A 68,234-nucleotide genomic window follows, 5' to 3' on the forward strand; every position below is an offset into this window, starting at 1 on the left:
AGTCAATGAAAAATACTGTAAACTGCTGTACTGTATGCCTCTACTTGTACCTCCTGATATACGTAATAATTTCAACTGTGTGATATAGCTAGCATGCTCGGTGAGACCTGATGTTTTTGGCCATTTTCACGCAGCTTTACTTTGTGAAGCAGTTTTGCCTGTGTGGAACAGATAACAGCGTCACTCCTCTCTAGTCAGATATGTCCTCTTTTATCAGCTCGCCTAAACATACATAAACCCCCGCTTGCACCTCATGCAGGCGAACTTGTTCTCCCTGTAGCATTCTTACACATCCGCCAACAACTCCCTGAACTCACTCGCTGCCGTCATGCTGACGAAACAGCTGCTCGTCTGAGACGACTCTGACTCTTTACTCTGACGACTAAATTGATAAATCATTGACAGGGTTCACATGACTCTTCTTCAACCTGCTGTATGTATTTATGCCACTCCTGCTGTAAAGGACATGACATCGTTAAAGCTAGTTCTGTTTTTTTTCTTGGGAGTGTAGGAATGCCACATAAGAGAGCGGTGTGGAAAGGTTTACAGCTTCAGTGGTTTTTTCTTTACTGAACTGAGGTTATACATGATTATGTGCTGTGTATTTTTTCGACTTTTATAACTGATTGATTAATTAAAATCATAAAAGTTAACTGAATTCATTAAGTGATAGCTTTTCTTTCACATAGTTTTTGTTTTTGTCAAACATCAATGACTTTCACTGTATAGTTATCTAATATGAACATCAGTTTGAATATGATTCCACTTAAAGTTCCCAAAATGAGTCAAATAATATGTATTTATATATAATATAACGGCTGTTATTAAATGTATTTTATAATAACAGAGTATAAGAATAATATACAGATTGTTGGCATTCTGGCATTCACTACGTTTAGCCACACGAGCGGTGGGGCTCATGGCCAGTGTCGTTCAGTTCGTTGATGAGACCACCGCTTTGGTCCAAACTGATCTATTGGATGGACTGTCATGACGTTTTGTATAGACATTCATGGTCCAGAGAGGATAAATCCCACTGATTTTAGTGTCCTCTGATGTTCGTCTGACGTTTTCACTTATGTGGCGAAATAGCTCCTCGTCAATCAGAAAATTTGCTACAGCCATTCAAGGCTTCTAGACATCATATTCTTGTGATCCCCTGACTTTCCCTCACATGTGTTTGATATTTCTGGTTTTGAGTGAAATGTCTTGAGGACTATTAGATTAATCACCATTAAATTTGTTATAGGATGAATTGTAATAACTTAATGCGATCATCAGTTCAACTTTTTAATTTGTGCAGTACTTTAATTTGTGAGGAAAATACCTTCAAAACGTTCCCATCAGCCTCAGCTGTGTTTACTGCTAATTAGCAAACTGCAGCATGCTAACATGCTACACTAGAATACGAGAATAAACATCAGCATGCAAACATTGTCAGTGTGAGCATGTTTGAGTAGCTGCTAGAGTGGCTGTAGGCTGTGGCTTTTAAAATGATGTGCACACTTGACACCTTACGATGGCCCAACCAAACCATAGGGTTACTTGGAAATCCTGTTTGACAGAGTCTCCTGATTACAAACAAAGATGACTGTCACTAACTGATAAGTAACTACTTGTAATGGTTACCCTTAAACTTCGGATGACACAGCAGGGCAGATGTTAGCGTACTACCAAAAATAACACTGAGATGATTATCTCACATTCCTATTACATGACTTGCATTGCACTTAGTAGATGATTAAGTGCCACTGCTTGAGATTTCTGCTGCTCTAGATCATCCACTTCAGTATGATTTACTCTGTTCGGGCCACTTAACGAGTGACCTTTTGTTTCCGTGCAGTCAGTCTCCTATTGGCCGAAGATCCTGAGAAAGGTAATTGAGTCTTAAGTGGGAGGAACAAGATCCTCCTCTGAATTAGACTCCAAAACACTTGCATCAGTAAAAATAACCGCATAAAAGTATTTTAATGTAAACTTAACTCAGCTTTCTTTGATCAACAGAAACATTACATTATATTTGAGTTGCCTTGTACATATTAGCCACCTGAAATGATTCATGGACACATCAAACAAACATCAACCAAATGTACTATAGCATATATACGGCATATTCTGTGCATCTACATGTAAATCAGTCATTCCTTTTTAAAAGTGATGTTAATATATTCTACATACTATATACATATAGTTCCTTTGCCTTTTAAGCCTTTGAATCTCGTTAAAGTTTCAAATCTTCCCTTTAATTTTCTCAAGCTGACATGCTTGAAATGCAGGCCTATTGTTTCTAATCGCATGTTAAAATGCTTTTTATACAGTAAAAACTTACACACAACTCAGGGTTCAATGCCTTAAACACTACCAGCACTCTTTGACAGCAGAGGAAAAGGTACAGCACTGTTCAGTTTGCTAATACGAAACTACTCAGGATGTAAATGACATTCGGTTTATGTTTCAGGTTGAGGTTTGACTTGTTTAAAGTCATGTGGTTTATATCAAGAACATGCTGTATTGTAGTGAGTACTGTATGTCCTCAGTAGAGCTCTCTGTAGACCTGTCGTGACTGTTGCCGGCCTGTCTGGGTGTTGCGTTCCCAAAAACATAAACTGTAAACTGTATGGTGCGGCAGGCCTTTTTCTATAGCTGTGCTGTAATTATGCATTCTTGAAAAGCCAATTAAATTTCACAGATGTTCAGAAATGCTGTCTTTTGGTTTGTTCTTAATCTGAGAGCAAACAGATGTAGGCAGGGATGGAAAATTTCATTAGGATATGATGTTATATAAAAATCCCATGTGTCATTAAGGACTCATAAAGATGCTAGTTTTAATTCACAGATTGACTAATTCAACAGCAGCAGGCACAGTAATAAAAATCTTCAGTCAAACATCTACTTCTTAAGGTTCCAGGACACAGCTAAACACAGCATGAATGTGGTGGTGGTAAAATGGTGTGGGGAATACTAATCAATCATGGTTTGAATGCCACAGCCTATCTGAGTATTGCTGTTGACCATGTGCAACCTTTTTATTACCACAATTTATGGCTACTTCCAGCATGATAATGCACCATGTCACAAAGCAAAAGTCATCTCCAACTGGTTTTATGAACATGACAATAAGTTCAGTGCACTTCAGTGGCCTCCTTAGTCACCAGATGTGAACATTTTTGGATTTGGTAGAACAGGAGATTGGCAACATGAATGTGTAGCAGACAAATGTGCAGAAATTATGTGATGGAACCATGTCAACATGGGGCAGAAACTCAAAGGAGTGTTTCAAACATCTTGTTTTTATAAGCTCGGTTTAAACAAGTGTTTATATTCTATCTTCTGTGTAATTAAGTCAAGTTTGATATCACATCATAGTGCAGTGCATTAAAAACTTAAGTGCCTTAAGTATCTGTAGCTAATAGCCAACATTTCCTCTCTATAATTAAAGATGCTGTGGTGTCAGATTTGTAAATGAATCATGAATTAAGAACATGCCACGAAGAACTGATGCTTATTTGAGAGCAAAGGGACGCACTACTCAGTCGTAGGAAAATCATTAGGAAGAAGAGAAAACTAGTTAGGTCAAACAACACTTGAGAAGCTTTATGAAATATAAAAATTTTTTTGCAGAATAACATGTCTGTATTTCTCAAAGTTACTCAAGATTTAGGGAACTGTGTTAATGTTGATATAGAGGTTTATTGTAGGTTACCAGGTCACTGGTCAGACCCCAGCTGATAGTCCTCGAGGAAGACACTAAAATCCATCCTGCATTGTACTCTAAATGCCTGCGAAGTGCAATTAAAATCGATGGACCTACAATCATGTTCACCACTATTAATTGTTCAAATTAGATGTCAAGTTGAAAAAAATGTTGCCTTGGGTAAATCTCACTGATTTAACACAGTACAGTTGGAATCAGAACATGTACAATACAAGCAGAGCTCTGGAGGTCAGTTCAGGTGCAGCAGAGACCTCTGGCTGATTCTGACCTATAGGACAGTGAAGGTGAGCCGAAGAACCTTGTGAACGAGGACACTCTCAAACTGTGATTGGAGAGTCTCTTCTGCTGATTGGACAATTAGGGACAAAGGAGATGGGAGAGGGTCTACACACACACACACACACACACACACACACACACACACACACACACATACACACACACACACACACACACAGATTTGGTCATTCACTCAGTCAGTCAGTTTAGAGCAGGTCTGGCCACAGCAACAAACCTCCTCATGGCTTTTTGGATAGCAGCGTCCCTCTGCCTGTATTTCCTGCTGGTAAGTTCTTAATTCATGATTCATTTACAAATCTGACACCACAGCATCTTTAATTATAGAGAGGAAATGTTGGCTACTAGCTACAGATACTTAAGGCACTTAAGTTTTTAATGCACTGCACTATGATGTGATATCAAACTTGACTTAATTACACAGAAGATAGAATATAAACACTTGTTTAAACCGAGCTTATAAAAATCACACTTCCCCAGTATTGCTGGGGAAACCCCTTGCTTTTGTTGTCTTGTCAGAAACACTTGCTGCTGCCGGCCAGTGGTCATGGACTTGTGGTTTTTCATTGTATCACTGTGTCACTTGCCATTTGCTTGTGGTGCTGATTTGCTAGATTATGAAACACTCTCTGATCAATCTGCTTATTTTCTTATATAAAAGATAACACTGTGATTCTTACTTACTCTTATCCACCACAGTGCTTTTGCTTGCAATGCTGATGTTGGCTGCAGCTTGATTTTAACCCAATGAGGCTCTACAGAGTTGTGTATTCAATTTATGGACTTTCTCACATGACTGCTCTTGATACCCTGATAAAAACACTTTACAAACACACTTTTCAAATTTTTAAATGGAAACATAAAAAACAAAGCCTTCACATATAAAGCTTCCTCTCTCTACTGCAGGGAGTAAATTGCTGGCATGACCTGGACAACACAGAGTACGACTGTTGGCCGATCAACAATCCAAATGATTACAACATGATTAGCTGTGGAGGTAGGTCTTTTTTATGTTTTATTTCTTTTTTTTGTGTGTGTTTTTGTGTGAGTTCTAATCTTTGTTTTCAGTGATGATGATGATGATGATGATGATGATGATGTGTGTGACAATTTACTGTAAAATCTGCCCCAGCTGAAAAGGAAGGAGCCAACATGTCAAGAATTAATTACAGTGACTTAGGGGGTGGAGCTCCATAAACTATAGCTGCTTGTGAAATAATACAATACATGTGCAAACACACACACAATATCCCTTGTTGTATGCATATGCATTCTGTTTGAATGTGCAAAGTGTATGCGGATGTTCAGGCGACATGCATGTGTGCGCTCACAGGTCTGGAAATGTCCTGGGTGCAGCGTCCCCCAGAGAAAGTAACCAACGGTGAGGAGTTCAATGTCTCGTACACGGTGACGGCCTCAGATTCCTTCTACGAGTACGCCATCAGGAACAAGATCTTCCAGTTTAGGTGAGTGTGTTACATAAACACCTGTAATCCTAAACGTCTGCCATGCCCAAGACTGAACACACACGCACACACACACACACACACACACACACACACACACATACAGATAGAGACAGACAAATGTAGCCACATGCATATGAATTGATTTAAGAGACAACTTCATGAAGACTTTACAATTACTGTAATACAATACACAGTAACACGTACACACTCTCTCTCACTCACTCACTCTTACCTACTCATCTTCACTTCTAGTGATGCGTCAGAGGCGAAGAGGTTCTGTCACGAACATGAGTGCCCGGCAAACTGGAACAACGCCAATGAAATGAACTGCTGTGTGTATCACGCCAACATCCACTCCTGTCCTCTCGGTCTCATGGTTTGTACCCATCAGAGTGTCGCACAACACTGGGTTCATCTCACCAAACACTGAAACACACACTGACCAAACACACTGACTGTCATCATCCTCTCCTCCTAATATAATAAAACATGAAAGCAAGCGATAATGATCTTACTTGTGTTATCTGGAATATTATACGGACATGTATTTCTGAGGAGCACATCATGTTGTTTGATATATATCTCAATTATTTAGGATAATAAAACATTACCCATCTTGCTTTTAAAAAAAAAAAGCCAAACTAACATCTTCATCTGTGTAGAGAGCACATGTCGGAATAGCATTTCTTCAGCTGTTGTTCCGTCTCTTCACAGAAACAAGGTGGAATCTGTGGCCCTTGGATTCCTGATGATGGTAAAATAGTGACTCACACTGTATCCAAAGCAGGCAAGATGTCCCAGAAATACTGGACTTCAAAGGTGAGCTGAACCAAACGAAACTCTTTAAAAGAAACAATAACTTTTAACATGTGTTGAGGTTTGGAGAACCTTTGTAGTATTTGTTGCAGAAACATATCACCTTAATAACTGCAAATATTTCATTTTATGTATTGGCTTTAACACACCAAGACACAGATGTCCAAAAAAAAAAAAATCCTCTTGTACTAACAAAACAATTCACCAACTGGGATAGTTCACTGGCAGTATGGTCCGACACTGTTTGGATAAAACAGTCTGTCACATGGCAGATGTTCTTCATTCTTGCATCGAGGGAAAGATTAAAAGATGTGGATTTGATCAAAGTGAAACGTCCTTTGTGAAGCCTGTAGTCTGTTCCGCTGGTAAGTCACGATACTACATGGCAACAGGTTGTAATTACTTGTGTGTTAGTAGGAAATTACAAGAACGCTGTTCTGTGGGTTGTGCCTTATCAAATGAGTGTGAATTTAAAACTACAGACAACAGAGTAAAAAACAAAAATGTAAAACAGGTTTGTTATTGTGTCTCACAGAAACAGTCTCTTACAGGACAAACAGTTCACATACGTACACATACATCTACAGCACTAAGTGTTTTCTCATTGGTTATGTTAATTTGTGTGGCAGTTATACGGAGGTAGCCTATATTTTGTATGTAGCTTGTTTTAAAGTATAATAACAGCTTGTCTTATGGATCTCATCAGTTTTGTTTGGATTTTTTGAATCTCCTAATAAAACAATTAAAGTAAATGATTTTGTCAACCAAGATTTATACTAATACACAAGCTAATTCTTCCACAATACAACTATGTTTTAGTCTCCATTGTGATGCTTTCTCATTTAGGTGGTGCTGATCCATGTGGGAGTCACCTCAGTCATTGCTCACATCAAAATCGGACAGATGCATGCAGCACTGGAGTCCAAAGTGCTTGTTGTCAGTGCCCAAGGTCAGTCTGCTAACACACATGAAGTTTGGTCATGCAAAAGCACAAGTGTAGAAAATGGAGGTCTGTGAGGTACAACATATAAGTTGTTTTATCAACCAGACAAAGAGACTAAAATAACAGACTTCTTTAACTACTGAACACGCTCAGAAACATTAAGGAAAAAGAGAACCTGTTGGACTTTGCAGTGAAATGGTCTGCAGCACTATGAGCTGAGGGCCAATAATAAACTTCATTTTGTGCTTGCTGAGAGAAACCTGGATAACCAATACAACGTCCTGCAACCTGCAGGAAAGATACATACATACTTTTATACAAATACAGTACTTATGTCTTAGTGTATCCATAACTGCCCTTGAAACATCATGAACCTCAGTGATTTTTGCTGTTTGTGTGAATTGCAGTTTAATTCAGCGACCGAAAGTAGTTTTGAATCATCATCAATCAAATTTATCACTATTATTTTACTACTTGAAGGTATTATTGCACTACTCACTGCTCCGGATTTATTTGGTAACCTTAGTTACAAGTTATTTTCAGATTAGTGATACAGAATATTTTGAACAAATAAATTAGGATTTTTTCTTATTGGGTAAGAGAGGGTAAAGTTTTACGAGTTATCCAGCAGTATAATCAGCACCTCCTTTACCAGCTGCAACATCAATGTGATGCATCAATAATTATAATGCAATAATATACTATATATCATTCCGATATGAGCCATTCTGCATAATGAGTACTTTTACTTTTGGTACTTTGAGCATATCTTGATACTTTTGTACTTTTTCTTTTGTAGAGTTTTGAATGTGACACATTTCCTTGTAACAGTGTGTAATGCTACTTTTGCTTATAAAATGTGTGATTGTGACTGTTTAAGTGTGTGGGGACGACGTCTGCGAGCTGGAGGAGAACTGTCTGAACTGTCCTGCAGACTGCGGCATCTGCCCAATGTCCATCGCTATCAAAGTAGCCATTGGCCTTCCAGTCACCCTCTTCAGCAGTGGCTTCATCCTAACCATGGTGGTCAGTCTGTGCAAAACACGCTAGCAACAACACACAACCACAAGCACAGGAGATGTTTTATGTGCTGATGTTTATCTTAATTTCCACCTGGCAGTGGCTTCAGTACCAGAAACAGAAGATGTTTTGGGATGAAAGCTGGATCATCAACTACAAGAACATCATATTTGGTAAAATGTGACAGGATGAAGTTGTGAAATGATACCACTTACAGATATAATCTACACAGAAAGCATTATGTAAACAAGTGTGTGCTTGGATCACTTCAATTTTACTTTGAAAGGAAGAAACGATGGTGCTGTGCCAGAAATCTTGAACTAAAATTACTGATCTGTCTGTTATGTTATTTGTTATATCTGCTTCTGTAATGTGAGTTGCATTTTCAATTGTTTAAGTGAGTAAGAGTGGGTCAGGCTTTAAGGGGGTTTGATCTTCAGGGAATTAAAGAGGAACATCTGATAGTGAAGGTTATTTTACCCTTTCTATGCTCTCCTTTAAATGCATATCTCAGCGGTAAAAATCCTCCAAGCTGTTCTTGACTTATTAGTAAATTGTTTCTGTATTTGACACGAGTATTTGACTGTCTGGTCTCTGCAGGTAGAATGTGCTGGATGGGCATTGGCAGCATCACGAGCCTGCAGCGCGGAAAGAGTAACTCCACCATCAGTCAAATTACTGATTTGACTGTGTGCACTGGAGTCAACACCTCTTTCAAACAAGGCTTCATCCAGCCAGCCATATAGTGCGAAATGTTATTATTTCTTTGTGTAAATGCTTATGAATCAGATTTAACTTCTATTCAACTAACAGAAGTAACTTGAAGTTGACTCAATGAACCTATAGTAACTGTCTTGCAGTGATGGAAGGACTGTAGCGGTGAAACACATCCAGAAGAAACATTTCGCTCTGTCTAAAACCATCAGGAAGGAGGTGAAAGAAGTCAGGTGAGGAAACTCCTTCACAGAGAGAAGAGAAGAAAATAAAATGAGGGAATGTTTAACTTGCAAATGAAAGAAAGATTCCTGCAGTTTTCATTTAAGCCAATACATATAATTTTTCATTATGTTTAGGCAACTGGACCACCCCAATCTATGCAAGTTCATTGGTGGTTCCATTGAGGTGCCTTATGTGAGCATCATCACAGAGCACTGCCCCAAAGGGAGCCTGTCTGATGTCCTGCTGAATGATGACATCCCCATCAACTGGGGCTTCAGGTCAGGAAACCTCCACACGCAGCCTTGTTTATTTACATGTTGACCATTTAGCTGATATTATAATCCTTTCCTGCTTGTTCTCAATCTTATTCATTATTAGCAATTGTAACAATAGCACCAAAAGACCTGCTTTTGATGGTGGTGTTACAATTATTTGCCCATTATAGCTTTTTCTACAGTTTATGCTCATGCCTTGTAGCTGAGGATCATTGTTTAGTCACAGCTTGGTATCAAGGTCAAAAACATAATAATGACAATTAATTAATTAATTTTGCTGACAAAACTTGAGCAGGAAATATTTGGTGTCTGTTCCTCATATGGGCAATGAGGAAGAGCTCCTTTCCAGACTCAATATTTTACACCACAGTTCAACACTGACACAGAAGAATCCTGACTCTAACAAGAACCTTGCTAGACCATAAATGTAATACAATGAGAGTATTTTACTGTAGTGTTTTGGATGCGAATACTATACTATATTTACTCCTATATTATAAGAGAGTCTCCTCCCCCATACAGGCTGTCGTTTGCCACTGACATCGCCCGGGGGATGTGTTACCTCCACCAGCACAAAATGTTTCATGGGAGACTTCACTCCAGAAACTGTGTTATTGATGACCGCTGGGTGTGCAAAATCTCAGGTAAAAAAAAAATCATCATACACAACCTGAGTCTGCAGTATAGAGACATAGATGTTTTAAAATCCATGTGCCAAGTTCAGTAAAGTGCTTTTGTCATTGTTATACTCAGTGGTTACACATACACATACATCACTGTATGTGATACGTCACGCAACATAAACAGTTTTTTTAAGGTAAACACAAGAGTCAGTTTATAGAAGTCATTGCACTAAGCCAAATCCTACACCAGCAGCAATGTTATTATGAAGGCAAAGTGAAAAACAACATACTTCGTCACTAAACTCTATATTCCCTGTGTTTGGCTCCAGATTATGGGCTCACAGCCTACAGAAAGGAGGACTTTGAGGCCGTCAGTAATGGCTTCAACTGTGGGGATGTAAACCGCGTGTACTGTGCTCCAGAGGTGCTGCTGGGAAGCAGTTCCAATATGGCACCAGCAGCGGACGTCTACAGGTGTGTTTGAGTGCTACTGTATAAGCAGTTAATTAAAGTTAAAGCACTTCATTTCAGATTGTAAGATTTGGACCAAATGGAAATTTAATACAGTTGGATTAAAGATGGTGGATAGACAAGTATCTTTATGCATCCCTGTGCTACTTTCCCCTCCTCTCCTCAGCTACTCCATGATTCTGGTCGAGATTGCAACTCGCTCTGACCTCATTTCAGTGAGTATGGCAGCCAACTGTGTAGATTACAACCTTCGGCATCCTTTTGATCTTTGCTTTGTAACCAGCAGTCCTCTCTAACAGGACCAGACTGAGGGAGTGAGGATAGATATCATGTGGCGCCCCCCTCTGCCAGAACTCAAAGCAGGGAAGGCAGATACTGACTGTCCAAGTCAGGGAGACTACAGTGAGGTCTGCCACATATGCAAATAAAAGAATTACACTACAGCCACAGAGGCTTTATCTTTTTGTCGAATAACTCTAATAAAGCATTGAGATATTTGTCAGAAAGCATTATACTGTAAAACAAACTAAACAATAATGTCTCACTGTCTTTTCTGGCATATTGAGCAGCTCATTAAGAAATGCTGGTCTCACAACTTCACCATGAGACCTACATTTGAGCAAGTGAAGAAGATGCTTGACAAGATGAACCCACACAAAGTCAGCCCAGTGGACATGATGATGAACCTGGTAATAACCCACTGAAGTATAGTAAAATAATATGGAACAACATGGCTTAAAAGATATATAGTATGCAGGAATCAGCTCAGGATTGTATAAAATATCATGTGAAAATATGGTAAAAAAAATGTGAGGAAGAACTTTCAAGTGTCCTTTGAGCCATATGGATTATTGTGAGTTTCAGAAAAACAAGTGTTTCTTTAACTGCAGATGGAGAAGTACAGCAAACATCTGGAGGCCATAGTTGCTGAGAGAACACAGGACCTTCTTCAAGAGAAACAGAAGACAGATCGACTGCTATACAGTAAGTCAGAATAACAGTAAGGAGTGATGTGCATGAGTTGCAGGGTTCAAATGAATAATATGAATTTGTCTTGGTGACATTGTAGAGGTATTAGTGATATCTCTGTTTCATACATTCACATTGCAATGGATGATAAATGATAAACTATAAACACAGTGGACATATACTGTCAGAATAGTGCTGCAAGGGAAAGTTCCCGCTGTATGAGAAAGAGTTGTTATTGTCCAGTAAATCCAGTTTATGTAGCAGTTAAACTAAAAGAATGAGGCTTGATGAAGGTAATAAAAGACAAACTCGGCTTTTCTTGCTGCCATCTAGTGGTGCAGAAATTGTGTTTCCTTTTCTACCCATTGTTTTTAAGACATTTTCTATGAATGTGTACACAGCAATATTTAAAGTCATTAAATTCATGTGCAGGTATGTTACCAAAGCCGGTGGCCGATGACCTCCGTCAAGGTCGAACAGCAGAGGCTCAGAGCTACTCCAATGCCACCGTCTACTTCAGGTTTTTGATCATCAAACTGTTCTGTTTGATTTTTTTTTTTTTTTGTAATGGACATTTGGAGAGGGGGTTAGAGATTCTCTCTTTAGTTTAATAGTTTAATAATACTAACACTATATTACTCCCCTGTGACAGCGACATTGTTGGATTTACTCAGCTGTCTGGTGCCAGCACACCCCACCAGGTAGTAGACTTCCTCAACCAGCTCTACACCACCTTCGACGACATTATTGACAATTATGATGTCTACAAAGTGGAGACAATAGGCGATGCTTGTAAGTGAGGATGTTGAGATTACAGCTGCAAAATGATAAACCATTAAAAATAAGTGACAAGTCCTATTAAGGTCATATTAAATTCGACCATAGAAAAGAGAGAAAGAATTCAAACATTTAACAAAAGTCAATATAGAAATCTTGATCTAAAAGTGAAACAGAAAAAAATTATCCCAATGAATCAATGGTATATTGTTGCGATTGATTCATTGGGATCATTTTTTTAACAGATTGGTGCTCTAAATAGAACCTGGATGTGTGTTTTGCTATTCTATTATCAGTGAACCTCTCCCTCTTCCTGTGTTATCTCTTATCATGAAAAATAATGGCTGATCGTCCAGACATGGTGGTCTCTGGGGTCCCTAAAGAAAATGGCATCAATCATGCCGGAGAGATAGCCAGCATGGCCCTGGATCTGGTCAGTGTCTGTCACAATTTCAAGATCCCCCACAAGCCCAACACACAGCTGAAGATCCGCGCCGGCATCCACTCAGGTACTGTGGCCGTCTCATTGTATCCAACATCGCTTTATTAGATTATCCGACCACTGTATGCCCTGTCCCAACTGAACCTTGCTTCAGTTTTAATAAACACATATAACCAGGTTGAATGCAGTCCAATCACCAGACACCTCCTCATTGACTGATAGAAACTTTTCTTTTTTCTTTTTCTTTTTTTTACTGTAATTCAACTGGGACATATATTATCAAAAATTTCTGATTCAATAACAAGAAACCAACCTGAAGTCACTATTTGAAGTCACCAGAGCTTAAGGTCACATTCACAGTTTTACAGTGTTCAAAGGTTGCAGACTGTGATAAGAGCGTAACCTTAAGCAACCTGTGTGTGTATATGTGAAACTAAATGTGACTTTCGCTGCATCATTACGCGATTATATGTGTATTGTAAGATAGATAAGGTAAGATATCTGTTCCTGGTTGGAACAGGGGAATATACAGCATCACATGGCTTGTTACATGTAGTGTCTGACATCAAGTCCTCACAAATCAATACAAATACACTCCCTGTAGCTGGAAATGCTTTAACATGATGACTTGAACCATTGTCATGGGTAATGAATTGTTATGTAGATCAAATTTTTTTTAAAGCCTTTGTAAAAACCCTTCTGTATGTTCATATCTCTGTAATAGTCCGTCAATGATTCTGTTTGGATCAGCTCCACATTTAACATTGCAATGTTACAATCCAGTAGTTCTCTGGGCCCTGGCTTTTTTTTTTTTAGCAAGTTGTTTTTTTTCCACAATACTTGATTTGTCAGCTTCATGTAGGTATAAGAAACTTTAAAAATTAGGTTATGCCCCCCTTTGAATAACCTCGAATGCATTATCATGATTAGGCAATGTCATATATATTATCAATCAAGAGTTTTGCTTACAATTGCTGCTGTTTATCCTGCCAGGACCTGTTGTGGCCGGTGTGGTTGGCACCAAAATGCCACGCTACTGCCTTTTCGGAGACACTGTCAACACAGCATCACGGATGGAATCAACTAGTGAAGGTAATGAAGGATTAGATACGCTGCCTTTGATCCAATTAATGTCTTTAAGTGCAACAGAATAGGTCTTAGAAAAAATATCAGGTTTGTGGAAGTGTTTCATTTTTACTGTAGGCTGCAAGATGTAAAAATTGTACTAAATAATTCTGTTCTGTGCTCTTTTGATGTGGTTTAGTGTTGATTAAACAGTTTTTCTGCAGTTTGCTTCAAAGGCAGAGCAGAGTTAGCATTTGGCCAGAGCTGTGTGCCACTGTAATTGTGCCAAACAGGACTGTCTCTGTGTTGTCTGTGTTTGCTCAACAGCACAACAGAGAGCACAGCAGAGTTACAATAGGGAGGACAGACAATGCTTTCCCAGCACCTTATCTTCTGCATTAAGCTAGCGAGATACGAGTGTATAGGCTCAGAAGTAAAAAACAGTATATACTTTAAAGATAAACATAATCTTACATAAGATACAATGTGCCTAAACCCTGAAGAGCTTTGTTGGGACAAAGTAAGTCATCCCAAATTTATCATTAGGTTTGTACACACTGTAATTTACCTTGCATATTTTGCAAATGTGCCTTTAAGTCACAAGTCATATATGTTGTAAAATGTGCAAATTACATACATTGTATGGAAATATGTCTGTGCATTTTGTATTACATAATTATACTCATGCTTTACACAATCATATTCCCCTATTCTCGTACATATGTGTGTATGTATATCTAAAATGTCTGTTCAGCACATTGTGTCATACAAATATGGCTGGTTTGATTGTTATGTATACCATATTTTGGTTTGTAGAAGTTTTTAAAACTGAGTAATACACATATGTTACTGAGACCATGACAGTGCATTGCACATAAGATGAGATAAGATCAAATAAAATATGTATTCATATTACTATATCCTATCACATGCTGCGTGTTTCTTTATCATCATATCCGTAGCTCTGAAGATCCAGGTGAGTGATGCCACAGCTGACCTGCTTCACACACTCAGAGGTTACGTTCTGACCTGCAGAGGAACACTTAATGTGAAAGTAAGAATATCAACACTTCAGCACACATTCACACATTCATACTTAGGGTAACTGGATTGACAAACAGCACTATCAGGACAGGAAATGTATATTGAGCTTCCTGTAGCAGTTGTTTAATTTTAGTTTGCATTCTCATGGGGAAAACATACTTCCCCATACAGTCCACTGGACAGAGAGTTATGCTCAGCACATTCCTGGCCATGGTCATGGTGGTTGCTGTAGTGACTGGACCTTTTACGGCGCTGGAAACAAATCTCACTGAATACATTCACAACGTCTCTTGAACTGAATCCAATTAGCTTAGTTGTATATATTGCTTTTTCTACCTTATTTGATATACACTGTTGTGGAGATAGTTGTTTTTTAAAGCCACAAATATGCAATGATAATTAAATCTGACCTGATGTGACATCTTTGAAACAGACTGAACAAAAAACAAGGGATTTATGAGAATGAGATTTCAAAAAGGCCACAGGAAATTCAAAACTTCCCTCCAAGGGAAAGTAGATTGGGTGTGTCTGGTATTTAGTCTCTTTTCCAGAGAAGTATTGTACTATCCAGTTCTGCTGGCTTCTATTGACATTGTAACCTAAGACATCTTTTTTGTAGTGCCAGTGTGATTATGGGGGAGGGGTTTTCTTCTTATTCCCAACAGGGCTGCAGTTCTGACACTTGTGATGTCTTGCTAAAGAGGTGGCCGCAGCTGCTACTCTCTGCCCCCCCACCATCAAACCCTAATGGCTTTATTTAAAATTCAAAGGGACACATGCTTTGCAATATGACTCTGTCTCGTTTTTTCTTGACCCAACAGGGCAAGGGGGATATGACAACATGGTGGCTTGAAGCAAAGAGAGACGATCACACAGACCCGCTGCTCAGAACATGTGAATCCAGAGGAGTCCCAGTACCAGTTAGTGACTAAATCTAGAGTCTAAATTGTGAAAATAAATGTATGAACTGGTTAGGCTTGGTGTTATGAAATTGAACTGGGTCCAGTGAATTAAGTTAGACTTAAAAGTGCAGATATTATAAGATTAAATTATGAGATGAAAAATTATTGTGAATGTAGATGTCACACTGCACTGTAAATTCACAAGATGATACTAGTGTTTTATTGTGCTGTTCATTATCATAGTTCCATTATTGTGACAGGGGTAATGATGACAAGCGAAATCCTATTGATAATAAGAAGAAATGCACAATACCTACAAAAAAAAAAAAAAAAAACATTGTTTTTTTGTAATATGATTGTGCAGGACATAGTCATGTATTATTTATTGTTTTGCACTTTTTGGGAAGAATCAAAAAAACATATGCAGAAAAACATGCCAGAGCTGAGGAAATGCTGTTTTGGCCCCACATTATTATTATTTTTTTTTCATCTATACCTTTTGTATTTTGCAATCTGAGGCACTTTTCTGTTTCCTAATAAATTAAAAGTAAAGGATATATTCACTGCCTGAAAATTAAAACAACTCTCTTACAATAAGTAAATTAAACTTTTCAGTGAACTCAGATAAACTAGATTTTTGCTCTACAAAGAAACATCTTTATAGTCTGATTCCTTACATTTCAAACATTTTGTCTAAGAACATGTAATCTGACAATAAATGCCTGACCATACACCTTTTCTATCTGAAAAGCTTGATTTACCTATGAATGTACAAGTAATTTGGAACCAAACTCTTCCATTAATGCTTCTTGTGAGTTTGCTTTAAATTTTCAAAATTTTACTTGCAGAGTAGATTTGATACACAAAGCCTTACTCATTACTTTTGTAGAGGAAGAATGTACAGTTTTGTTTTTCATAAGTGTTGCTTACTGTGCAGTGCAATGATTTCTTTTACTGTATTGTTCTTATATCCAGTGATGATATGAATTGCATTAAAGTAACTTTAAAGTTATAATTTTGTTCATTCTTATGGTGTAATTATCTGGTTACAAATGCAGAAGGGAGATATGGTGCACAACAATCTATCTATCTATCTATCTATCTATCTATCTATCTATCTATCTATCTATCTATCTATCTATCTATCTATCTATCTATTGTTGATTTTTGAAGTGAAAATAAGTACATAGCCCTACAACCCCTGCAGCAAATGTAAAATGAACCTTTTCTTTAAATGCTAATGTAATGTTACTTTTTCATTATAAACTTCATTATCAAGCAGCTTTTTTCACATATCACATATCTAGTCACTCATGAATCTCTTCATCCAAAATTAAGAGAAACGCGTTACTTTTCCTATTGTTATTCCTCTTGAGAGGCTATTAAAATAAACATCGGCATAATTAAAACGATAATCAAAACACTTATAAGAGTCTACAAGGGTAGACTGCAGACAACAGCCAATCATATTGAGCCGTGTTTGGTTGCTAGACAACGAGTCGGCCAATTAGCATGCCGTTTGGTTTGCGTGCAGTGGTGTGTGCTGTCATTTGGACCGACATGGCTTCACGGGCTGTTCTTGTGTCGTGAATAGAAGAGCAGTTTGGACGTAAATCACAAACTGCAACGTTAAGTAAGTACTCAAAATATTTCGTTATCCACTTCTTTGTATAGTAAACATTGTACACGTCTGCTCTTGTTACTAGTCCACTTGTTTAGCCTCCCGTTTGGCTTCAATGACAGATTGTTTTGAGGTAACTAACGGTGGCTAACGTGAGTTTAACACTGACTGCCGTGTAAAGGTCCTGCATATCCTTCTTTTATTTCATTAACGTTATCAACAAACTATAATTTGACCTGAGTCAAATTAACAGGCTCCTGGAAGTACCTAGTTAACGCCAGACTAGCTTTCACAAGGTTACACATTATTATCGAACAACATAACTTACACACTTGTTTCAGGCTGTTCCACGGGTTTCTGTTCAGTGCAGTTCATATAAAGCTAAAATAATGTGACACCAGTTAGCTTCGTTTCCTCTTTAAAAGGCTAAAAAGCAAGTAAAGTAGTTCTCTTGTCCCCTCAATGTGAGTGATTCTTTAACATTTTTTGGCTGACCCCAGTTATAAGAGTTGTTAAAATGTAATTTTAAGTATTTAAGTAGTAACCCAAAATTGATTAGATTGAATATGTGACATTTGACTAAACTGTACATTTTCTAGGCTCTTAAACAAAAATACACATGGCTTCCAGTGTATTAGGAACCCTAGCTAAAACTAATGCAGCAGCCCTGTAATGAAAACATGTTTATCAATTACAATGTTCAGTTTCTGTTGAAAATGTTTAAGAGGGCTGTTGATATTTCGTTTGTTCTCTGTAGTTTGTGGTACTATTGAACCATACTAGGTTATACTGACAGGTGTTTCTAATATTTCGGGCATATATAGTGTCTACACTATATTAAATCATATAGTGTATAGTCTACACTATATTAAATCATATAGTGTAGACTAAACATCGAATAAATTACTAAAATATACCCTTATAAAGGTGGGATTTATTGCAGGGATGTTCCATTGCATCATAGTACCTGAAAAACTGGCAACTGAGAATATGTAGTTCAGTCTAAGCTGTCACCTATGATCCCATCAAGTACCCTAACCCCCAGAGGGACTACAAACCTAAAAATCCATACTGCTGACAAGTACTTAGACATTTCATATTGGAGACTTTATAGTGTTTCTGTATTGAAGTTTAATTAATGAGTTAAAGGTTAACACTTGCTGAGTAGTCAGTCTAAGCAGGATCCAGGCTTGTTAAGCTTTGTGGTTGTAGGTTTGCCATCTGTCTCACCAGACTGATTAAGTATCACTGAAACTGAAAGGTAGGTCCCATGAGTCAACGAGTCACAGCTTTCTCATGAGTAAAATGTATGAAAAATTAAATGCACAGCATGTTCTTCACAAGAAGAATATAAAAAATTTAAATGCAGCTTCTGCTAATGCTCTGATAGCTGCTGTCCTGAAATGAAGTGTTGTAAATCATGCTCTAAGTTTTAAATAATATCTGTATGCACTTCAGAATATCTTGTTGTTGATATTGGCATTTTTCCTACATAAGGAAAAAGGTTCTGTTGTTTTTCTGATTGCGTGGCTCTGGAGAAATCACCATACTGTCTGTCTGGGATTAGTCTGATTAGCTGATGATAAGAGCATTGAGATAAGATGTCGGCCTGGTCCCAGCATGTAACCTGTTAAATACTCACCCTGCATGGACTATGGTGTAATACAACAACAGCAACAACAACAATCTAACAATAAGACGATTTGTAAAAGAATAAATAAATATACATTTTAATAAGGGATTTTAAAGAAAGACTGATTACTGTGTGCTCACTGTTTAGTCTGTATTCTGTGATAGATGATTGAGTTCTCTGTTGTGATCTGTTGTCCTCACACTCTGTTATTTGGATTGCTGCATGTTTCCACCCCTCACCGCTTCATGTTTAGTTCCATTGCTTTGTAATCCAGGCCGTGTTGAATGAGCGCTGCTAATCTGACCCTCTATTTCAGGAGCGGACTGCGTAGGTGGATCCTGTGGCGAGCTTTGTGTTACCCTGCACATGTAGTAGATAATTCACACCTGTAGCCTGAAGGCTGCACTGCAACAATGCCAGAGTCCTCCCCAGGTGAGTTTTCTCATATCTTTTAACACCACTACATGTGCACCATGAATGAGACATATTGAATTGTCATTTGTTGTGTTCTGCAGATATTAGAAAAATGTGCATGCTATAAACATGGCAGAAACATACAGCACTTCTTCATGCTAAGAAAGGGGAGCATTGTACAATTTTTGTAATTTGATTTTGGGTTTATGTTGACATCCTCATTAGTCAGATTAACTGAAGCACAACGGTACAGTTTGGTATCTTGAGTAGTTGTTTGCAGGTGAATGCTAATCTCAGTTTTTGTGCTAAGAGTAACCTCAAGTCATTTTAACATTTTTATATGAAGTGTTTTCCTTTCCTTGTAAAGCATTAACAAATTAGTATAGGCCTATGTAATGTATATATCTGACAGACATTTTTCTCCCTGAAGTCAAGGACATTCACGGCAACTCCGCTGAATGTAGAACATCCCCCTTGAGGCAGCTTAGCCAATCATCGCTGCCAGTTCACAGAAACTCCTATGTGCTCAGTACCTTCTGCACAGAGCACAATGTGCAAGAATGTCTATCACACATCAATCAGGTTGGTAAACTTGTACGTATCTGTGATGTAGTTTTAGTACAATTGGTGATTTGGAAACGCTCATGCTTAGTGGTTTGAGACATGTACGATATGACTGCAGTCTCCTGAGTTTGATATGGCTGGGTTGAGAAAAGCCTAGAAATAATCAAAATAACCCATTTAAAACCTGATGAAAAGGCTTGTTTTCTGTGATTTTTGTATATATAGAATGTATACTGTAAGTACTGAAATGTAGAGTTTAAATCTACCCTCAGACAGCACTGATTCAAAATGTTTCAGTTGCTCCATTTTTTTCTTTTCAACTATACTCTCGCTTTTACAGGAGGTGTCATCTCTTGGCCTCCCACCAGTTTGGACGGAGTTGGCCGACAGCTCAGACCTAAATGTTGTGGCAGTGCTAAATTGCATGTATGACCTGATTCAGCTGCATCGCAGGGGCGTCCGAAACCTGGAAAACATGGAAGTGGAGCAGCTAAAGTCCAGCAGCAATGTGGACTACCTGCAGCTCACCAGCACTCGGTTAAAGGTACAGTAACATTTATACCCAGTGATTCCCTCATATTAATATTGTATTCAAATACAGAAACCCAGATAAAGCCTTTAGTAATCCAGCCTGCAATAGATGCTAACAAGAAAAAGGATGAATTATAGCTAAAAAAAACCTTGAAGCACACACCTGCTTTTGAGAGTCCTGCTTCTTCTTGTCACTACTGACTGTATTTTCTTGTGATGAAGTTGTATTTGATAAGTGTTCATTTCAGCATTTTGGTCACAGTGACCTTGTTATTCTGTTATTATAGGAGCAGCTTGAACTTTCCAAAAGAGAAAACACAGGTCTCCTTGAGAAAGAACGGCAGCTACAGCAGAAAGTGAAAAGTTTGCAGAACTGCCTGAAGAATGAAAAAGAAGAGGTACTTTCTTTGGAAAAACTGCTTCAGACAATGTTGAGTGAATTCACAGAGTCCTCTGTCTGTGTATAAGCATGACAGTTTTAACAGTAATTTAAAAATTAACAACTTGTTTGATTTCCAGGTGCAAAAACTTCAGAATATAATTGCAAGTCGTGCCAGTCAGTACAATCATGAAATGAAAAGGAAGGAAAGGGAATTTAACAAATTGAAAGAACGTCTGAATCAACTTCTGGTTGACAAAAAGGAGAAGAAACAAGGTGAAAAATCTTAATTCTTTACATTTTGATATTAAACCATATTAAACCAGTGTTTTGTATATACAAAATTGGATTCCAAAGGCACTTTCTAATTCTTCTTTCTGTTTGTCATTCTTGCTTCAAAGCCATTGATGTATTAAACAGAATCGGAAGAGCTGATGGGAAGAGAAGCCTTTGGAAAACTGAAAAGACAGAGGCAAAGTAAGATCAGTTCTTGTTTCTTTTCGTCCAGTGAAGCCCTGTCAGTTTTGTTTCGAAAGAAACATTTCATTTGCAAATTAAAACATGTAAGAAAGAAATAATATTACCAGAAAAGATGCTTAAAATTGTTCATCCTGCTTTTGAATCTCAAGCAACACCAGTTCTTTTGTCAGTTTTCTAGGTGACACAAATTTATTTTTAGCAGTATGAGCTTGAGCCATAGATGACAGTGCTGAATGCTGTGTGATGACTTGAAGTTCTTTTCTCATTAGAAATGTTTCTTTGTCAGGTTGTAATTGTTGTATAAAAACACACCACTGTATTTCTTGTCCCCAGGCACGAAGGGGAGATGTATAAAACCCTGTTGAGTGACTATGACACTCGACAGAGGGAGCTGGTGCTGGAAAATGCAGAGTTGAGGAAAGTGTTACAGCAGATGAAAAAAGACATGGTGTCCATTTTAAGTTCAAGGAAACTGACTCTGAAAGGGGATAAACATGAAGATGGTTGCATACAGGTAAGACAACTATTATTTATTTATTGTTCATTAACTTTTGAGATGTTAAGCTATTGCTCCCCAGTCTTTGCTCTTAATTTGTACCCGATAAGTTTTTCAATTTGAATACACGATAATTTAAGACTGGGTATCATTTGAAATGTTTTAGTACTAGTGGAAATACCTGAGTTTCTGTGCCTAAATTGAGACGATACAATTTTAATAGCTTACTTCTGGAACTCTCAATAGGTTTTTCTTCATACCCCTTTTTTTATGTAACAAAAGAAGCCATGCTCTAAAATGTTAAGAGTTATTTAATAAAGCAACACACAGCATACAAGAACTAAGCTAATTGTAAATGATGAAGAATAAGCCATTTGTATGACAAAAGCAGTATTAATCTGACCAGTTTTCTGTACTTTTCGGACTAGTTTTCAATACTTTGTGCTATGGACACGTAAAGGTCGTACAGAAAAATTTGGTTTGATACGCTGGCCCTAACTGCATGGAGACAAATAGATCTCTTAACAGATTCCATTAAACATTTTTTCCCGTTCTCCTCTTTGTGTTTTTTGTAATATTTGGGTAGAAACCATCCACAGACAAACCAAACTGGCACAGTTGAAATTGATCACAGTTTGTTTCACAGCTGATAATCATCCTCATGCCTGTTATTTAGTCTGGTAGGCTTGTTTTGCAGATGTGTTAATAACTAAAATTTATTTTCACTATCATGTTAGGCTGACTCAGAGGAGGAGGATGAAGTGTTTGATTCCAGTAAGGAAAGTGTAGAGCTGTATTGTGTTCACGCCCGGGAGAAGCTGACCAACAGTATTCGCCTCCAGTGGAGAAGACTCAAGAGCCACGTAGAAAGGCTGGATAGCCAAGGTAGTTTTCACACTGCACAGTGTCGCCATTTGACCCTGATAAATGAAGGAACTTCATGTAAGAATTTCAGGGGATTTGGAGACAACATTCTCATCCCTCTCTTAACTAAAAAAACAGGTTTTACCATTGATCTGGCAATAGAAAGAGAAGTCATAGAACAAGGAATCTTGTTTAACCTAAGAGGAAATACTGTCAGAGCAACCAAAAAATGCTTACATGATATACTGACACCTTTGGTTTGGCCATTGAACCATTGAGTAGTAATAAGCTGGTCAGTACTCTTTGTTAAAACTCAAGGGAAAAATCAAGGTTTAAATGGAAACAACTAAAATACAGACACCAATATTCCAGTAACGTTCCAGACTGAATCATTACCTCCTGTTCAAATAAATATGTAAAAGCTGAATGCAAACATCAAGTTGGATTTTCTTTTTTGTTTGTATAGCATCTTTGTCACAGATGGGTGAGAGTAAAAATTCTGATGCTGTTCCTCGAGAGACTCACGAGGAAGAGATGGACAGACTAAAGCTGGAGATCCAGCAGTGCAAAGATTTTATTCAAACTCAACAGCAGCTGCTGCAGGTAAGACTGAATTTACTGCCAGCTGCAAAAGATGTTTGGAGGGTATTTCTTTTACTTGGTTTGGTATCAATGTCTAGTCAAACTATTATTAAGCATTTACCAAACACAGGGGTCTATGATGTCTAGAGGATTATAAAACGAGAGCACATACACTGAAAGAGAAAGCCAACAGTTCTCACAAAGAGCAAACACTAGACGACAGGGGGGAGGAAAAACGTCTGCCTCAACCAGTTGGGTTTATTTGTTGGAGGAAAGATGTTTTATTAATTACTGCAGACAATGGCTCCCTAAATAAGTTGTTTATGAACCAAATCCCTGGTTTCATCTCTTCTTGTAGCAGCAGCTCAGCTCTCCCTGTGATGAGGAGACAGCATCCCTGCTGAGCGACTGCTACATGTTGCAGGAGAAAGAGCGCCTCGGGGAGGAGTGGAAGACTCTAGAGGAGCAGAGAAAGATCTTTGAGAGGGAGAGGAGGAACTTTACAGAAGCAGCCATAAGACTGAGCCATGAGGTGATTTATAAAAGATATTTATTCCAAAAATTGGTACGAAATAAAAATCAGGAAATGTGTATGTATAAAACAGCTGTGTGCCGAGAGGACTCATTTCTATCTTTGTGATTACTTCAAGAAGTGTTTCGACTGCTTTTGCGATGACTTGTATCTGGTTTAATTTGCAGAGAAAGGCCTTCGAGGAGGATCGTGCGACGTGGCTCAAACACCAGTTTTTAAACTTGAGTCCGTTTGCAGACACAAAGAAATCCCCGATGTCAAAGTCGAAAAGTGCCTTTTTAATATGTGAGTGTCTCTTCTCACTTAAATCCTCTACTGATATGGCCAAGTTCACTCAGGTGTGCTCACTGAGATAAATGTCATAAAGTTAAATTATTTAATTGCAATGGTAGTCAATAAACTGAAGAGGTCTAAAACAGCTGATTTATTAGTAAAATATGTTTTCAGGTGTCTGTGTGTACTGTAGGTCAGGTAAAATTACTTCACTTCACATTTAGAAAATAGAACCTTAGGTCTTTTGTTTGTTTTTTTTTGGACAAAAATTTTTCAGTTATATTTACAGTTTTAAAAGTTGCACTTCAGTTCCACAATGGATTTGTGTTTTTTTTTTTTTTCCCAGCTGTTTCCTTTTTGGTCATATGGATCAATATCTTCCCATTTCTGATTCCAATAAAGTTTCATATTATTTTAGCAGCAGAAACGGAGGCCAGTGCAGCGTCGCCTCCACGAAAACTCATCAAATCCCCATCTGACACGACCTCCCCCACACACAGATGTGTCCCACTCACATCACCATCAACAGCTGACTTGTGTCACACACTTTGCCTTATCCCAGAAAAGAGGTACAGTGTCTTTATTTGCACAGTGATTTCTGAATTTCTAAGAATCATGACATAATGTACCTTCAAGTGAATGGAGTTAAAAACTGTCTCTGACCTTCTGTGAAATGTGATTTCCAGCTCAACCAAACCAAAGACAAAGACTGAGCATGCAGAGGAATCAGACATCTTCTGTAACGGGAATGTTCCCGTTCAGCACAAACGGTGGGACAACAGTAAAGACCACAGCAGCCACACACTTACAAGTGAAAAAAATAGCTCTATATGAAGCCAAAAACTGAAGCAGGATTTATGTGAATGTCCATGAATTATGGATTATGTGTGACATTTCAGAACTATGCCTGAAGGGTGAACGCTGAACAACTTGAAGCTAGATTGTAAAATTATTAAATAGCTGTTAACAGTCGAAGCCAAACAAGAGTTGTGGTTCGTTGATGGTGTTCTGTGAGACTGAGAGAGAATTTGTAATCTAAACATTTCTTTTGTATTACCTCACGGTTTTATTGTTAGATTATGTGATAAATTTATTTATTTATTTATTTATATTGTACTGTAAATCTTGTTTGGGAAGTCATGTCTCATGTCTAGCAACATCTTAGTCCGAGGGTTATATTTTTTGGCAACGCAGGTATGCAACAAAAGATGTCGCTCATCCGTGCTTATTGGCTGATGCTGCAACTAAAGTAACCCATAAGTTGGCATTTATATCTCTAAGTTTTAAGTTATCATGTTAAACTTGTCAACTGTCACAGATTTTGAGAATGTAGATTTAATGCTGCTGTTTCACTGAATGCAACAAGAAACTGGTAAAATATGGATTATGTTTCTGTAGTTTTATTATAGAAATGTGGCTGATTAACAACATTGCTTTCTTGTAAATGTTGCATTTACATTAGTAGTCGGTCATGTATGAGTTCAATAGGAAGAAAGGTTTGTGAAATGGAAGGTAAATTTAACAAATTACATAATGTGTAGGAGATACTTAATGTAGACAACTTAAGATGTCAATATGAATATTTTTTATGAATGTGTTTATCTTAGTGGCTTTATATTGACAGATCAAACTAATTCTTCCACCAAGAAAGTATCATGATGTATTCTAGACAATCTTGAAACATTCATTATACATTGTTGAAACATTTTGTGTGATTTTATTTTTATTGGCCTCTTTTGGAAACAAGTTACTGATTATCAACAGCACTACTACTCCTGGCCATTCCCATTGAGCTGTGGTGACCTGTGACTGACAAAAGTGTCAGACTATCAAAATGGATACCACAGAGGTAAACCAAAGGGTGAAGTAGAATTTCAACAGAAATGTCTTTTGAAGAGGTAAGTGCTGTAATAAATATCTTGTTTACTGTTTACACTTGCTCTTGCATGTTTTGTATTATAAAACACTAACGAATATCTATACTATTATAATCCACAGAGGTTTTATACTTATCATTTTGTAGGCTCTAAGTCTATGAATTGAGGTATGTTATTAAGGTAATGTAGTGCACTGGCCATAGACAGTTGATGTCAGCGATATCATTTTCTTTTTGTCAACAGTCAAATGTTTGGGAATATTTAAAATGAAATGAAAGCTTATTTTTTATTCTTTGCTATTGCATATGGGCTTCATAAATGATAATTGATACAGCTGTGTCCAGCTTCACATGTTGTGCCATAAACTGATATTACTTATATTGATCTCACTGATATGGCCTCTTTTAATTCAGTTGGGTGGTGGGACAAGGAGAAAATCACAATAAATGCTGTGAACAGTATGGTACAGAGAGCATTTTTTTTATTTTAGAGTGGGTGCAGCTTTTTAGTTTTACAGATCAACAATACTTGTAATAATATAACAGATGCAGTCTAAGCGCACTGAGCAGTGCAGCTGCAGGCCAGGTGAGCCTCTGCTGTTTCCTTCAGGTCCACGCTGTTGTCGTACATGCTGTGAAGATTACTGGTAGAATCTGCACAAGTGAAGGGATCACAGCAATTAGGAACTGAGTATTTTTCACCACATCTTCATGTTCTGTGATTTCTAGCAAACTCACCAGTTGGTATGCAGTGGAAGCCAACAGTAACAGCTGTGGTTTTTACAGGGAAACAGCCAGGCAGGCAGCGCAGCACAGGCTCAACAGAGTAGCATTTGGATTCCTGGCCGTGGACGTTTACCTGCCTCTCCAGCTGAATAGATTCAATCTTCATACGGCACTCTTTAAGAGAAATGTGTGGAAGAGTGAGCATGTATGTGAAAATGAATGTTGCTGTAAAAATGATTCCAAAATTAAGTTTGTATCTCACCAGTGGTGTCTCTGCAGCTCTCAGCGGGCAGAACCCAGGAATGAGCATAGCTGACTGCGTTCTTGGTCAAGCGTCCACTGGGTGTGCGGTACTCCTGTCTGACTTCCCCATCAGCCTTTCCACACAGTCCACAGGTCTGTCCCTTCATCCAGTCTGCAACTTTAACCTGCATGCCAAGATCAGACATTGCAGACAAAGTAGTCTTAATCTTTTTTCTGTGACGCCACAGTTTTAAGCTTGAAATTTCTCATAATTTATGCAAAAACCCTTTATATTTAAGTTTAATGTTATTTAAAATTGTATCTGTTCGTTCATTAATTGCCCACAATTAATGTTAGATTTACCTTCCATGAGTTCTTGTCAAAGTAGACTTCATGAAGACCATGGCTGGGAGCGAACACAGAGATGCCTTCACCCTTTGGTCTTATCTGGATTTTAGCTGTAAGACAAAAAACATTTCATAATCATTTACTTGAAGCAATTTAAATTCAGTACATACAAGGGATTTGACGAAATTTTCAGCTCCAACAGAACCATGTTTTATCGATGATTTGTAGCATGATTTGTTTTGCAATATTAAATTACATATTGCTGAGATGTTGATTGGCAAATTAATATTTACAGAAACCTGTTGGATGCTGGTATGGCAGGTTGTTGATGGGTATTTCCATTCCATTGACCTTCACAATCACGTCAGTGTTCTTCGGGTACATGTCAATATCACTACAAGTGCAGAAATGAAAATGTTTAATTTAGTTTTGTCAACTTGTGGATGAAAGTCACTTAATTGTTTTTAATCAGCACTCACATGTCAGCAATCTTGACATTGATATGGTTCTGTTCAATGTGATCCTTCTTCAGCAGAACCATGAATTTCAGCTCATTGGTGCAATCCTGTGCCAGAACTTGGTAGCAAGACAGAGGCATCTCGTTCTTGTATCTCCTCTTGTTGAATGTGGTCAGTGTGTCTCTGGTGAAGGTGCATTCAGCTGTGAAAAAAAGGAAAAGTTAAATCTTTTGCACATAGTCAAAAGTAACTGCCAATACAATTCATGTTGAATAATAAGGTCAGCCATTACCTGCGCCAGCCTTGGCAAACAAGTAGTGGACTTTATCAGCCAAGTCATCGAAGGGTGTGAGACCTGTGACTTCCTCAAGTGGCAGAGTGATGGGAAGATGCAAAGCCAGCTTATAGACAGTACGCTGTAGATGGAAAAATTCATAATTATTAGAAATAAGTTAAATATATTAAAATAAATAGGCACTCACATTTTGTTAGAACGACTTGATTATTAATACCTCTGGTGTTTTCCAAATGAGGTCAAGTGTCTTATCAGATGTGGCAACCACAGTAAATGAAAGCTGCTTGGCGCTGTTTTCATCCTTTTCTTTAATCAAGCCAGCCAGCATGGAAGCAGGAATGTAGTCATACACCCTTGAAAAGAAATTTACAAATATAATTTGACATAGTCCATATTGCATGTAAGTAGGCTAAAGACAGTTTGTATGAAGTTCCGCACTTCTTTGCGTAGCGTTTCAGGGCAGAAGGTAGTTCATTCCAGGCCACTCTGAAGCGAGCTGCAGGGCTTGGACCAACAAGACCAGTCTCGGCTGTGATCATGGTGTCGTACTGCTTGCATTCTGCTCCCCAGCCGATTTTGGCCTATCAAGAAACAGTACAGGTGGCGATAAGGCAACTGGTTTTAAGGGTAGTCTTTTACATGTTATGTCATAAGATCTATAAATTAAGCAAGACAAAGTCTTACTGTGACTTTGTGCTTGCTTAGCAGAACTCCATCAGCACAGAACTTCCAGTTGTTATCAGCAGCCAAGGCAGCTAGAATGATCTGAATTCTGGCAGTAGGTCTGTCCAAGTAGGCAGACAGCTGGTATCCCTGCATCTTGTTGTCAGCTCTGACAGCACGGAAGATGATGGCAAAGGTAGGAGCAGCTTCATTGCCAAGGAACTTGTTCTGTGGGATAAATCAAAGTTAATCCACTGAAGTACACCAACAAATCCATCAATGAAAAGATCTGAAGGATGTTTTTGACCAAAATGTCAAAGATTCACCTTTGTGTAGATGGCCTCAAAGCTTGAAGCACTGCTTCTGCTCCTGGAAATTGCTGCTGATGTGACTTGAGAGGTGACAGCCTACAATATATAAAGTTAAAGGCCATCATGAAAAAACTGCAATGTGTTCAAACTGTGCCATACATTGTCTTTTGTTTGAAGCACCATCTTAAACATACCTGTTTCTTGTGGATCTTCTGGAACTTGTGGTGATAAGTCACTCGCTGTTAAGAAAATGAAGATTTCTTTTTTCAGCTTCCACGCTTAGTGTAATATATGTTTGGATTAATACTCTTTCATGCATACTCATAAAACAATTGCAGCGTTTACCTTTGAGAGATGAGCACTGGAGCTAGAGGAACTTGAGCTAGCACTGAAGAGTGATTTAAGGCTTGATGCAGAGCTGGACCTGGAAGATTTGCTCATAGATCTAGAAGAGCTGAGTCTGCTGCTGCTGCTGCTGCTGCTTCTGCTGCTGATTTTCTTGCTGCTGCTGCTGCTGCTGCTGCTGCTTCTGCTGCTGCTGCTGCTGCGAAGTCTACTGGCTGGAGCAGCTGCATCAGTGGTCTTTCTGCTGGCACGAGATGAGGAGCTGGAAGAAGCAAAAGAAGACTTGGAACGAAGACTTGAGCGAGAGCTGCTTGAGCTGGAGGAGGAAGATAAGGTGCCATTCTTCAGACCAGGAGCCAGGATTCTCTTGAGCTTCATTAAGACTGGTCTTCCCTCAACAATTTCCTCTTCACTCAGGTTGATGTGCTTAATGAGCTTCTCTGCAGCCTTTGGTCCAACTTGAATTTCCATCTCCAGTCTCTCAATGGCCTCACCTTCAACTGAAAGTATTATTAAATAATGCCATTAATGCTTGCTTCATGTATGCTGCTTCAACAAAAAAGTGTTGGGCTGTCAGTACTTACTTGGTTTGAAAGAAAGAGCAATAGAGTGCTTTCCAGCCAGTTTGTACAGGGCAATGTCTTTGAGGAAAGCAGCGTTTTCAGTTGCAACCTTGATACAGCCCTTCATTCCAATGGCAACAGTCTTAACACAGTATTTCTTCTCAAATTGAGCTGCTCTGAATTTTATAGTGGGCTTGGTAGCTGCCATATCCTTGGAAATTATCTCTGAGGATCTTGACTATGAAAAGAGACATATTAATTATACTGTAAATGGAAACACTATTTTAGCCATATCAAAAGGTCTGTTCAAAACTCACCCAACTAGCTGAAGCAGAAGAAGTAATCTTAGATGAGAGAATCTCCCTTGAGATGGACTGCAAGACTTTGGCAGGGATAAGGGGAGTGATTTTTTCAGCAGCCAGATCCTCAATATTCCTTGCCACAGCAAAAGTCTCAACGCTGTTGAAGTAACAATAACTTAATCATGTGGGCTCTAAAGATAAATACATTTTCAGGGTGACAGAAGTTTAATATTTTTGAGGGTACACGATGAGTTAAAAACATTAGGCTTACTGCACAGCTGCAATGTGTTCAGGTACGGAAACAGGCAGAGCTTCAATCTTAAAGTAGCCCTCGTTGATGTCAAGTCTTGCAGCAATTTTGGCGGGCAAAATTGAGTTGAGCTTGGCTCTTGATAGCAGAGCAGCCTGGAGTATGGCAGTGTTGACCCCCATCACAGCAAATGTGTTGACAGCAATGCTAGAAGGAGTAGACATTTGTATATAACATTTCATGATGTTATATTTTTTCTGCTCATTTTTTTATTGTAGTTTTAGATGTTGTACTTACCTTGGTTTGATCTCAGTCTCAAGCTGCATGTCTGTCTTCAGAAGGTGAGCAATATGGAAGTTTTCAGGCAGAGTTGGGGTTGTGGTGGCCTTGACTAAGAAAACAAATAAATCAATATATCACCTCTTAGAATAATACTTTTAAAATTCTTAAGTAGGTGATATTATATACAACATCTCACCGGTGCTTTAGTGCTATTTTTATGAAAGACTAACGCACTGTTTTCATTTTTCTTTTCGAAAGATAATTTTTCTTTTTCTTTTTAAGGATTGTAAACAATTTATTTGGTTTACATTATATAATGGGGTTTTGTAAGATATCATTAAGGTATTTTCAATTGTTAACAGTATTGGGCTATTACAAATGGCTGGTTTCAAAAGTACTTTCAAAAGAGAATTGACACCTTTTTTGATTGGCTTAAGGTGGACTATTTAACTGGGATAGGTCGGACCTGTAACGATCTAAACTGATGTTTTGTAGCTTCTATTTACTGTGAACAGCTGCGGCAGCCACAGCAGCAGTGTAGAGACTGAGCTCCATTGGAAGACCAGCAGCAGTAGGCAGGATGCGCCGCACCTCAGTAGCCAGCAGAGGCTTAGCGAAGTGGTAGGAGGCACCAGACAGCAGAGCCTTGATAGTGTTCCTACCAAATGCCTGAACAGATGGTGCAGTGGCGAGCTGTAGGAGAATAATTTTGTGAGTAGAGAATTTGTGTAGTGCAAAATTGTGACGCAATGTTGTATGAAATTGTCCTTGAAGTTTTGAGACATTGTCATTTGAATCATACCGCAATGGCCTGATCAATGAAGGCTTTGTCAATGTTGGCAAAGGCAATTTCTTGTCCAAAGAACTTGACATAGACAGAAGCCAGAGGCTTCCTGTTGGGCAGAGACTTCCACTGAGAGAGCTGTGGACAGAGGAAACCATGAGGTGACATTGTATGATTTTCTACTCTTGTATTTGTTACTTGATGGGGTTTTATTGCTTACAGCCTTAATGACACGCTTCATCTTGGTGATCCTGTCAGTACTGTCAATAATGGCAGGGTTTTTCAGAATAGCCTCTTGGAGTCCCTCAGTTCTTACTCCAACCTAGGAAAAAGTCAGCATGATTGAACAATTACTTTCTAATTAGTAATTGAATGTCTTAAGAGACATGTTTTCTTTTCCCTTTACCTCCAGAACATCAGCAGCAGCTCCTGCAAGGTAGGCACTAGTCTTAGCCACAATAGATCTGGGCAGAATGGTCGCAGCATCATTGATGTAGAAAGCACTGGCAGCAGCACCAAGCATCAAAGGACCTGACAAAGAGTGTCAAATAGTCTGTTACCGTCAATTCAACATGCTTTACAGATGGCAACTGACAAGCTGATAATAACACAGAACAAATATGAACAGTAAAAACAATTTGAGACTAATGCACACAAGAAAAAAAGGTGAATTGTAATACATATAGTTATGGTATAAGTATGAAAAACCGATATTTTGACTATCTTCTTGTGTGTAAGCCAGGAGGATTTGTATTGATATAAATTCAACCTTCTTTTGTAAATTATTAAGCATTGAATGTTGTAGTTGTGTGTAGCCATGTTTAAGATTTTTATATACCGCCACTGACAGGCAGATAAAAGTGCATAAAAGTTACTTATAACAACAAAATAAAAAGCCAAATAAAAAAAAAGAGTGAGTTAAAATTAGTTAGCAGTTAAACACTAACAAAACCTTTTCTATTTCTATTTTTTAGATAAATACAGACATCCGAATAAAAAATGTATCCAATTGTGGTGCAAGCACTGGTAGAACTCGCAGTCGTTTGGGTTTGATGAGATGACGGTAGATGATACTATTGACAAAAAGAAACTTGATGTAACTTAAACCAGATGTGACACGTTGTTTCTTACTGTTATAGATGTCCATGTGGATGGCTTTACTGAAACGGAAGCTCAGTCTGTCCAGCCTTGGGCTTAAGATTTTGACAGCGACGTTGCAAGCTGCGGCACTGTATGGAGAGTATAAAACAGCTTGGGTAAATATAGATCAGTTCATGCAGATAAGACTTGATGATGAATCGGGATCAGAGAGTGCTCTTACACTGAGGCATGGATAGCAGCTGTGCTTCTGGTCAGGGACTTCATATGAGAGTAAGTGAAGCTTGCCACTTGCAGATTCTCCTCTGTTTTCACAATGTTGGCAAGAGTTGTCACCAAACCCATTGGAGGCCTTGTTTCAAACAGCACGATGCATGCAAGCATACGAAGCTCTGGGTGAAGAGCCTTGTCCATGTAGAGCTGTAGAGCCAATTCCTGGATCTAATTTTCAAGAGAAAGCTAACTCAATATGGAGTTTTTTCAGAAAATTTGTTTGAAATACTCTTTGGTGTTGAGAATTCACCATTCTGGGCTCCTTCTTTGCAATGTTCCTCAAGGCCATGATGGCATCAGCATGGACTCTCATCTGCAGAGTTGCAGCTGCAGTTCCATGTATGGGCAGGATCTTTGTTATCGGCTTAAGGCTAGAAGGATGACCAGCGTTACCCAAAACCTTCAGCAAAAGGATGATTTCCGGGGTGTCATCCTTAGCGACAGCCTCTGCAAGGAGCTCCTGGATGGGCTGTGGGAGAAAATTAGAAATTAAGATTCCCTTTTCTCATCCAGAAATGGGCAGAGGACTTTGAAGTAATACGAAAAGAACAAGGTTACATCACCTTGATGAGTTCAACAGGGCACACAGCTTTCTCAGCACAATACTTGGAAATCATGGTACCGTAACCAAGGAGGACAATCTCCCGCAGAACTGGGTTCTCAAGTACTTTACTGTTGAATGCCAGGGTCTAAAAAAGAGCAACAATCAGAAATGTTTCATACCTCCATTCGTATTACCAACAAAATAACTTACTATTTGATTTACCCACCTCGATCAGCTTGATGTTCTCAGTGTTTGCTGTTGCCATGTGAACAGATGCAATCAAAGCCTGAGCTGTTTCAGCAACAGTCAGCTCATTAGCTAGGAATTTCTCCTTGATGAATCTCAGAGCAGCAGGTGTTCCAATAACAGGGATGGCATCCAAAATCCACTGTCTGAAAGAGGAAAATGAAGTGAGCGAACCTGTAAACATATTTTTCAAATATCTTTTTCAAATGTTCAAACCCTAAAACATCACCTGTAGGCAGGTTTGTTTCTGTATTGGCTCCAGAGCATTTCAAGGTCTTCATAGTGGGCTGCACGGAGGACCTGAATGAGCTCCAAAAACTTCAGAGGAGCATCCTCATGGACTCTCACCATGTTGTGGGTGACCAGATGATTAAGAATCTCCATAATCTGAGAACACAGGAATGAAGTTGAAGTCAATAAATGTGACAGATATTCACAAATTTTTATTCATAACTTTACTGATCTTTTAAAGAGATAATGCACCTGGGCCTGTGCATTGGTGATCTTGATGAGCTGAATGGGTGTCTGAAGAAGTTCAGTGGAGAACTCATACTTGAGAGATCCACGGTGAAGATACTGAGCCTCGATGGGTACAATAGGGGCCCTTTGAACCTCAAGGAACACCAAGGATTGTCTTGAAAGTAATATGAAAAACAATTCATCTGCAGCTCGGTCAAATCCAAACACTACCATTACAACATTCCTCAGTATGTTTTAACATACTTGGTCTCCATCTGAGCAGCTCCGTTCATCTCAGTGAAAGGTGAGAACTGGATCAACTCAGTGACGGCTGCCTCCAGGATCAGGATGCCACTACCGACTGGCTTCAAGATGTAATTGTATGCTGTAGCTCCTCTAAGGTTCTTTGAGTCCTGGTAAGATGAAGCACACAGTTGCTTGATTGAACATTTTCTACTTTCATGAATGTACGCATTATACAAAATGAGTGTGAACCTACCTGCTGGCACTTTGCACATTTCTCAGTGTATGCCATCCCCAAGTCCAGCATGACCTTCTCCTGACAATGGTTCAGGTCCCTGGTCTTTGTCAAAAGGATGCGTTCAGCCTTTTCGTCCTCAGTGATGGCATAGAGGGTCTTGCACACACCCTGAGTTCCGGCCTAATGAGAAGAGCATATGTTGATTAGAGAGATTCAACTTCCTGTAATGGATTTATAACCAGTAGGATCTTTAACAAACCTCCTGCAACTCGTAGACATTCTGTGTCTTCTTGATGTTCAGCTGAAGGACATTCAGGATACCTCTGTAGATGTTCAGCACCAGTGTGGAGGTTCCCTCTGGGGCGAACATTTTTCCCACAACACCGTTGGCATACTCAAACTTGATGGGAGCCACGAGCTGAGCTGCCAGTGCTGAGGTCAGCTTGGTTGCTGGGATTAAAGGATCCCTAGGCCAGACGCCACTGTACTCAAAGAGCTCAGGTTCCACAAGCTACAGTGTAAAAATACGATTTATTACAGGGCAATTTGCATTTTAGAAGTAAAAAAACTGTTGCTCTCACATGATTTTGATCTTTACCTTCAGCATGTAGATATTTTGAGATGCGGCACTGATGAGAACTTTGCTGCTGACTTTGACTCCGGCTTTTGCCAAACCTTCCTCTGGCAAACCACCCAGGAGAAATGCCTCATATTTGTACACATAGGTCTTACCAGCAGCAAAATCAGGAGCTGAAAGCATAATTTCATTCAGTGAGAGGTATTCTACATTATATCCAAAACTATAAGAGTCATTTATGACATCATATGAACCACAAATTTGTAAAAAACATTTATTTTACTTGGATCATTCACTTTCATTTAATTTAAGCTGTGTTGCACCATTGTGTTTCTGGTTACATTTCAGTGTCCATATATTCTTTGGAAAAATGAGAACTGTTTGTTAAGATTATAAAAAAGTACTGAACTTACCCAAGCTATGTGGTTGACCCGCTAAAATGAAAAAAGAAATGAATAATGAAGTTATAATTAATAACATGAATAATTAATAGCAGTAAATAATAAAGTAATACTAAAGTAAAACCACTAAATCTAGTTTTTAACATTTTACCTTTTTTTAAACCTGCTATATTACATTACATTAGCCTGTATATTATAATATAGCAAATTCTCAGATTATAAAATGGCTTTGAAAAACGCTTGAAACAGCACCCAGTTAGTTTGCATTGAAACATATACAGAATGTTGTTTGCTACAGGTGCCTATTTAGAATGAACAAAAGTCATTTCCATTAGATGTAAATAATTTTAAGAAAATCATACTTCTTTTTACTAATTTTAGGGAATGTCAACATATTCGATCAAGATTTAACCACAACAAACATCAATTTGATTTCACTTTGCTTGCAGTTTAAATTGGTACAGTAAAACTGAGGGGCAACTGCACCATTAACTAAAATAAAATACAAACAAAGACAAAAGACAAGTAATACCAAAAATCCCTGAATGTCAAGGCACAAGGTTATAAACAATATTCAACATTTCTTCTTTAAAAATGACCACATAGAGTGCATAAGTTCAAAACATCCAATGAAAAAAAACGTCAATCATTTCTAAAATTGTGATCAAAACTGCATTTTAAAAAGTAGAAAAGATTCAGAAAACAGAAATCCTACTCACCCACAAGGGCCAGAGTCAGGGCCAGGACAACTGCTCTCATGGCTGAATGGAGCTGTAAATGCCCGAGTGATTGAAAACCTATTTAAAGGGAAATGTTGTGCTGATTAAAGTCCAACAAGGAAAGTATTATATGAACCCTGCCATGTTTGATGTTTCATACACTGTATTGGGTTGGGTAGGGTGACAGGGTGTGTACCAGTGGATGAAAAGTTAGGTTCACCTGACCTTGTTCTCCTCAAATATGCCAAGTCAAATTCAGGTATCATGTTTTAAAGTGTTTACTGTGAATTAATATTACATGCATATATTAAAACAAAACCCTGTTATCCCACAACAATCCATACTTTGGTTTAAAGTATTAAAACTTTTTGATGGCCGTTGCTTTATGTTCTCTTATATTGTTGAAAATTGTTGGAAAAATCTACCTTTTCCCCCAAACTTCAAGGAAGATTTGGGTTTTCTTTGACCTAAGGGTTATAAGATCCAAAGTCTTTGAATTAATTAATTTAACTGAACAGAATTTACATTCACACTTTATTTCTGTATTAATTAAAAATTTTGTGACTGCCTTGAATGTTTGTGGCATCTCTCCATTATATTGTTGACATACAGTCTCAAAGTTCACACAAGAGGGCAGCATGACTATCGCTGTTTGCTCACTTTATTTGTCGGGGTCAGGGTGGCCACTGATGTCATGACATTTCACAGTGAAATAATAAGTTCTATTTCATTGTGAAATGAAGTGACCATTGTTATCATGGATTTACAGAAAGTGTTAATTTTCTGGTTGTTGGTGTGGCTCTTTCCATTTCTTGAAAATTATCACTTAAGTTATAGATTCCAAGCATATAATGTAGTCAACAATTGCTTCAGTAAAACCCGTCAATGTTCTGTCTTTTATTATTTATTAATAAAATAATATATAGAATATCAATTTGAAAATATACTAGTTATACTTTTGTATGAATGGCTCTAACACTTGTATTGAATAATGCTGGTTAAAACCCACAACTGCAACATATGATGCAAATTATCAAAAAGTGTTGATAATAACTTGATTCTAAGAAGTAATTAAGCTGCATACACAGTTTATAAATTAAATAAATCACCTTACCCTATAACTGGTTGTCATTTTCACTGACACACTGTCCCTCTCATTCTCTGTGCTTTATACTCTGTTGACCTCAAGTACCTGGCACATACTGAACAGGACACACAATGCAGCTTCATTATGGTTTGTATCAGTACATTTGTCCCGGAGTATGCGGTCCATGTTGTTCTAAATTTATTTAGGAATGTGCACCATGTTATTACAAATTCTAGTGAAATAATAAAAGTATTTCAACTAGATTTTGACACATTAACCCTCTACAAAACAGGACCTCAACAACAACACTGAAGAGCGCTGATATTATAATTTAGTGCTGCATACTTAGTCCATGGGCCAGAGGCCAAAATTTCACTTGTCGGTACGACTCAAGGTGGCAAAGGTTACTTATAATTTTTGAAAGGATCCATGTCTGTAGATGATATTTTAGTATGATAACCCTTCCTGAGACACAGCTGTATTAGAGTTATCAGCTGTTGAAGTTAACTTCCCCCTTAGAAAAAGTGCATTTTAGACGCTGGTGCATATCTTAGCTCATGTCCAGGATATTTGTCAATATTAAATAATATTGTGTTTGGTGTCATTTTAAAGGGGACACTCTAAGCTTTCATTCAAGCCCTGTTGTGAATCTTTATGACAGATGCAGAGTTCACTGGAGCTCTTCAAACTTTTAATCACACACATTTTTTCACAATTTTCGCCTAAATCATATACTTTCTTTTAGTCCTGTGACATGTGGGAACATCAGAGACACAAAACACATATTTCTCCAAGGATACTCCAAGGATACAGGAAATGTATAATATACTCATATTATTCCATTCTGAGGGGTAGTTTTCAACCTTATATTAGAAGGGCAGTTTTACTCAAAAATTAACCAGACCAAAGTCAGTTAGGTCACAGACTTGTCTTTGTCTTTATGCATTTCTTCCAATAGACAATGAAAATCCAGCATAATAAGTTATACCACAGTGAGTTAACAATTATGAACAACTATGAACAACATTGACATTTGCATAAACTTGGTCAATGTGGGATATATTATCGTTAATGTTACTGGTATCCAGCTCTGTGTGCACTTAGACGGCATTAACAAGGGTAACCAGGTCCTGAATCACCACACAAGGTATACTACTACTACTAATATTACTATTACATAAGTACCATCAGAATCATTACACTGTGTTACTCATCAAACTGATCATCTCTTTCATCATCTGACTCCCTAAATTCTGGATCATCCGGTAATTTTTGGTTACTGCAGGTCTTCTAACACAGTCATTCTTCAGATTTAAGGCCTGCAATCATGTCTCAAAATGAAATGATATAGGTATATTATACATTTCCTGAATCCTTGGAGTTCTGTGAGTATTCCAATATTTGTGTGTTGTGTCTCTGATGTTCCTTGATGTCACAGGACTCAAAGAAAGTGTATGATTTAGGTAAAAATTGTGGGAAAATGTGTGTGAGTTTGAGTGACCACTGTACTTGTCATAAAGATTCACAACAGGGCTTGAATGAAAGCTTAGAGTGTTCCCTTTAAAAATATTTTTAAACATTGAAAGATATCTTGAACATTACCCTAAACCAAGATATGCACCAGCGTCTAAAATGCAATTTTTTAAGGTTAACTTCATCAGCTGATTACTCTAAGGTTAGGGGTTATCATACCAAGATATTATCTACATACATAGATGTCTTCAAAAAATTATAAATAACCTTTGCCACCTTGAGTGGTACCGACATCTGGTCTGACCCATGGACTAACTCACAAATACATTTGAAATGATTCAAATTCCCTTAAACCAATTAATGCATTTTCTCAGATAGTAATTCTGATGAGGCTGCAAAGACAGACTTTTTCTTCTGTTTTTGCCACATTATGGATCTGCAACTTTGCTTTTAGGACATCCTCAGATATACAGGATAAGTACTTTGACTATGACTCCAACTGCTGTCCGATTATAAAGACCACCTCATTTATTGTCATTTTAAATACAAATTTATTTCAAAGTGATAGATAGATAGATAGATAGATAGATAGATAGATAGATAGATAGATAGATTGTGAGTAAGGTCTTCATATGTGTAAATTCTCATTTGTTAAGAAACCTTTACGCCACATAACTTACCATAAAACCATATATTGATGTCTTTATATGTAATTTACTGAGCTTTACAGGTGCTGGTAGGCTTCCCTCTGCTTCCAGTCTTCATGCTACATTAGGCTAATTGACTCTCTCTTTTCTTGCTGAGAGTGAGATGATAAAATCAATACTACCCTCATGCCTGTGACTATGAAGCTATACATCTAGCAGCTGGTTAGCTAATTAGCTTAGCGCATAGACTAGAAACCGCTTCACCCAAATGAAATATAGACCATCAGTGTAGCAAAAGTTCACTAAACCTCTTTGTAATCCCTACAAAAACTGAAATGTGTCATTTCAACACTTAGATTTAGGCAGATCTAACTGGCTGCTGGCTTTATATTCATATTTAACAATCAGACATAGCTTTTAATAACTAGCTAATAGTCTGACTTCAGTGTTCTGTTGAACAGGAGTATAATGTAGTACTTTAGTACTTTGTAGTAGCTACTGTAGTCATTCTCTAATTTTAAACCACAACCACTCCTGAAATATTTTCTCTGTCATATGACAGATATATTGACAAAACAGTAATGATGACCTAGAGGACTATCTACTACAGAATGGCTGTCAGCCTGTTAATATGACAATAGATAGTTATATCTGGCTTATTCTAATGATTTATTACAAGTAATAAAATTACATGTAATACAATTATTATGTATTCTACAATAGAAGTGTTGCAGAAAGCAATCCCAAGCAGTTACAAAGGTTTGTATGCAGTGGAGAAAATTTAGAGATTGTTTAATGCTTTAAATATCTGGGTGTCATTATGAATTATAATGGTTCATTTCAGATTGCCATCGAGAAGCTGTATAAGCAGGTCTCCTGTGCAGTGTTTTCCATTTTCTGTAAATGTAGAAAACCTGATTTACCTGTAAATATTACACTAGATGTTTGATTTTTGATAAGTTAGTTACACCAGTTATGTTGTATGCATGTGCGTAGGGGTTTGAAAAATTAACTACTCCTCAAATTCCTTAAAGGGGACATATTATGCAAAATGCACTTTTCCATGGTTTTCTATCAATAATATGTGTCCCCGGCCGGTCTACAAACCAGTGGCGGCTGCTGGTCCTATAAGGAGGGGAAGCTCATTTTCGGCCTACATCATAAAATGTGTCCGTTTATTTATATGTAAATTCGCAGAGTGACAGAAGAGAGTCGCCAAACACAACGCTAGTCGTTTTTAACAAAGACAAAGTCGCTGAGGATCAGTAACGTCTCCAGATCAACTCCGAACAACGGAATGAAAAACTTGAAAACTGCTCCGGTGGATGCTTATACTTCAACATCGCTAATTCGCTCATTTCGCTGTCAATCAAAAAGGGACTCAGCCTCAGACAGATCATCCAATCATCATGCAGAAGCCGAGAGTCCGGGCCAGCCCACTGTCCCATAGACCCCCAGAGACGCTGAGCGTCCGATCGGCGGGACAAAGCCCAGCATTTATCCAATGACCGTCTAGTTTCGCTGCAGTGGAACAACCCACTCGATGCTTCCCCAGTGAAGTCAGTAGACGCTCGGCGTCTACACTGTGTAAAGCACAGTGGCGCTGCGGGGATGGACGAGAAGGAAGTCGTGCCGGTTACCTGTGATAAGGAGCTGATTCTGAACAAAAGATGAACGTGTTCTAGCGCATATTTAGTCAATGAAATGTACATACAACAGCACATATTTGACCACTTATTTTGTTGACATTTTAGGGGAAGCTGAGCTTCCCTTGCAGTCTTATAGCAATCGCCACTGCTACAAAACCCCCAAACATGAGAAAAGTCCATCCCCTCCGTCTTTTGCTTGCGCAACCTTTCAGAAAATGTGTGCTCACACAGGGCAATTGGAGATTTTCCCTTGATGTCGTCATGAAGGGAGATGACACCTCCCCCCAGGTGGGTGACACTCCCCGAGCTAGGTGTGTGTTCCGCCCTCTGAGTCCGTGTTGCAGCCGCTCTCGTTTATTCCCTTGCATCACGGCTCCGGTCAATCTATGTCGAAGGTACGAGCGAAGCACAGAAGTATTTTTACCCCCTACGTCCGAGGATCTGAAGACCCAGTGGATTTGTTTTATTTTATTTTTGATGGCCACTTCAGAAGTTGTAGCTGGCTAACCATTTCACGTTGGACTGCTTTCTCAAGGAGAGCCAGTACAATGCGGGATTCGCTACATTATGAAGATAAAACATAAATCAGCACCGACTGTCCGCGATCCAACTTCAAACTTGGGAGCTGTAAGTTCTACCATTTTATGTTGCTTTACTGTATCTTCACACTGTTGCGTGTGCTGTTAGCATGGCAGCTAATGTGGCTAACGTTTTGCCTCGTCCACACAGCCGGGTATAGCCGGGTACAGATTGTATGCAATTCTTCTGCTTGGTATCGCTGTGTGACGTTGATTAGAGCCACCGTGCTAACTTTATCACACTTGAAAGGCGTTTTAGCTGTCTGCAAAGTCAAGCCGGTCAAATTCAGACTAAACAGGCTTTGCAGCGATTAGCATAGGTGTCGGGGCTTGTTTGGAATATGTGAAAGGGGATAGTCTGTAATACACATTTCTTGCGTTTTGCACATATAGTGAGCTATTTGCAGCATTTACAAGCTATTGACAACCCAATTTACATCTTAAAGGTTAAATTGACTGCAATGACCCAATATTGTCTATGGGGAGCTGGGAAGATTAGATAAAAATAGAATTATAGGCTGCTTGGGGAGGCCAATAGTTGGATAATTATTATCAGTTGGATAGTTTACAACTATTTGTTCAGCCTGAATAATATGGCTGTATATGCATCACCATGGGTCTTGCAGGTTAAACCAAAACTAGATGACTGTGGTTTGTCTAATATCTGACTCACACAACAGTGTAACAACACTGAGTGGTTGAAAAGAACTGTTGAACAAAGGCTGTGGCAAAGTGAGCTCAGAAGTCTGACATCATGTGATATTTATATAGAATTAAAACAAGACTTAAACTGGAAAGGTATCTGTTGTGTGGGAACCAAAAGTACAGATAGGCTTTTTTGAGCACTGAGGTCACTGGAAGATATGAAGAGCTGGATAGAAAAGAGAGGATCTGTGAACCTTTTAATGATAATTGTTTGGGAAACTAGTAGGCTATCATATTTTGTCTTTCAGAGCTGCATCCAGGCAATGTTTTCATAGTTTAGAGTTAAGTGACTCTGTCACCAAAGATTGCAAAAAAGAAAATTTGACATTGAAGTGGTGTTTTCATTAAACAAGACTGGAGGAAGTGTGTTGCTGAAAGATGAGCTTTCATTTTCTACTTTTTTCAGGAGATGAGGTCATGCCTGTTGGTTTAAAATATTTCCTATTTATTTATTTATTTATTAGGGATGTTTCATTCCAACATGTGTGATAATGAGTTTGATGGATGAATGATCTTTTAAAGGACTCAGTTTTCAGTGTTTTTTTTTTAATTTTTTTTTTATTTATAGCAGCTGCATTTGAAAGTAATTTCAGACAACAATTGCTTCACGTGCTTGTGTTGTTTATTTACATTTACGGTACAAACAGACAAATTAAGAATAAAACATAATATGACTGAAGGTAATGAGATTATGCGCACTGAGCAGTGCAGCGACATGCCACATGAGCTTCTGTTGTTTCCTGTAGGTCAGAGCTCTTCTGATAGATGTTGCTCAGACCCTCAGAGCGGTTCAGGTTAGAGTCTGCAACAGTGGAGAGAATAAAGCAGTTAGGCTCCAAGTAGATGTGCTGTAACTCAGCTTTGTGAACCAGGTGTGATTTCTTGCAGACTCACCAGCAGGCAGGCAGTGGAAGCCAACGCTGACAGAGGTGGTCCTCACTGGTATGCAGCCGGGCAGGCAGCGCAGCACAGGCTCAACAGAGTAGCATTTGGACTCCTGACCATGGAGGATCACCTGCTTCTCCAGCTTCACAGACTCAAGGTTCATGTAACACTCTGGAAAAGGGAGAAAAATTAGTGAAATATTTCAAGCCTTTATTTTCCAGCAGGTGCCAAGTCCTGCTTCTGACGCTTCTGACGTTGTCTCTGGTTCAGGAGTGGCTTGGCAAAAAATTAAATTAAAATAAACGCTTGAAATATTTCACTCTGTGTGTAATGAATCTATATAATATACGAGTTTCACTTTTTGAATGAAATTACTGAAATAAATGAACTTTTCCACGATATTCTAATTTATTGAGATGCACCTGTACATATTTTTTACCTATGGCAGTCTTGAGTTGAAACCGAAGCCTGATATTCATTGTTTCTTTTTTTTTTCTATTATCTAATTAAAGTCTGTTATTTTCTTGTTGTTTGTAATTATCATGTAAATTTCTTTTATATACTGCATTTTTGCATCCTGAGTATAAACGATTGACTGTAAGTATTACCAGAGGCATCGCGGCAGCTCTTTCCAGGCAGAACCCAGGAATGAGCGTAGCTGACTGCGTTCTTGGACACTCGTTCATTGGGTGTGCGGTACTCCTGTCTGATTTCCCCATCAGCCTTTCCACACAGTCCACAAGTCTGTCCTCTCATCCAGTCCACAACTTTAACCTGAAGAAAAACTCAAACAGTTCAGTGTTTGTGGGACTGCGTTTTAACTGTGCCATTACCATTATACACATTAATAAAAGTTTAAATCTAGAAAAGTCACACAAGTTCTATTGTTTCACCTTCAGTGCGTTCAGATCAAAGTAGACCTCCTGAAGACCATGGCTGGGAGCATGGAGAGCGATGCCCTCGCCTTTCTGTCTGATCTGAATTTTGCCTAAAATGAATGCAAACAAGTATAATTATGTGATTTTTAACTTTCAACAAACTGAATCATTTATGTTGACAGCTCGATTTGATTTAATAAAACATAAAACCAGTGGGATGCTGATATGGCAGGTTGTTGATGGGGATTTCTACTCCATTGATCTTCACCATGACAATGTTGTCCTTTGGATACATGTTGATATCACTGTTGAAAATTTTTATTAAAATTAGAATTAGAATTGTGCTTTATGTTTTTATGGGCAGTTCCCACGATTTAGATATAAATACTGGTTGTTCTTACATGTTTGCAATCTTCACATTGATCTGTTGCTGTTCCAGTGTTTGGTCCTTTTTCAGCAGAACTATGAATTTGAGTTCTGAGGTGCAATCCTGAGCCAGAACCTGGTAGCAAGAGTGGGGCATTTCGTTCTTGTATTTCCTGTTGTTGAATGTGATCAGGGTGTCTTTGACCATGGAGCACTCAGCTGGGAAAAAAAAGAAAAATCAATGAGTTAGCTATGTGCAGATCTGTTTCAATATTCAGGTATGAAAAACATGAAACCTGCTCCTTTAAATGTTTTCACCTGCATGAGCCTTGGTGACCATGTACGAGATCTTCTCAGCCCAGTTGTCCTGGTATGTTTGCAGCTCAGCAGCAGTGTCTCCAAGTGGCAGTGAAACAGGCAGACCCACTCCAAGTTTATAAATGGTCCTCTGCAATATCAAATTAAAACAGAACACACATATACAGTTTGAGTGAGGTGTGACATTTTATGTGTATTAATAATAATGGGCAATAAAACCACACCTTTGGTGTCTTCAGCACAACATTCAGGGTTGTCTCAGAAGCAACAGCCACAGTCAGTTTGATCTGATTATGAACATTCTTGACCTTTGACAGGCTCACTCCGGCTTCATGAGCAATACGGGAAATGTACTCAGAGATCCTAGACAGATACAAAGTTATGGTTATTTTTATTCATTTTAAATAGATGTTAATTTAAATGTCCACCTGTTAGGTGAGTAGGAAAATAAATTAATGCAAAAGAAAGTAATGAATTACCACACATTGCCATATCTAAAATATCTATTAAGATCAAACTGTTGCACTTTCAATAAACTGATTGATTACTTAGACAAAAATATTTGAAAATGTGTATTAGTTTGTGACATTACTGCTTTGCATAGTGCTTCATGCTCTTTGGAAGTTTGTCCCAGGTGACCTTCAGGCGGAGAGCAGGCTCTTGACCCACAAGACCAGTTTCAGCTGTGATCTCGGTCTCGTATTGCTTGCATTCAATGCCCCAGGCAATCTTGGCCTAAGAGAAATTTAAATCGGAGTTAAATCTCAAGCGCAGAAATTTTCATCATATTTCCATCTCAATTCATGTCACAAAAATCAAAGTTTTTACCATCAGCTTGTGGTTGCTCAGCATCACACCATCAGCACAGATTCTCCAGTGGTCACTCTCAGCCAGGTTAGCAAAGATGAGCTGCAGTCTGGCAGTGGCTTTGTCAAAGTAAGCTGCGATCTGGTATCCCTGAACCTTGTGGTCGGCTCTCACAGCACGGATGAGAACAGTCACAGCAGGAGTGACAGCGTTAGCAAGGTACTTGGCCTGAGTGTGCAAACCAGAGATTGATGTTAATGAAAGTTTAGATTTTTTTTCCCCACATAATACTGTAAATGCTGTGGTTTAATGACTTACCTTCGTGTAAATGGCTTCAAAGCTGTAGGCACTGCTCTTGCTGTTGGTACGGGCTGATGAGATGGCATGCTGCAAACAGAGAAATAATACATTTAGCCTGCTCAAACAGAGAACATGGTGTGGCTGTGTCATGCTCTTTACAACACAATATTACCTGGTGGATGTGGTTCTTGGTAAACGCCATGTCATACAGTTCTTGCTGCAACAGAAAAATTTGTAGATTAATTCCTGTACATACTTTAATTCCACTGTGTTTCCATGTCAGCAGTGAAGTTGTATCTCACCTTAGACAGGGAGCTGGACCTGGAAGAGCTGGAGCTGGAAGAGCGGCTGCTGGAACGGACTGATGAACGGCTGCTTGAAGCACTGCTGGAGGAGCTTCTTGAACGCAGGCTTGATCGGCTGCTGGAGGAGCTGCTGGAGCGGGTGCTCACTCTCTTTGATGTCTTGGTGATGGGGGTGTCAACGTCGACCATTTTGCTCTTGCGGCGAGAGGAGGAGCTGGAGGAAGACTTGGATGATGCAGAGGAGGAGATGCTTGAACGAGAGCTGCTGGAGCGAGAGCTGCTGGAGCTGGAGCTGGAGGAAGTTGCTGTTCTGTTCTTCAGACCAGGAACCAAGATATTCTTGAGTTTCATCAGGACGTTCTTGTCCTCGAGCATTTCCTCTTCCTCGCTCAGGTTAATCACTTTGATGATCTTTTCTGCTGCTTTATCTCCAACTTGAATCTCAACTTCAATCTTCTCGATTACTGGTCCAGCAGCTGCAATCAAATAAATAAAATGATACATTTCTTTTTAGGAATTTCTTATACAATTACTTTTATCAGTAATTTAATGTCATCCATTTCACTTGCCTGGAGCAACCTCAACTATGACAGCATGTTTTCCAATTATGGCATAGAGCGGGCAGTCTCTGATGAAGGCGGCATTGCGAGACTCAATCTCTGTGCATGCCTTTATTCCAAAGGTTTCAATTGCAGCACACATTTTCTTTTTGAAGTCCTTGGGCACTTTAAGGCTGTTGGCAAGTTTTCTTGGCAGGTCAACAGAAATGATTTCAGATGATGATGACTGAAAAACCACAACAAAGATCACCATGTTATTTTGGAAGAGTGTAGGATTTAGTGTTGGAAAAGGCTGTCAGTCAATCAAACTCACCATGCCACCAGCCAGAGTGGATGCCAACCTAGAAGCCTTTGAAGAGAAGGTCTCCCTTGACAGCTGTACTGCAGCCTCAGCTGGAATCATTGGTGTAATTTTGGCAGCTGTGAGGTCTTCCACATTTGTTGCAATAGCAAAAGTCTCAACACTGTTGGAGAAAGGAAAAAATTGTTTTAAGAAAGCAAAATCTCAAAACTGGATGATACATTTTACCTTGGGAGAAGGAAAGGTACATACAGTGCAGATGCGATCTTATCGATGCCCTGAACAGGCAGGAACTGGAGTTTGAAGTTGCCCTTAATCATGTCAATTCTTGCTTCCATCTTTGCAGGAACAATTGTGTGAACTCTGGCTCTTGACACCAGGGCGGCCTGGATGAAAGCAGTGTTCACTCCCATAACTGCATAGGTGTACATAGAAACACTGAAATGGAGAGAAAATACAGACTTTGAAGGATGATCTTCTTGAATGATGATATTTGTATTTAGTTTTTGACAACTAAAGATTTTGGTAAATGAATGAGAAGAAGTTTATTCAAGTAAGATATGTCCAGTTTACCTTGGAGTAATTGCAGCTCTCATGTTAATGTCAGACTTCAGAAGCTGGGCAGCATGGAAATTTTCAGGCAGAGGTGGTGTCACGGTGGCTTGAACTATGAAAAACAACACATTTTTAGTATCAGTTCCAATCAATATTTCATTTTTAGTATCATTATTAATAAATATTTCAGCTCAGTTAAGATACACCAGTGGTACTTGCATTCAACAGATGCAGCAGCCACAGCAGCAGTATAGAAACTCAGCTCCATGGGCAGACCAACAGCAGTGGGAAGGATGCGACGAATCTCAGCGACCAACATGGGTTTAGCATAATGCAGTCTGAAACCAGACAACAGAGCATCCAAAGCCTTCCTGCCTTCAGCGTAAACTGCAGGGCCGGTGGCCACCTGTAAACACAAAATAGCTCATGAGACAACAGCTTTTCACTTCAAAATATAATGATTATTTCGTGGTCATACTGTATGTAACAGTAGGAGATGCTGTACCTCAATAATCTGATCAACAATAGCCTTGTCAATGTTGGCAAAGGCAATTTCCTGTCCGAAGAATTTCACATACATGGAGGCCAGGGGCTTGCCTGAAGGGTGAGCCCTCCACTCAGAAAGCTGTTAGGAAGACAACAGTAAATTAAATTATACATTGTAGCTTTTACAAAACAAAATTAACTTTGATTATTGTTAAAAGGAAGTAGTTTTAGCATTGGAGTCATCCCTTGTACTTACAGCCTTCATGACTTGTTTCATCTTGGTGAGCCTGTCAGCATTCTCAGGAGCCTCATGGATTTTCAGAAGGGCCTCCTGAACTCCCTCAGTTCTTACTCCAAACTAACCAAAAGGAGAAAACATAACTTGTGTAATATACTATAGACATATTATTTGATTGGTATATATCAGTATATCATAGTACAAAATGAAGTCTTCTTAAGACATTGACAAGTCTTTCATTATTTAAACTAGCCATACAAGACGTGATCATCACACCTCAAGGACATCAGCGTAAACTCCGGCCAGGAAGGTGCGAGCTTTGGCCACAATGGCTCTTGGCAAAACAGTTGCAGCATCGTTAATGTAGAAGGCACTGGCAGCAGCACCCATCATCCAGGGGCCTGAAGGAAGAAGTCAAGAACCCTCAAACCACATGTCTTAATCTGTAATCTGTAATGGTAAATTATTCATCGGTTATCCTCTTACTGTGGTAGGCATCAAAATAGAGGGCTCTGCTGAAGCGGTAGCTCAGTCTGTCAAATTTGGGGCTGAGGATCTTCACAGCAACATTGCAGGCTGCAGCACTGAAAGTAGAACATTAGAATATATGAGATTGCACGTGTAAACATGTTTAAATTTTTTTTTTTAAATGCAAATGTGAATATTATTCAGGTCCTTACACAGAAGCAAAGTCAGGGATGGTGTTCTTTGTCATGGCCTTCATGTAAGAGTAGACAAAGCTAGCAACCTGCAGATTTTTTTCTTTCAAGAGGTCATCAGCAAGAGTGGTCACCAGACCCATTGGCAGCTTAGTCTCAAACAGCACAATAGCAGCAACCATGCGGAGCTCTGGGTGGAGATTCTTATCCATAAACAGCTGAACAGCCATTTCTTGGATCTAATTCACAAAGAAGGGTGTTATAAACAAAACTACATTACAGGATAGGTCTGAAGTGAATTCACTTTTAGTAATAGAAGGATTCAGAAAATCTAGTCTCACCATCTTGGGCTCTTTCTTTGCGATGTTCCTCAGGGCCAGAACAGCATCAATGTGAACTCTGAGTGGCAGATTGGCAGCAGCGCTTCCAAAGCCAGGCAGGAGCTTCATGATTGGTTTAAGGCTAGCAGGATGTCCAGCATTACCCAGAACTTTAAGAGCGATAGTGAGCTCCTCAATATCATCTCTGGCAACAGCCTCAACAGCGAGTTCATGAATGGGCTGTGGGTAGAACAGAAAAGCATTCATGTCACTAATGCTGTAACTGAATTTAGTCATATCAGACACATGCACAAATGATACATACCCTCACAAACTCAGCTGGGCAAGTTGGGTTCTCTGCACAGTATTTAGCAACCAGAGTGCCGTAGCCCAGCATAGCGATCTCACGCAGGACTGCATTTTCTCGGATCCTGTGGTTCATAGCCAGACCCTGTGGAGAGGTGAAAATAAAGAACTGATTACTTGTCCATGTTTTCACATCATTGAAAACACACAAGACCACTTTTAACATGCATTTACCTCAGCAAGTTTGATGGCCTCCAGGTCGGCTGTCACCATTTGCACAGATGCCACCAGAGCTTGAGCAGCTTCAGGAATAGTCAGGTCATGAGCCAAGAACTTCTCCTTGAGGAACCTCAGAGCAATGTGAGTACCGATGGCGGGGACAGCGTTCAGGATCCAGTGCCTAAGAGAAAATAGAAAATACTGTGTTATTATATTATTTATTACATTTTTATTTCATGGCCTTTCGTTGATTGAAAGTTGCAGTTACCTGTAATCGGGTCTAGCTTTGAACTGAGTCCAGAGAGCCTCAATAGTCTCAAATCTGGCCACACGCAGCAGCTGGATGAGCTCAATAAACTTCAGAGGGGCATCCTCATGAACCTTGGCCACATTGAAGGTCACCAGGTGGTTCAGAACCTCAACAATCTGACAAAAAAAATTGTTTCCCGTATTATGGTTTGTAGGTACAGGATGGATTCAGCAAACATCTGGTTAAAAGAGGGAACATTGTCTGAAGTACCTGAGCCTCGGCGTTGCTGATCCTCACGAGCTGGATGGGTGTCTGGAGAAGCTCGCTACCAAACTCATACTGCAGAGATCCACGGTGAAGATATTCTGCTCTGATGGGCTCCACTGGGGCCCTCTCAATCTCCAAAAAGGTCAGGATTTGCCTGTGAATATATGTAAGCACTCAATTAATCTGGAATGTGTGACATTTTGTGCAGTGGATAGTGGTTGTGATAGTATTATTGCTCTCTCCTTTTTAATTTAAACAACGTACTTAGCCTCCATTTGGGCAGCGCCATTCAAGATGTTGAAAGGAGAGAACTGAATCATCTCTGAAGCAGTTGCTTCCAAGATGATAGTGCCGGCGGCTGCTGGCTTCATGATGTAGTTAAAGGCAGCGGCTCCCTTCAGGGTATTTCCTCTCTGCATGAACAACCAGACCAACAATATTGTCACACCTGCACTATAGTGCACTGTATTGGAGGACAGGAAGTGTTAGAGAAATTGTACTTACAGCCTCACACTCACTGCATTTCTCAGTGTAAGCCAAGCCAATGTCCTTGATGATTCTCTCCTGACAGTGGTTCAGGTCCTTGGTCTTGGTCAGAAGAATGCGGTCAGCCTTGGTGTCCTCACTGATGACATAGTGGGTCTTGCACACACCCTGAGCTCCAGGCTAGTTCACAAAAGTCAAAATATAGTTTGTCAGTTTTAGCATTTTAGCGTTGTGGCATTTTGTGGGTGAAACTTTGAATGAAAATGAGTAATTTATACCTCTTGCAGCTCATAGATGTTGTGAGTCTTCTTGATGTTCAGCTGGAAGATGTTGAGGATTCCCCTGTAGATGTTCAGCACAGTCACAGAGATGCCAGCCGGTGCAAACACTTTACCAACAATACCGTTGGTGTACTCAAACTTGATGGGTGTCAAGAGCTGAGCAGCCAGGGCTGAGGTGAGCTTGGTGGCTGGGATGAAAACATCTTTGGGCCAGATACCACTGTACTCAAAGATTTCAGGGTCAATAAGCTGTAAGGAAAAGGTGACAGGTTGAATGATATGTGAACATAAGAGAAATCTGTCACGTTATTAATCACTTTGAATGTGTATCAATACTAAATGGTCTTTACCTTCAGCATGAAGGTGTCGGCAGCCGCTGCATGGATCAAAACTTTGCTCCGGATCTTCACTCCAGCCCGTGCCAGACCCTCCTCGGGCAGGCCGCCCATGAGAAATGCCTCATATTTGTACACGTAGGTCTTTCCAGTAGCAAATTCTGGAGCTGTAATAATATTGAATTATCCTTCAGACCTCAATAGTCAAGAAATCACAGTATATCTCATCAATCTATATGTATTTCAATAAAACATCAAAATTAAGACAGAAAAAATATTGTCTTTCAATATTTATGCTTCGGTTTTGTTAAACACATTCATATGTGTTCAATGATCACATATTGGACATATGAAGTAAAAAAACTTACCAAAGTTGACAAGGTTACCAGCTGCAAAGTAGAAATAGAAGGTTATTTGGTGCTGATAAAGTACATGCACAATATAGAGAAAAGCAGTGAATTTGTAAAGGATAAAACTGAAAAAACTATTTTCTATTCTAGGAGTGGTTATATTATATATCAACAACAGTAGCAAAGGCTAGTATTTCTCCTGAATCAGAATTACTTTGAATCATTGAATCATAATTTTCTCTCTAATAAAACTGTTTGTGAACATTGTTGCTCATCTTCACAGTGATAGTATCTCATTCTACTAACAACACCATTTTCAAAAAATGAAGATAAATTAAAACCAAATGAGTTTAAAATGCATTAAGACATACCTGCAAGGGCCACAGCAAGAGCTAGTACAAGCACCCTCATGGCTGGTGGATGTGATCGACTGCCAACAGAGGCTTCCTTTTAAAGCCAGGTTTTGCTGACTAAGTGCCCATCGAAGTGTATCATTAACTAAATATCAGCTTTGATTGTCACTGATGTTCCCATTCCCTGTAGATTAGACAAATAAAGTGAAAAAAACAAAATGATGAAAAATGTCACAGATAAAATAAATTATTTTAACCTGACTCTTGGCTCATGTGGCACAATAAGCCTCCATCCCAGATACAAAGATGTTTTTTCTCATATGGCATAGCACATTGAACACAGATAAAATGGAATGTTAGTTTATACAATTTCAAACTACTGTGCAATAATAAGATTTATCCATAAATAAATAAAATCATTCTACATAGATTTCCCTATAAAGTAATATTCACAATTTTATTGACGTGTCTTATTATTCAATATTATTCTGTTGCATCCAAGGACTCACACTCACATAAATTATTATAATTGACACACATTATTCTGAAATCCTTTTATAGGATTGTTTTCAGTTGCACAAACATGGGAAGGTTACAATCTTTCAATCAAATGTCATTCTGTCCTGACCTATAATTTTGTCACAGTCCTGTCAACTTGCTCCTTGAACTGTTAACTGTCCAAAGGCAACAATCCAGCAAGTTTAAAATGACACTGGAAGTGTTGTAACTGAATGTACTGTTTTTTAAAATGGATTTAAAAATCCATAGCATATTGGACCTTATTAATATACTATCTTCACAAGGCAACAATGACATCCCTTTATATATTTTTTCAATCATCATTTCATCATTTGGCACTTAGTGGGATCAGGCCTTTATATATTTCTGAAATGACACCTCCTTCATTAAAGCCTGTCAGGATATAGTTTTGTCAGTATTTTTACTGAATTTAGCTTTTCCTCCCTGATCATTCTAATGCTCTGGGACACACAGTGCAAGCAGGTCAGAGAGGTACACAGGTGAGGTGAGGCAAGAAGGCATGGCAGGCCAAAACAACCTTCATTGTTGATCTTCACGTTGCTCTAAAACATTTTCAGGTCAGGCACAAGTCCACATTAGTCTTTTTAAACAAGTATAAGTAATATTTTATTAAAACTAAATGATAAAAAATACATCTATGACCCATGAGGGCATTCTTTCTTTTACAATACTAAACTGTTTTTACAGGCGATAATGGATCTGAAGTTCTTAATAAAAACATAGAAAATGTCAGATAGACCTTAAAAAGTCATAAGTTCCGTCGTCACAGAGGTATTTTATTTTTTATATTTTCATCCCTTAGATCCTTTTGATTTCTATTCTTCCCATGCTCCTGGCATCTTCCTGGAGGCCCTTGTTTTATTTTTATTTATTTATTCATTTATTTTACAGTATTCTCAAGTCTATGGTTCTCAATAAAAGAGAAATAAAAAAAATGTTATCTCTAGCGCGGTTAGGGTGGCTTTTCCCCTATACACCTTAATCCCCAATAAAACATTTCTTTAAATCAAATTTAATTTCATCAGTCAAAAGACTGTGATGTAAACTTGCGTGTGGCCTGAACACGTTTTAGAACAACATATATTTGGGTGAGTAAACAGTGTGTTTGTTTACTGCATTTTGTTTACTTTGTTTCTTGTGTGTACGGATTGTCGACTGTGTGAAGTTTGTCCCATGTCACACTCCGTACATAGAGCCATGACAGTAACGTGATTTGTTTCTTCACTCGGTCACCTCACTGGGCTCTATTACTTTCTCAAAAAATGTGCTGGTTTCTCCTGTTGTCGTCGGTACTCATGGTGTGTGGGGCTACCGTGTGTCCGTGTGAGAGGCCGGAGCTCTGTCTGCAGGTCCGTGAGGAGAGAGACTTTGAGGTAGTTAACTTCAGCTTCTTGACGAGTAAACACAGCTTGCTTCAACATATTGAATGTCCACCCTCAGCACAAACTATCATGCATATTAGAGACTGTGTCGCTGTAAACAGAGAGATAAATAAGCCTCGACAGCCGTCAACGCTGCTGCTAAATGACAGGTGTATTTCGACATTATGACAGAATGTAAGATTTAAAATGGGTATTAATAGTGATGGTGAGTGAGATAAAGCTTCATGAAGCACTGAACCAATCCAGCAAAGTCGTTTGAGAGAAGGTTCATTTCCTGATGTTTCATATCAACAGTACGACATCTACTGGCCAGAATATAAAATAAGCAAATACTAACCTTTGTGTTTAAACCGTGATGTGTTTCTTTTCCCCCCAAGATTACTTTTATGCTAATTACTGTAAAAGCAGTCAACATATTTTTCTACACATTGAAAGTGTTAATATCAGTAGAGGTGAGCTCAATATCTGTGTTTTAACTGAAGTGGGAAAACTGAACAGTCAGTGTGAGCAAATAACATGTATAACAAAACATGATTTTGGAAAAAAACACAAATGAATTTTTATTAAGAAATAGCAACTCTTCAGCTGTGTTGGAACAGGAAGAAGGAGCTAAACCAGCACTGTAAACACTGTCATAAACCCCGTTGTTGAACTTATCTACTGTAGTTTCCGTTGTAAATTTCAGTTTGAAGTTGCTGTTCCTCTTTATTGATGCAGTGTGTCTGTTCTTTTTATGGTGTTATTTTGATATTTGAGGCAGTTCCCCCTCTGGGAACAATTGGCCTTTTTTAGACTTCTGTGTTCTGTTACTCATATATCAAAACTCTATTTTTAAAGACCGCTTTTGTAGCTGGTCATTTATAAGTGTTCACTTATAGCTGACACATACTTCTAATAATGCTTCTCACAGGGGGCAGCTTTACAAGCCAAGGGTATGCTTGGGCTACCCCTAATATGAACAGTTTTAAGTTAACCTCTTTAACTGTTGAGGTATGTCATCATTGATATAAACATATTTTTTCCCTGTCAGTTTGCAGCTACTACATTATTATTATAAATATATATGAATAGTGAAATTCATGGTAAGCTGCAACTACTCTGTAAGCACAAGAGCTGCAAATAGGAAAACACTGGAGTCACTGTCTGGGGGATTTGCCAGTAAATAAAACAAAGAAGAAAATGATAGGACACTAATGGAGTATGACTAAAAGCAGTTATCCATACAGTTATGTGTCTGTGTGGCTTCTGTTTTCAGGTGTTTGTTTTTGATGTGGGTGGAAAGATATGGAAGTCCTACAACTGGAGCATGGTGACAACAGTGGCGACGTTTGGGAAATATGATGCTGAACTCATGTGTTACGCTCACTCCAAAGGAGCGCGAGTTGTCCTCAAAGGTAGGGTAACTTTCACTATGATAAGAATTGATGTGGTTGAGTAAAGTATTTAGGTTTTGCAAAGATAAAGGGCTAAATGAGCTACCTACGTCAATATGACATATTGAAGAAAATTACTCAAGTCTTAAGTTTAAAGTTTGCTGTAGTGGTGTGAGTTCATTAGTATTCCAGAATATGTTGAGGTGCTGCTGTCAACAGTTCAGTGACCCATTGTCCATCTCTGTCTTTCCTTGTTGGTGCGAATAGGTGACGTTCCCCTCTCTTACATTGTGGACCAAGATAACAGGACAGCATGGATAACGGAGAAAGTCAACTTGGCCAAAAGTCAGTTCATGGATGGAATCAACATCGACATTGAACAAGCTGTGGAAAAGGACTCGCCTGAGTACCATGCTTTGACAAACCTGGTCAAAGAGACCACTGAGACTTTCCACAGGGAGATCCCAGGATCCCAGGTGGGGGAGATGTTTTGACAATATCACTCTGAATAGGTACAGGCGAGACAATAGATGAATGAAGTGCTGTACGGCTTTGCTAACCTGCCTGGTCTGATATATGTATTTCAAAAGAATCCATCATGTGTTATCATATCTTTCATATTTATTTTATATATCTTTTCCTGATGTCTAGGTCTCATTCGATGTTGCCTGGTCACCAAAATGTATTGACAAGCGATGTTATGATTACGTCACCATCGCTGAATCCTGTGACCTGCTGTTTGTCATGTCCTATGATGAGCAGAGTCAGATCATGGGGGACTGTATTGCAATGGCAAATGCCCCTCTCTCTCAAACACTAAATGGTTTGTTGTTCAGTTATGTGGCAATGAATGAGAAAAAATCAGCTCGTTAGTGCAAAACGACTCATCACCACCATGTGAATTGCCTCTTATCTTTCTTTTAAGCTTATGACCAGTATTTGGATCTGAGGATCGATCCAAAGAAGCTAGTGATGGGAGTGCCATGGTATGGCTATGACTACCCATGCCTCAACCTTTCCCAGGTGAGATGTTGTTCATTTAAAATCTATACAACTTAAATGGCTTGCCAATAAACCTGGTGCACACATTCGTGTTCATTCCCATCAGCATCAGCTGCACGTTGTGTTTAATTAGCAAATGTTAGCATTTAAAGACACTGAACTAAAATGATGTTGAGATTATACCTGTTTAGGATCAGCATGTTATTTGTCAGTCAGTTTTGAGCATGATGGATGTGGTTAGCTTGCTGAAGGTAGCATTTAGCTCAAAGCACCACAGTACAGCCTCACAACACCCCAAGTATGGCTGTAGACTCTTAGTCTAGTTGTTCATGTCAACAAATAGCATGAAAAGACCAAAACCAGCAATGAATTGATCTTCTAACGAGCACTGCCTGTGTAGCTCAAACCTGATGCATCTTATTTGTGTTTGTACCATAGAGCTCCATTGTCATCCAAAACTATTACAAACACATCAGTGAGCCAGACCTTTGCACATGGTGACATGTTGCATCTTACTGCTGCTGTAACTTCTGAAGAGGGCACTTCCTGTGTTTTAATCTATGGTTCAAACTTGTCCCCAACACATGTACTTTTTTATTACTGTTTATGTAATGTACAGAATTCCTGCAGTAGAAAGAGAGATGGACTAAAGCATTGTGTTGATACTTCTATAGGATTTGTTGACAGTAAAAAAAATGAAAACACCTGCCATATAGTTTAATGCATTACGTAAGGCACTATGAATTGCCTTTGATCTATGAAATACAGTATATTCCACAAATAAACTTGCCTGAAATAACTGACTATAATACAGTTCACAATAAAATTATATCGCTTTATAGCGTTTAAGTACTAAACTCTTTTAGCCTTTTCTCTTTTCACTGTGATTCATATAGGAAATTTACAGAATATCATAAGAATATTTTTTTCAATCCCAGAAAATGTTTTCGAAGGCAAGGCATACTTCTTATTTCTTTACACTTACTTTGTGGTCGCAGTATATCATAATTTTTTCTAGCTGAAAGGTTTTTTTTTTTTTTTCCCATGACAGGAGGGAATATGCTCTATAGCCAAAGTTCCTTTCCGTGGAGCTCCCTGCAGTGATGCAGCTGGAAAACAGAAACCATACAAGTGGATCATGAAGCAGGTCAACAGCTCGTTGTCCGGCAGGATGTGGGACAGCAGGCAGCAGGCTCCCTACTTCAATTACAAGGTGCATAATCTTTATTTTAAATTTCAAGGACTTCAAGTCCATCAGTCTGCATTTTGAAAGGTGGTAGGGTAGGATTTAGCAGTCAGAAAATCAATGCATTATTATTGCATTGTAAGAACTGAAGCACATTGTGTTTTTGGATCTCAACACAATAGGGTCTAAAAGTTGTGAAATGTTTGTCTCTGCTGAACTGATTTTGACCATTACATCCATCTATCATGAATCCTTAAAATTTTTGCTAGTCATTTGTAATTTGTGGGATTACTTTAAACAATACAACAATGTTTGGGTAGGATGTTTTATTGTTAGCAAAGTGGGTGCCCAATTTAAGAACTATTTGTCTTTCTGCCAAGTTCGTGCTTCACCAACTTCACCTCTCCTTAGTCCTAATAAGTTACGACTCAACAAATCAGGCAGACATTTCAGGCAAGGGCTGTTTATCTAGATGATGGTGGCATCCACCCGAGCTACCACAGTGTCACTTCCCAAACAAAACAAATCGCCTCCTCGAAACAGCAATAAAAAACATTCCTGGCAAATGCCTTCTCGTTGGGTCTAAAAGCTTTCGCCTTCTCCACAAGGTGGTTCCATCATCAGTTCTCATTTTGTTGTTTCTGTAATTTTTTTCCTTCAGGACCAGCAAGGACAGATTCATCAGGTTTGGTATGATGACCCACAGAGTATTTGTCTCAAGGCGGACTCTGTGAAATCTAAAGGTTTAAGGGGCATTGGCATGTGGAATGGCAACATCTTGGACTACAGCGATGAAACGGTCGCCAGGCAGCAGACCGCAATGATGTGGAATGCTCTGTTAGGATGCTAGCTGGTATACACTTTACAGTGCTGCAGAAATTTACACCACCCCTGAGCTCACTCCTGTTTGTTGCTAAGTCAATATATCCCTTTATAGCAGTAACGGGGTGTGACTTCCCTCTGAGTTCAGGGATGCATACTTGCACTTCAGAGTTTATTGTGGCTTTTATTGCTGTTGTCTTTTGAATGTAGTTACATCTCAGACATTCCTCTGTGCTAACTGAAATAACTGTGATTCTCTGAAAAAGAAAACCAATCTTTTCAATGTGTTTTACACACACACACACACACACACATACACATACAGTATTTTGACTGACCAATGTTGAGCTTGAGATTTGTGCACCTATATATTTTTCATAAATAAAACATTTTCTGAGCAACATGTAAATTGTTGAAGTTACATAACCACTTAAACATTTTATTTTTAGCTTCCTTTAGCAACAAGCTCAGCTACAGCACCTGAGGAAAAAGAGAAGGAACGCCAAAAATATCAAAGTTGTGAACAAATCATACCAAACGAAATATGACGTAATATTAAAATGAGGAAAAAGTAATTTCGAAAAATATAAAACGCAGGTTACAAAGTCAGAACCCATGTAGAAAGTACAACTGCATAAAATCAGTGTTTTCTATCCCTCTCCTGAAACATATGCCACATAACGAAACCCATCTGTTCCAGCAGAGTTAGTCCTGTAAAAAATTAGATGGAGGTGTTTTGAACTTGTGGTCTGTCCCTTGTGGTATTTCCAAAGCCTAGAGAAGCCATGGGCACAGGATGAGACGACTGGCTTTTCTTCTGGGCCAGTTCAGCCTTCAGTGCCCTCAGCTCTGTGGCAGCCTGTTTCCTCAGCTACACAGCCATTCATTAAAAAAAAAAAAAAGAATTTGTGAATGTACTTTATTAACAAGCAAAACTGACTCAATAGTTACTCTGTAGTGCTCAGGGAGTGATCACTAAATGTCCAAATGAAAAACAAACATTCATCAGCTACTTCTTTACTCGTTCAAGGTTATTGTCATATTTTTGATACAAGGAAAATCAGTCACCTTTATCTCTGTTACCAGCTTCATCTTGGCGTGTTCTACCTTCCTCTTCAGGTTGTCAATCTCATGGATCTCTGTCATGATCTGAATGATGAGCTCATTCTGAAATATAAGATATTTCATTAAGTTTTTTACAGAACTTTTGTGGTTTGGTCTGATTTTAAGTCAACAAGGTCTTTACTGTAAATACAGCATTTGTGCTTTATATACTCAGAATAAAAAGATACAGAACGGTAAAAGATGCTTTGAAGAAGTTATTTCTACCTTTTAACTATTTGGCAAAACAGACAAACAAATACAAACAATCTTTGTTGATATTTTCAGGCCAAAACTTCTTACAGCTTACATCCTATAGGCACATATAGCATAAGTGGTCCATATTTTCCAGTATTTGACAGTGTTATGGTACAAGTCAGTTTCTTCATACACTTTATTTTGTAGATGATTGCAGTCCAGTCGTTCTTTATTGGAGGGTTCGTCTGTAGCCATTTCCAAGTGATGCTTTCTTGCAGCCAAGAGTATTTTAAACAGATTTTCATCCTGAGGGACATTTCATCTTGGATTTTGCCCAGGTATGATTTGACAGAGGAGCAATCAATTTCTTTCCAGTATGGAAAAATTATAGGGCAAACCCAGAATATATGAAAACAGCCAAAATCAAGGTTACATTTACCTTGACGGAAAATCTGCCTTGTCGTCTTGGCTTCCCTCTGTTATCTCTGGCCTGGAGCTGGTGCAAGAGTTTGTTGTAAAACGTCTCCATCTCTTGTCGTAAATTTCTCAGGTTGTCCTCCAGTGGAGCTGTGGCCTTCTTGGTTTCAAAATATTTCTTCTTCCAGCTGTCACGTGCTTTACGTTGAAGGGGAAAATAAGAGCAGCATTATTTAGTTACAAGTAGTTTAGTTATAATTTAGCTTTTTTATTAAAAGCTTTTTCTCTTGAATATAATGGGGACTCATTTAAGGTCTTCCTACGATCCAACATGTGTCATCTAGCAGATGTGTAGTAGTATTTATTATCCCTCAATATTTGAAGGGCTCTATTTTGTTGCTCTCTTACAAACTGCTCCAAATATCACATTTACAGGATATAACAACAAAAAATCTTGTTTTTGTTGCTTTGCCTATGAACATACAGTTTATTCACTGAAGACAATGTTTAAATCCTAACAGTATTTTGTGCCCACCTTGGTTCCTTCGGTGTCTGTTTAGGGCCAATAAATCTTTCCCCTTTCGTAGCAACTCTTGTCTAGTCCACTCCAGCTGCTTTCTCTCCTCCCTCACCAGCTTGATTTCTTCAATCAGTTCCTCTCCTAACAGGAACAAACCATGTCAGTTGTCTTAAAAGAAGAACGATCATTAATTCTTGGTATACAGTGACAACTTACTGGTTGTCTGAAAGACTGGAGAAGCAGCAGTTTTATGTGTGACCAAGGCCAAGTTTAGACCTTGAGGAGGAGAGGTACAACGAACAGGCCAAGACAGCACAGCTGGACTTTCTGTCACCTACACAGGGTTCCAACAGACAACCAACATAACAACATGAGTCTTTATCTGAAGACCGCACAGACTCCACTAAACCCACCTGCTGGCAGAGGAATGTGGACTAATCACTTTACCAAACGACTTGCAAGAGACTGTTAACTTCACACATCTTCGCACATATATTACCCCACTCGTTGGTTTACTCCTGACGGACTTCAGTCTATGTGCATCTTTTGGTTTCCCCAGCCTGCAAAGAGACACACTGTTAGAAGAACAAGCAGTAGTAGCACTAGTACTCACCGCAGGGTACGAATATAGTACAGAGTGATGCCTTTGCTCACAGTACCTGCCTGTGACGGAGAAGCCTGAATCTCTGTCCTCCAGGGACTCTGCTACTCCTGAATCTCTAGCCGCTTTGTTTTCTCTGTGGTATTGTTTCTTCTTTCTGCAGGTTTTCTCTTTTTCTGGCAGCTCCTTCACCTGAGCTGAATCAGCTTCACGTTGGTGTAAAACTGTAGATACATAGAGCAAATAAAGCGCTCATAATGAGAGATCTTGAATATTTATTTTTACAAGTGCTAAAAAAATGCATCATTAGGAAACTGAGTGGCACTTTTTTATTAACATTAAAACAAAAAAAACGTAACTAGAACGCTATTTTGTGTCTGTGGTCCTATCTAAAACCCTCCTTTGCCTGAAACTAGCTTTTTAATGAAGATGTTGAATTGTTGTTTTGTAAAATAGGAATCGGACTGAATTATTTGCCATTTCTTTTTCACATTTTCAATTTCTTTTGTAGCTATTAAGATTTGGCTGGGGGGCTTTAAAAAGATAAGTAGGAGAGATTTTGGAACAAAATCTATTCTAAAACATGGTAAACATCAGCAGTGCCTTGTTTTAAGTAACAGAATGGCCATGTTTGTCAGGTAGACGGGGTGAAAAATGTCCGAGCAGGAACTTGAGCAACTAAACTGGATAATACATCATTCCTTACCTCAGTGCAGAATGTATGTGTTGTACTTTTGTTTTATTTTATTTGTACCTTTATTCAGTGAAACAGGTTCTGGTGCCTTGTGATTCTGAATCTTCCTTGGACAACGCTCCTGCTCTGCCCACTCAGGCTTGTTGGAGGAGAGAGCTTCCTCTTCATTTTCTCCATCTCCCTCTGAAGAACTGTAGCTCTGCTGCTCATCTTCTTCTTCCTCCTCCTCCTCCTCCTCCTCCTCCTCTTCCTCTTCCTCTTCTTCTTCTAGGCTGGGGGTGGGAGGTGGCTGATGGGAACACTGGGGGATAAGGGGGAATTTAACAGGCTCCTTTGTCACCGTTGGCAGGCTGCATGTCTTGGGAGGGTGGTAATAGGTCGGGTGGTCTGGGGAGCTGCTGCTGGTGTCTGGGCTGAGAGACTGGGAGCAAACACTGCTGTCACTCTCCGCAGTGGACAGCAGGTAAAGCTCCGGCTGCGGGGCCTGCACCCACAGGTAACAACAAGACATTAGCAGAGTTCGAATGGCACATAATGAATATTCAAATCAACAGCATATATAAGGAATCACTGAAATTCATGATATAACATTTTCTGCTGAGAGCATAAAAAACATAAGATTTAAAACTAATAGTTACACAAGACTCCTTAACTTTTTTTTAATGGTTGAAAACAGCAACAACATACATTTGTAATCAACCTGCTGTGACTGGGAGCACAAGAGTGTATTAGGGTTTTCAGATATTTGGGTTATTTTAAAAACTACTATTTTTAATGATACCAAAAGGTAAAATCTCACTGAGATGTGTAGGAAAATTTAATATTTTATTTGTCAATTATGTACTATGCTAAAGAAAAAGGCACCAGTTCTAGGGGAACATGGATGAAACATGAATTCTACATACATACGGTGGAGCAAATGTTTTCACTTTCAGATATCTCTCCTGTTTAATTTTAACCTGCAACAGGAAAGAATTAGGTTGGTGTCAGAGTCATAGTAGTTAAAACTGTCTGCTCACTCACACTCTCTCTCTCTCTCACACACACACACACACACACATACACACACACACACACACACACACACACACACACACGTATTACACCCTTTAGTGTAGCAACCTGAATAGTGAACTTGTTAATCAAACTGTCTGCATTGTTACTCTCTACTGTCTGTCTGTTGTAACACAACCAGCTATAGCAAAAGTGCATTAAACAGCCAGCTGCACTCACCAGTGCCAGACTGCGGCCCACACACTTCAGGAAGGAGAATTTGTTGATGTTCCTATCTGCACCAAGAAGAGTGCCCAGCTCGCTCCGCAGAGTTTTCAGAGTTGTATCAGGATAAACCCTAACAACACAGTGATGACAAGATTTTAAATTACTGAACTGTTACACATGTGTTCACAAAGTTATTATTGATATCTTTATCACTATTTTTACAGGAGGAAGCTGCATAACGTTAGTATGGGTTTCTGTAGGTTTTAGTGACCTGTTACAGTCTAAATTCTGTGAACAAATTAGTGAGGGAAAAGTTGAATATTTGTTGGAACAAAGAAAAAACAGAAATATCTACAGTTTGTTTTAATGTCATTGCTATAACATAGGCTATGTAAACTGACACAAATTGCACATATAGTCTACATTTTCAGAGTAGAGGTACAGTCTTTGCATATGTGCTGCTACAATACAATGCACTTATTATATATTGTACATATAATTTTGTCCATCATAGTTTCATTTCTATCTCTAAATTGGATGCCATGAACAAAATGACACTTTTCCAGCAGTTTCACCTGATGAAGCCTGCAGATATGAAGCTCTCTATGGCTTCAGCAGGGACTTTATTGAGCTTCACATTCCACTGGTCATCTGGTACATACAGCACATGGAGCTCCACAAACTAGACACATAAAACACAGCTTAAAACTTGACAGCACATTTCTTTATGCATAGTGCGTGGAATCATGAGTTCGTGTTTATTTTTGAGTTTAGTCTAAATTTTGTTAAATAACAGTGAAGATTGAAAGTTCCTCAGCATACCTTGCAACTGGCCGGTCTTCTGTCCTTTGGGTATCTCACAGACTCACAAGACAGCTCCATTATCGTAGCTGGTCAGCATAAGGAGAAGCTGAGAAATACTCTAAACTCTGTTAAGTTTATTCGCAGGAAACCTTTTTTTTTTCTTTTTTGTCTTGTGAAGGCGAGGACTGCTTAGTAACAACCTGTTGTTATCACACACAGTCAGCCGTCTAGTGGAGTTTCTTTTATGAGAGTGCCAGCAGTGGTTGCTCTGGTGCTGATGATGACAACTGCAGTAAAGAGATGGAGCTTATCCGATGTGGGCACGAGAGCTGGCCCCAGCTGACATTTTCGGTTTCGGATTCGTTACTGGGACATCTGCTGCCTGAGGTAATTCAGGAAACTTTTCTAAACGTACCACTTAAATTTTTTCCGATGTTTCATGTTTTCCGAGACTTGAAGTGTGCTAATGCACTTTCACAGGTAGAGGTCGCAATTCATATTGATCTGGTGCTGCTTTCGGGTACCGTGGGAGTTGTCGAAATTATTTTCTTCTGTACGTCAACTGTACAACTGTACGTCGAAAATCTATGACAAAGCTGAATAAAGGATAAATTAACCAAAGCACAAGTTATGTGACCATGTGTCGTAAGTATGACTCCTGCTTCCAATAATGAATTAAGCCATAAACACAAATTATTTGACATTCATTATAGTTTAAATCAGGATTACGAGATGAGGTCTCCAAGTTTTTTGTGAATGCAATGCGCTTCCATTGCAATGTACAGGCTGACAAAAAGTCTGTCTGATTTAAAACATTTTCTGCTGCTTCGTAAAGATTATTTCTTTACGCTGCTCTGAATTTTTAGCACACATAATGAAGCTAATTTCCAAACATAAATATGGTTACTGTCATTAACACGCATGTATTATAATTTGTTTTTATTTCCAGTCAATATAACAGGACACAGTCTAAAAATAAATGTAGAGTTACGAACATCCGTGAAGGTAACAACGGCGGACACGCCTTCAAAGAAACCGGAAACTCTTTGTTGAGGAAGAAGTAGTTAGCAAGCTAGCTACCATCAAGGAATTCTTTTTTAAAGTTTCATATTCGTCGTTATTTGGACGAAAGTCTCTCCAAATCTCAACAATGTCGGGATCATCCAACATCGTAGCGATGAAGAAAATTGTCCAACAGTTACGCCTTGAGGCCGGCATTAACAGAGTCAAGGTAACGGTTGAGATCGGTAGTTTTTAGGGCGTGTAGTTTCACAGTCGCTTGTCACAGGGTTCTCTCGTTGTTTTAATACTGGTGGTGTCAATCAACGGGTCCGATATTCATTCAAGTTACTGCACTTTTAGTGACTAAACCGTAGGCTAATTTATCGGGATTCGGTTGTTTTCCACAGGTGTCCCAGGCCGCCGCGGACCTGCAGCAGTTCTGCCTTCAGAACGCCCAGCAGGATCCTCTGCTGACCGGCATGTCGTCCAGCAACAACCCGTTCAGACCACAGAAAGTCTGCTCCTTCCTATAGCACCCGCAGACCGACACTCTGCCTCGGTGAGTACCACACTCATAATCTGTGTTTTATCACCGTCAGAGGTGGAATACCCAGATCATTTACTTTAGTACAGGGACTAATACCACACTCTAAATATACTTGTACTCTTGTATATGTGTGTGTGTGATCAAATTCTTATACATCAGTACCTGAAATCTCAGACCCAATCATTTGCCACAATGTATAATCAAGATTATGTATTGAAAGTATTAAAAGCCAAAGAGGCGTTTTGATGGATACAATTTGTGGTGCTGTTGAACGGTCTTGCATTATGTTGGCAGGTGTTCCTATTATTTTGATAGGCTACAGGGCATAGGCATTGGACTGCAGCTAATTATGATTGTCATTACGAATGAATCAGTTTACTATCTAATCTATTAAATGACTGATTATTTGGTTCTTAAACAGTTTGAAAATAGAGATAAATGCCTGTCACATTTACCAAGAGGTGACAGTAGCACCCTCAAAAAACGCTTGTTTTGTCCAAACCTATATATGTTTAAATAATTGAAAGCAGCATATCTCCAGAAATGTCTGCAGAGCAAATAATTCTTCTCAAATGCTGAAACCAGTGAATCTTGCTGTTTGCTTAAAAATTATCTTATCAATTGTTGCCAATTAAATTTCTCTCCATCAACTGGTCAATTAAATGTAGCTGCTCTACGTTACTGCAACCTCTAAAGTATCCTGCCAAAGCGCTGCACTGTTTTTAGTCTCTACAACGTGATTTTTCTCCTAAGTTAGTTCAAATTGAATTTGAGAATGGAAATATTTGACGTCTTGGGCATTGTTTTATAAATATCTTCTTGTAAATTAGCTTGATGTAAAATCTTTGAAATCTTGAGTTTCAACAATGCTTTGGTGCACAATGCTGAAAATTAAGGCACTAAAAGTCCAACTTTATTATGTTTTTGTATTACTAATTAAATTATATTTCTGCAGGTTTTGGACAATGTGGTGCCTTGTGGAACTGGGCTGCAGGATCCTGCATCATGGACTGGAATTGTCTCAGGAGTGTTAGGGAATTTTGGGACAAACAACTAACTTAAGTGTTTTTTTTCTCCTTAATTTTGCCTTTGTAAAATCTCATAAGGAAACATTTCCAGGTGCTTAGGTGGCACGATAGATGTCTTAACCTACTGGCTTTAAAGTAACTTACTCTATCAACACACACACATACGTGCCTTTTGAATTGTACATTTTTTCATGACTGATTTTGAGAAAAAATAAATGGTATTTCCACATTTTGAACTTTTATTAAAATGAGTATACACACATTTAGAAATCTGTGAAATGCGTTCAGTGTGTCATCTGTAATTATTTTCAAAGTCCTGTCACTGCTACTGTTGCATTTCATTCACTGTTCCTTATGTCATTTGCACAAACAAGGATGCAACAAGTGTATGTGACCAGGGCAGGCTCGCATGTGCCATGTATACAGAACACACAGTCTGAATTTCTGATGTAATTCATGCCACATTCATACAGTTTGTGTGGATTCATTTCATAGGAACCACACGTGCCAATACAATTTCCATATAAAAATGCAGGTCAGGATTTTCAGGTAACTGGGGTTCAAATAGAGTGTCTGCATGTCTCTCCTCTGGTGTCTGCCAACTAACAGACAAGGTAGAAGTCATTGCCAGTTTGTCTTCAGAAGACTTTGCAGACGCAGCTGTTTTTCTGGAAGAAACTGAATCCACAGCGACGTGATCTTATAAAATCCAGTCGTCGGTGTTGAGCCTCTAATTGTGCTGAAAGGACAAGTGATAACTGTTGCTACTGGTCATCTTCAAAGAATCTGCAACATCCACTGTAAAGTCCATTTGTGTAAGTCCACAAATAGCTGTAATATTTTAATAATCAAAGTCATCCTTTTTCTAACCACAAAGGAACGCTGTTATGTACTCAAAGCTGGAACTTCCGTCTGCAGGCATCCATCTCATGGCGCTGGAAACAGAAAAAAATATATTTTTTTACTTTCTTTATTTTCTTGACAAGAAAAAAAATGCAATAGATTTATTTTTCTTTTGTGTGTCAAATTTAAAAAGTACTTTAAACATGTTAGTCAAGTACATTGCCATCATTTACAAATGGCTACATAACAACTAGCAGCGAAGAGGTCAACATGTAGGCAATCTTAGACAAAGGCGAATACACCACAAGTGCCATGACACAGTTTCACTGGGGTTGTACAAACTGCCACATGTTGAAGAATAAAACTAAAGTGCTCTGACATTACAGTCCATTAGTTCAACCTTTATAGCTCTTCTGGCATCTAAAAAAAAGGTTTTAAGTGCTGAAAGACTCACCTTCAGGACCCACTCATACTCTCCAAACTTTGAGTCGAAGGTGCCTTTCTGTAGAGAGCGGAGTTTAAGGGTGAAGCGTGGTCCCAGCTCCTGAATGCCAACTTTCTTCTCATTTTTGAAGATGTACCTTTGAAAGATGCAAAGAAATGTTTATT

At 38.8% G+C, this 68,234-nt stretch overlaps 9 protein-coding genes across 13 annotated transcripts in view; 5 read left to right on the forward strand and 4 right to left on the reverse strand.

Moving 5' to 3' along the window:
- The window catches only part of lpar3 (lysophosphatidic acid receptor 3), an 11,321-nt gene extending 8,621 nt beyond the window's left edge, over positions 1-2,700 (forward strand). Inside the window, exon 3 of the mRNA XM_023400100.2 lies at positions 1-2,700. This exon is cut by the window's left edge and continues 935 nt beyond it. The gene's annotated coding sequence lies outside the window, so the exon portion shown is untranslated.
- Positions 2,701-5,345: 2,645 nt separating this feature from the next.
- On the forward strand, positions 5,346-16,782 carry LOC111650201 (atrial natriuretic peptide receptor 2-like). The gene is made up of 21 exons (XM_023400035.2): positions 5,346-5,478; positions 5,734-5,857; positions 6,196-6,300; positions 7,144-7,246; positions 8,121-8,266; positions 8,361-8,433; positions 8,861-9,005; positions 9,121-9,207; positions 9,334-9,477; positions 9,997-10,118; positions 10,427-10,571; positions 10,735-10,783; positions 10,868-10,975; positions 11,138-11,257; positions 11,459-11,552; positions 11,970-12,057; positions 12,190-12,329; positions 12,671-12,823; positions 13,750-13,848; positions 14,784-14,875; positions 15,687-16,782. Exons 1-21 carry the CDS (start codon positions 5,354-5,356, stop codon positions 15,795-15,797), a joined length of 2,373 nt encoding a protein of 790 aa, XP_023255803.2. The 5' UTR covers positions 5,346-5,353; the 3' UTR covers positions 15,798-16,782.
- Positions 16,783-17,305: 523 nt separating this feature from the next.
- On the forward strand, positions 17,306-26,067 carry LOC111650174 (afadin- and alpha-actinin-binding protein-like). Of its 2 annotated transcripts, none has more exons than XM_023400001.2 (14): positions 17,306-17,400; positions 19,338-19,453; positions 19,866-20,017; positions 20,340-20,543; positions 20,818-20,928; positions 21,050-21,185; positions 21,311-21,386; positions 21,723-21,903; positions 22,623-22,770; positions 23,216-23,352; positions 23,690-23,863; positions 24,031-24,148; positions 24,555-24,705; positions 24,823-26,067. In XM_023400001.2, the coding sequence occupies exons 2-14, from the start codon at positions 19,435-19,437 to the stop codon at positions 24,968-24,970; spliced, it is 1,755 nt and encodes a 584-aa protein (XP_023255769.1). In that variant the 5' UTR covers positions 17,306-17,400; positions 19,338-19,434; the 3' UTR covers positions 24,971-26,067. The 2 variants fall into 2 exon arrangements, with proteins under 2 accessions (XP_023255769.1, XP_023255771.1); XM_023400003.2 differs by having other exon boundaries at positions 24,558-24,705.
- Positions 26,068-26,477: 410 nt separating this feature from the next.
- LOC111650242 (vitellogenin-like) lies at positions 26,478-36,508 on the reverse strand. 2 transcript variants are annotated; one of them, XM_023400099.2, is made up of 34 exons: positions 36,381-36,508; positions 35,674-35,694; positions 35,282-35,433; positions 34,943-35,194; positions 34,702-34,863; positions 34,467-34,615; positions 34,227-34,377; positions 33,973-34,130; positions 33,724-33,889; positions 33,517-33,642; positions 33,204-33,422; positions 32,904-33,121; positions 32,714-32,811; positions 31,989-32,113; positions 31,803-31,904; positions 31,601-31,720; positions 31,305-31,491; positions 30,814-30,907; positions 30,538-30,723; positions 30,282-30,423; positions 29,986-30,202; positions 29,402-29,901; positions 29,251-29,295; positions 29,072-29,152; positions 28,767-28,973; positions 28,521-28,663; positions 28,300-28,435; positions 28,080-28,203; positions 27,809-27,989; positions 27,629-27,723; positions 27,345-27,439; positions 27,001-27,166; positions 26,751-26,912; positions 26,478-26,666 (listed from the first exon to the last, which is right to left on the reverse strand). In XM_023400099.2, the coding sequence occupies exons 1-34, from the start codon at positions 36,418-36,420 to the stop codon at positions 26,566-26,568; spliced, it is 5,121 nt and encodes a 1,706-aa protein (XP_023255867.1). In that variant the 5' UTR covers positions 36,421-36,508; the 3' UTR covers positions 26,478-26,565. The 2 variants fall into 2 exon arrangements, with proteins under 2 accessions (XP_023255867.1, XP_087028384.1); XM_087172258.1 differs by having other exon boundaries at positions 27,623-27,723.
- A 6,615-nt stretch (positions 36,509-43,123) lies between these two features.
- LOC111650193 (vitellogenin-2-like) lies at positions 43,124-52,490 on the reverse strand. Its single transcript, XM_087172259.1, has 34 exons — positions 52,363-52,490; positions 52,010-52,030; positions 51,657-51,808; positions 51,304-51,555; positions 51,044-51,205; positions 50,804-50,952; positions 50,543-50,693; positions 50,291-50,448; positions 50,038-50,203; positions 49,823-49,948; positions 49,519-49,737; positions 49,199-49,416; positions 49,005-49,102; positions 48,795-48,919; positions 48,537-48,638; positions 48,300-48,419; positions 48,014-48,200; positions 47,813-47,906; positions 47,492-47,677; positions 47,252-47,402; positions 46,948-47,164; positions 46,376-46,854; positions 46,246-46,290; positions 46,092-46,160; positions 45,795-46,001; positions 45,559-45,701; positions 45,191-45,329; positions 44,967-45,096; positions 44,684-44,867; positions 44,493-44,587; positions 44,298-44,392; positions 44,013-44,178; positions 43,414-43,575; positions 43,124-43,321 (listed from the first exon to the last, which is right to left on the reverse strand). The coding sequence occupies exons 1-34, from the start codon at positions 52,400-52,402 to the stop codon at positions 43,209-43,211; spliced, it is 5,121 nt and encodes a 1,706-aa protein (XP_087028385.1). The 5' UTR covers positions 52,403-52,490; the 3' UTR covers positions 43,124-43,208.
- A 1,588-nt stretch (positions 52,491-54,078) lies between these two features.
- ctbs (chitobiase, di-N-acetyl-) lies at positions 54,079-59,953 on the forward strand. Its single transcript, XM_023400029.2, has 7 exons — positions 54,079-54,257; positions 55,522-55,660; positions 55,907-56,115; positions 56,291-56,462; positions 56,565-56,662; positions 57,693-57,854; positions 58,489-59,953. Exons 1-7 carry the CDS (start codon positions 54,147-54,149, stop codon positions 58,675-58,677), a joined length of 1,080 nt encoding a protein of 359 aa, XP_023255797.1. The 5' UTR covers positions 54,079-54,146; the 3' UTR covers positions 58,678-59,953.
- Positions 59,371-64,586, reverse strand: spata1 (spermatogenesis associated 1). Of its 2 annotated transcripts, XM_087172262.1 has the most exons (12): positions 64,224-64,586; positions 63,977-64,083; positions 63,414-63,531; positions 63,086-63,139; positions 62,241-62,664; positions 61,545-61,737; positions 61,385-61,445; positions 61,102-61,219; positions 60,901-61,026; positions 60,388-60,563; positions 59,718-59,816; positions 59,371-59,520 (listed from the first exon to the last, which is right to left on the reverse strand). In XM_087172262.1, the coding sequence occupies exons 1-12, from the start codon at positions 64,281-64,283 to the stop codon at positions 59,371-59,373; spliced, it is 1,686 nt and encodes a 561-aa protein (XP_087028388.1). In that variant the 5' UTR covers positions 64,284-64,586. The 2 variants fall into 2 exon arrangements, with proteins under 2 accessions (XP_087028388.1, XP_087028387.1); XM_087172261.1 differs by having other exon boundaries at positions 61,385-61,710.
- A 639-nt stretch (positions 64,587-65,225) lies between these two features.
- LOC111650239 (guanine nucleotide-binding protein G(I)/G(S)/G(O) subunit gamma-5) lies at positions 65,226-67,011 on the forward strand. The gene is made up of 3 exons (XM_023400096.2): positions 65,226-65,436; positions 65,615-65,766; positions 66,710-67,011. Exons 1-2 carry the CDS (start codon positions 65,356-65,358, stop codon positions 65,738-65,740), a joined length of 207 nt encoding a protein of 68 aa, XP_023255864.1. The 5' UTR covers positions 65,226-65,355; the 3' UTR covers positions 65,741-65,766; positions 66,710-67,011.
- The window catches only part of rpf1 (ribosome production factor 1 homolog), a 4,329-nt gene continuing 3,098 nt past the window's right edge, over positions 67,004-68,234 (reverse strand). Inside the window, exons 8-10 of one of the 2 annotated variants that reach the window (XM_087172260.1) lie at positions 68,080-68,206; positions 67,653-67,717; positions 67,004-67,521 (exon numbers count right to left, since the gene is read on the reverse strand). In XM_087172260.1, coding sequence (XP_087028386.1) covers positions 67,676-67,717; positions 68,080-68,206 — 169 coding nt within the window. In that variant the 3' untranslated portion in view covers positions 67,004-67,521; positions 67,653-67,675. Of the gene's footprint in view, positions 67,718-68,079; positions 68,207-68,234 lie in introns of both variants that reach the window. The other variant, XM_023400095.2, reaches the window with a different exon arrangement.

Source organism: Seriola lalandi, unplaced genomic scaffold (assembly GCF_002814215.2).
Source record: "Seriola lalandi dorsalis isolate HSWRI2012SDOR001 ecotype SW California unplaced genomic scaffold, Sedor1 jcf7180002052130, whole genome shotgun sequence".
NCBI classification, from domain to species: domain Eukaryota; kingdom Metazoa; phylum Chordata; class Actinopteri; order Carangiformes; family Carangidae; genus Seriola; species Seriola lalandi.

Bases quoted from the DNA above. Each gene is read 5' to 3' on its own strand.
- LOC111650174 (XM_023400001.2), top strand. The intron at 21,186-21,310 runs GTGAAAAATCTT...CTTGCTTCAAAG, and splicing joins CAAAAAGGAGAAGAAACAAG to CCATTGATGTATTAAACAGA. The intron at 21,904-22,622 runs GTAAGACAACTA...CTATCATGTTAG, and splicing joins ATGAAGATGGTTGCATACAG to GCTGACTCAGAGGAGGAGGA.
- LOC111650242 (XM_087172258.1), bottom strand. From the start codon at position 36,420: ATGAGAGCAGTTGTCCTGGCCCTGACTCTGGCCCTTGTGG. The intron at 34,616-34,701 runs GTAGGTTCACAC...TCATCTTACCAG, and splicing joins AATGTGCAAAGTGCCAGCAG to GACTCAAAGAACCTTAGAGG. The intron at 27,990-28,079 runs GTAATGGCTGAC...TTTTTTTCACAG, and splicing joins GTTTGCCAAGGCTGGCGCAG to CTGAATGCACCTTCACCAGA.
- LOC111650193 (XM_087172259.1), bottom strand. From the start codon at position 52,402: ATGAGGGTGCTTGTACTAGCTCTTGCTGTGGCCCTTGCAG. The intron at 51,206-51,303 runs GTATAAATTACT...TTTGTGAACTAG, and splicing joins ACATCTATGAGCTGCAAGAG to CCTGGAGCTCAGGGTGTGTG. The intron at 50,449-50,542 runs GTACTTCAGACA...TTTTTTTGTCAG, and splicing joins TCAGCAACGCCGAGGCTCAG to ATTGTTGAGGTTCTGAACCA.
- ctbs (XM_023400029.2), top strand. From the start codon at position 54,147: ATGTGCTGGTTTCTCCTGTTGTCGTCGGTACTCATGGTGTGTGGGGCT. The intron at 55,661-55,906 runs GTAGGGTAACTT...TGGTGCGAATAG, and splicing joins AGCGCGAGTTGTCCTCAAAG to GTGACGTTCCCCTCTCTTAC. The intron at 56,116-56,290 runs GTGGGGGAGATG...CCTGATGTCTAG, and splicing joins GGGAGATCCCAGGATCCCAG to GTCTCATTCGATGTTGCCTG.
- spata1 (XM_087172261.1), bottom strand. From the start codon at position 64,283: ATGGAGCTGTCTTGTGAGTCTGTGAGATACCCAAAGGACAGAAGACCG. The intron at 63,532-63,976 runs GTGAAACTGCTG...CTGTGTTGTTAG, and splicing joins ATATCTGCAGGCTTCATCAG to GGTTTATCCTGATACAACTC. The intron at 59,521-59,717 runs GTGACTGATTTT...ATGGCTGTGTAG, and splicing joins AGCTGGTAACAGAGATAAAG to CTGAGGAAACAGGCTGCCAC.
- LOC111650239 (XM_023400096.2), top strand. From the start codon at position 65,356: ATGTCGGGATCATCCAACATCGTAGCGATGAAGAAAATTGTCCAACAG. The intron at 65,437-65,614 runs GTAACGGTTGAG...TGTTTTCCACAG, and splicing joins CCGGCATTAACAGAGTCAAG to GTGTCCCAGGCCGCCGCGGA.
- LOC111650201 (XM_023400035.2), top strand. From the start codon at position 5,354: ATGTCCTGGGTGCAGCGTCCCCCAGAGAAAGTAACCAACGGTGAGGAG. The intron at 8,267-8,360 runs GTCAGTCTGTGC...TCCACCTGGCAG, and splicing joins GCTTCATCCTAACCATGGTG to TGGCTTCAGTACCAGAAACA. The intron at 11,553-11,969 runs GTAAGTCAGAAT...ATTCATGTGCAG, and splicing joins GACAGATCGACTGCTATACA to GTATGTTACCAAAGCCGGTG.